Source organism: Zonotrichia leucophrys, chromosome Z (assembly GCF_028769735.1).
Source record: "Zonotrichia leucophrys gambelii isolate GWCS_2022_RI chromosome Z, RI_Zleu_2.0, whole genome shotgun sequence".
Taxonomy (NCBI): Eukaryota; Metazoa; Chordata; class Aves; order Passeriformes; family Passerellidae; genus Zonotrichia; species Zonotrichia leucophrys.
The window spans coordinates 64,316,933-64,377,880 of NC_088200.1; the positions used below are offsets into that span (position 1 = coordinate 64,316,933).

General features: G+C 39.1%; 3 protein-coding genes across 5 annotated transcripts; 1 reads left to right on the plus strand and 2 right to left on the minus strand.

Annotated features, from left to right (window-relative positions):
* Window positions 1-11,015: 11,015 nt before the first annotated feature.
* Window positions 11,016-21,401, minus strand: CDO1 (cysteine dioxygenase type 1). 2 transcript variants are annotated; one of them, XM_064736459.1, is made up of 5 exons: window positions 21,138-21,401; window positions 18,930-19,007; window positions 16,846-17,003; window positions 14,264-14,433; window positions 11,016-12,088 (listed from the first exon to the last, which is right to left on the minus strand). In XM_064736459.1, the coding sequence occupies exons 1-5, from the start codon at window positions 21,317-21,319 to the stop codon at window positions 12,059-12,061; spliced, it is 618 nt and encodes a 205-aa protein (XP_064592529.1). In that variant the 5' UTR covers window positions 21,320-21,401; the 3' UTR covers window positions 11,016-12,058. The 2 variants fall into 2 exon arrangements, with proteins under 2 accessions (XP_064592529.1, XP_064592531.1); XM_064736461.1 differs by having other exon boundaries at window positions 11,884-12,088; window positions 14,260-14,433; window positions 21,138-21,390.
* Window positions 21,402-28,145: 6,744 nt separating this feature from the next.
* ATG12 (autophagy related 12) lies at window positions 28,146-32,599 on the minus strand. Its single transcript, XM_064735506.1, has 4 exons — window positions 32,407-32,599; window positions 32,127-32,263; window positions 30,602-30,664; window positions 28,146-30,245 (listed from the first exon to the last, which is right to left on the minus strand). Exons 1-4 carry the CDS (start codon window positions 32,576-32,578, stop codon window positions 30,186-30,188), a joined length of 432 nt encoding a protein of 143 aa, XP_064591576.1. The 5' UTR covers window positions 32,579-32,599; the 3' UTR covers window positions 28,146-30,185.
* A 16-nt stretch (window positions 32,600-32,615) lies between these two features.
* AP3S1 (adaptor related protein complex 3 subunit sigma 1) lies at window positions 32,616-60,549 on the plus strand. Of its 2 annotated transcripts, XM_064735504.1 has the most exons (7): window positions 32,616-32,964; window positions 34,973-35,064; window positions 37,640-37,751; window positions 45,836-45,907; window positions 50,042-50,149; window positions 53,063-53,104; window positions 59,257-59,393. In XM_064735504.1, exons 1-6 carry the CDS (start codon window positions 32,896-32,898, stop codon window positions 53,096-53,098), a joined length of 489 nt encoding a protein of 162 aa, XP_064591574.1. In that variant the 5' UTR covers window positions 32,616-32,895; the 3' UTR covers window positions 53,099-53,104; window positions 59,257-59,393. The 2 variants fall into 2 exon arrangements, with proteins under 2 accessions (XP_064591574.1, XP_064591573.1); XM_064735503.1 differs by lacking the exon at window positions 53,063-53,104 and having other exon boundaries at window positions 59,257-60,549.
* The last annotated feature ends 399 nt before the right edge of the window (window positions 60,550-60,948 follow it).

Consider the following 60,948-nt stretch of genomic DNA (forward strand, 5'->3'; position numbering starts at 1 on the left):
AGAAGGAGAAGAAACTCGTAGATGGACTTAAGTCAAACATGTCACCTCAATTACAGTGTATGAGGTTAAAGAACAGCAAGCAATCTTATAAATGCCACTGAGAACTGGACATTTGTAGTTGAATCCAAGTAAAAAGTACAAAACCAGTTCTCCAGCCCTTTCTTTTCCATAGAAGGGAGGAGTGTTTTCCCTTTTGAGGTGCCTATTGGCTTGAATTAATTTGGCACCATCTACTTCCTCTGTGTCCACCATGACATGAGACTGCAATGAGTCTTCTCCTTCCAGAGCATCAGCTTTCATTCCTTGCTCTGTCTTGGCTGTCTCTTGGGAATGTGACTGTGTGAGCTGCAGAGTTTGACATACAGCATGAGTTAAATCCCCAGGCACTCCACTCTTAGCAAGATTATGAGGTCCAGGGTGCTTCTAAATCTGTTCCAGCAGAAGCATCACAGGACACCTGCTCAAGCTCTGGTCACAGTTGTATGCATCCTTTGAAGGGAGACAGGCATGAATTAAATTTATTTTTTTATATAGTAGTTCCCATCTCACACATACAATCTGTACACACGGGTTTGGATACAGTTCTTGGGAGTTGTTTGGTTTGCATACACATAGATACAGTTGGTTGCATATAACCACCTGTCCTTAAGTGGCACATCTCTCACTGTAGATATTTTTATAGTAAACCCCTTTTTATAGTAAACCCCTGTTTTGACAAAGATATCTTGATCATCCTTTTGGGATGCACTGTATGATTTATATGCTTAGAACAGGAAAACATACCCCTCATACCGCTCAGAGCCCTCACAATTTGTTTTTCTGTACATATCTAGTTTAGCTAAGTTTATATATTTAGAAAGCAGAAAACTAATAGAGTCATGGAAAATGTTAAATAAATCTAAAGTGTGTGCATGTTATGACACAGCTTTTAAATTTCTGCCTTCCCAAGTGGGAGTGGAGATTATATACTATAGTGTTACTATGTATATATTGTATTATGTATATACTGTATTATGTATATACTGTATTATGTATATATGTACTGACTATGTATATACTGTATTATGATTTAAAATATTTTACTACTAAAGTAGAGAAGCACTCAGATCTTAAATAAACCATTCTTAGAGTAGGAGCCAGTTCTAATTGCAATGTAATGCCATCCAGCTGCTACTGTGCAATATTCCAGCAGAGCTTTTCCTGTTGGCTGCTGGGATTTGTGTTGCACTTCACCTTGAGGTGTTCCGGCAGTGCAGGGCCTGGTTCCACTCCTCTGCTCCATGGTGCTCACCGTGGTGTGGTGATGCATTATGGACATGGCCCAGCGTGTCTGTCAGGGCTCCCCCAGGAGATGCTGGGTGTTTTGTTTGCGCAGACAGCACAGACGTCCCTTGGCAACGTAAGACCTTGGAGATTTCAGTAGTAAGGACTAAAAGGACCCCTTGTATGTTATGGTGACTTTTCACTCTGAAATGACAATTTGTTACCTCAATATCCTCCTCCTTCAGTGCCCTCTCTGTAACCTCAATATCCTATCTATTTGACTTAAAGGAAGGAATTTGACTTAGTGCTAGCAAGTACGAGGTCACTAAGGAAACAGAATCTTCTACTGTGCCTCTATGTTAGCCTTGCCATAAGCACCACTGACTGGAGAAAGAGGCAAGACTGAGAGCCCTGCCAACTTGATAGATTTATTTGGCAGGTTTAATCCCTGTAAAGAGATATATTTTGAAGGAAGTATTGAATTACTGAAGAAAGACTGTTTGGAAACTGTCATGTAGAACAGTGGATGAAAAACCTTTCTATCTTCCGTGCTGAATGTGCTGCTTTGCCAATCCATTTGAACATCCCACTCTTGCTTTCTTAGAGCTTCACCACAAAATCAAATTCCCTCTCTTGGCTACAACCCATGATGCTTAGAAAATATCATTAAGGTGGGGGGGGATGGACATGGGGGTGTTGAGGAAGGTGATGGGGGAAAGAAAATAGCATAGAAAGTCAGGAAAAAAAGGAGTAAAAACAAGATGACAAGGTGGGAGGGGAAGGGAGGAATGAATAAAAACAAATTTTAAGCTGACATCATATTCCCACAGACCCAAGATAATGAAAAATAAGTTTCAAACCTCATCAAGAGTGCACTTCAAAATGCCTGGCTTATTTTCCCTACTTTTACTCCACTGAGTTATTGCTGGTCAGCATCCAGCAAAGAAGACACCCTCTTAACTGTAGAGGACCTTCAAACATAACAAAAAATACAGCTTCAGGCCAACTGGTGTTCTTCAGCCAGGAGTAATGGTACTTACGGGAGAAAAGCAAAAAGTGGAAAAAATAATATCTAATCAGAAGTGTAGGGGGAAAAAATGTGTCTATGTGGAAAAAGATAATTTCCAAGTTGAAAACTAAGCAGGAAACAGGCTTGAAATAGTGGAAAACAGTAAACAAATTCCTGTGAGATGAACTAACATTGTGCCCTGCAATGAAAAGTAATTGGAAAGTAAAGAAAACAAGTGGTTTAGAGCCAGAACATAACAAAAACCATCACAGAGTCTCAGATCCTGGAGAGCCCACACACTTGTGGTGCTAGGCACCTCTTGGAAGAACAGTCTGTCTCCTGTTTGACTCAGGAGAGTTCACATGAATTTTTAAATCACAGCTGTCTCTCCTGAAGGGGATCTAAGAGATCCCTTTATCTAAGAGATAAAGAACATAAAAGACACAGCTGAATTGGTGCTCTCCTTTTCAAATGCACAACATCAAAAACTTGCTATTACGTCACTGGCATAGAGAGACATCAGCACCGTAGCATCCAGGTCTACTTCTGTGGGTACCAATATTTAAACTCAAAGTTCAAAACAAAAACACTTCTATGAAATGCTTTTCTGAACTTTGACATTGTCTTTGCAAATTTCCTGTCAATCCCATTTTATTTTATTTTCTTCAGGGTGATATTGCCTTTGTATTAAAGAATCCCACGTCCATCAAAGACTTTCCTGTAAACCAGTAGATTTACATTTTACGCATAAATTTCTCCTGAGATTTAATCATGTGCTCTTTATCTCTATGCAGGAAGATGTATCATCCTGAAACTTGTCCTTCTTTCTTAATTGTGCTAGCTGATCTAATGACTCTTGTGGTACAAATTAATATTTTATTTTCATGGGTCTCTGGAGCATGGTTCTTATTAATTTATGAATTATAAACATGAGTTACAAGATGCACCCTATCACAAGGACACTACCCCCCTATTAGGGTTGTCTGTAAGTCAGTCAGTTACCTTTCTTGTGGCTCATCTGGAAAAGTGATTCCAGAGGATGAATCCATGGAAACTACTGACGCATCTGGAAGAGCCAGTGGTAACACAAGAAGTTACCTGAGAAGTTGTTTGGCTTGTGAGATCCTGTGCCACCACACAGGTAGGTAGTACCAACTCTGATCTCTAGGAGAAATGCCAGCAAAGCTGCAGCAGCCCAAAAGGATTTAAGAGCCCCATGTGTAGTCCAGAACCATGCTCCAGTGGGTGTGATGCAGCAGATCTCTATCAATCAGCAAGAGAGAATTAGTTGAGATATACCCATGATTCATTCAAATGAGATGGCAATACTGACTCCTGTAAACCATCATGCCCCTACCCTAGCAGGCCAGGCCACGTACTTTGACCCCTAGCAGGAACTTAATATACTTGTTAAACAAAAATAATTCTCTTCTCAGCACTCCTAGTGTTTAGTATAAGGTATTTGCATCACAATAACATGAGTAGCTATAACACTGAGAAATCAGCAGGGCTTTTTTAATAACTGCTAAGTCATTGCCCTTTCACCAATCAATAATTCCAGATCTCTTCTAAGGGTTCTGTATCAGCAGAGTTCTCAAGGGAATCTTGCGTGTGGAGATCTTCTGTTTTCCTAGGAGGCAAAGACTGTGAGTTGATTGAAGACTTCTATAAAATATTCTTTTGAGATCTGATTTGTGTAGGCAAATCTGGTCTTAGGACCTCATAATTACTCCCAGAGAACTGCTTCATCCAAGGTCAGCATCTTTCCTTCTTTTCTGCATGGTCCATCCAGGGCCATTCAAATTCTCTCTATTTAAGCATGGGATAATTTCCATGAACCCAGAGTGTGGCACAGAAATACCTGTGTGCTAACTCGGTATGCTGTCACTTTTCATTATGGCATGAAGCTGCTTTCAAGCCCCTGTATTTATTTAACAACAAGGTCAAGACCTCTGTGTAGGGGGTTAAAGCAACCACTAGTCATTCCAAATTCTTATGTTGATGAGTATACCTGCACAACACCAAAATATTTCTTTCTTCCCATCCTAAATAGGAAGGAGGAGATTTACAGTTTAATGTGTTGCTGCTTCACTGTTTTTTTGAGCATGACCCTAATGGCACATTTTGTACCTTGCACCAAGCGCAGCTGGAAGTGTGCATAGCTGTTAATGACCCCCAGTGATTTTTTGCTCTATATGGATTAAATCTGGTGTTAATTTCAGTGGACATTAATATGCAAAGTTGCAGACTGTGGTGGCTCAGAAGAAACTTCCACCCATGAATAGGCTCCACCCTTTGAAACATATATGTTCAGAGAGCTAGATGAAGGTAGCAACTCTTTGACCTGTCAAACCACTGAATGGTGAATTCAAACCACTGAATGGTGAATTTTGGTCCTGATTGCTCCTCACTGAACTGTACAAACCTCTTCACACAGCTAATCCTAGTGAAACTGCAGTCCTTGGCAAAGCCTGAGCTTTGGAATCCCTCTGGCTTGTGGTATAGCTGGCTTTCAACAGGGGTTGTAAATACAAGCGAGTGGCAGTGTGAAAATGCAGTTACTTGCAGTTGCTTCTTTATTTTCAAGTGACAGTGAGCTATCCCTTACAGATAGAAAGCAACACTTGTTTCAGAGAAATTACTTATAATTAAGGTTAACATTTAATGTTACAGTGACTCCATGACTCATCTCCTTGGGATCCTCTTAACTAGCTGTTCTGCCATTGAAAATAAGGGAATTCCAAAGGCAAGTCAATATTTGGTCCTGTTTTGTTTAGAACTAGCTGGTTTCCAAAACCCCACCTTTATTTTTGTATGAGTCTATGAAAAGAATTTTCCATTTGGTTTGTATCATTTTCAGCTCTGTGGAGAAGACCTGCACAAGTGTTTGGGAACTTTTGATTATAAAAGTTGCTTTTATTGAATGTTAAGGTTGTGACTTCAGAGTCAAAAACTACTAAAAAATACCTAACATTATTTCTTTTTGAAGTGAGTTTTCTCTGCATGGGTACATTTGATATTTCTAGGTCTTATTTTCAAATTTAGTCCTTCAGTAGAATGGCAGGGTAACCGAACGATTTCTCATAGAATCAGAATGGCTTCTGTTGGAAGGGACCTTAAAGATCATTTCATCCCATCCCCCTGCCATGGGCAGGGACACCTCCACTAAATCCCCGTCCAAGCAGGCCTTGAACACTGACAGAGTTTGGGCATCCACTGACGGAGTGTGGGCAGCCTGTGCCAGGGCCTCACCACCCTCGCAGTAAAGAATTTCTTCCTAATCTAAAGTTTTTCCCTTTCAGTTTGGAGCCATTGTCCTGTCACAACAGTTCCTGATGAAGAGTGTCTCTTCAGTTTCCCTGTAGGCTCCCTTCAGATACTGGAAGGTTGCTTTGAGGTCTGCACACAACCTTCCCTTTCCCAGGCTGAAAAGATTTCACTTCCCTAGCCTGTCTTCATAGAGGGCATAGTTGCTCTATAAAGAGCAAGTCCTTATATTTTAGCTGTCCGTGGAAAGTTATATTTTTTAGGCAGCAACAGGAATAAAGATTAGCTAAATTAATTGAAAACTAGCAGAGGGTTTGCAACATTTTTGTAGAGCTACCTGCCCTGTCTGATAGAAGGCCACCAACTTCTCCATGCTCAATTCCCTTCTAATTAAAGAACTTCATATTACTCACCTGCTACAGACTTCATACTGTAGGAATAAAAACTTTCAGGAGCTCAGATGCTGAAGCAGTTGAGGCTATACAGGTTACAACACAAAACTTAACTCAGTTTGTGTACAACAGTCTAATTCTTTCTAATGCCTATTACATGCTTCTATGAGCCAGGAATGGGGCAAGGGATATCACATTGCATATAAAAAGGCAACAATAATTTACATGTTTGTACTTTATGCAGTTCAATGTCATTGAGAACCTTGAGACTGTTTTCCTACCTGGTTTAAGAAATTTTACAATTGGAATGTTGCAGTGCTTTGCAAAATGCCTTAAACACTGTGTTAGCAAAAATTCCAAATTTGGGAGTCTTAAAATTACTTAAGCTGTTTTTTCAAGTGTTTTGTGCCAACAGAGCAGGAGCCAGAATTCAGATTATAAACCTTAACATTCATTTTTGCAAGATATCAGAACCCCAAAATAGGTGGAAAAAATTAAAGGACCTTCTTAATCTCTACATTGCAATGCCTCAACAAAGTGAAGTCCAAAAGCAGAGATGTATGCTATTTATTTTCACTATGCTATGATGTAGGAAAAATCTTTTCCTCTCATACTTGCCTGTTGTCTGAAGTCTTTAGGTCTAAATACTCCTGGTAGATGTGAAACTGGCTATTAGGGCTTTTCTCAAGCAGCACCTCTTCACTCATAAGTAACCATGTTCAGGGAGGGATATAGTTTGAAATCTCAGGTAATACAAGTAACCAGAAGTAAATACTCAAATCCTAGTAATGTTTTTTTTCAATCAGTGTAAAACATTTTAATCTGGTTGACAGCAGCACAACTATTCCAACCTCGATTGGATAAAGATCTTGCCCAAGAAGGTGATAAGCTTTCCTCCAGTGTCTGAGTTTAAACAGGACTATTTTGCACATTTCCTATGAGGAAAACTTTTTTCAAGTGCTTGTTTTCTCCCTGTGTGTGTTCTTGGTAAATGTTCTTGTACAAGCAGTCTCAGGCTCATTCTGAGCCCTAGCTAATGCCAGAGGAATAAATATATGCCACAGGTCTGGGCGCCTCCAGTAGGTTTTTTCAATATTCCGGTGAAAAGTTCAAACCATGGGCTCTACAGGCGTGTGTAACCAGACCTCAAGTGAACTTGGTCTTTGCAGTAGCAACAGACTGTCAGCATTTACAGAGTAGTTCTTTAATATCCAGAACTATTTCTGCCCCTCAGAAATGTCTTTCTGCCCCTTCTTTTGCTTAGGACATGCACCTTCAGGGCCATCTACTGAGAGAGGGATCAACAGGAGGTCTCTGCTTCTGGTTCCAAGCACTCACACAGCAATTCAGTAATTTTCTTAATGGAAAAGCTGCATACCTGTCTGCAGATTGAAACAAGGGAAGAAGCATTTTTCAGCAACCTTATTTGATCAGAGTGCTCATAGTTAACAGAGCATGTTTTGCTGGGGGACCTTTTTCAACTAGGGAGAGGAGGTTTCTTTCTCTAACTGTGACTCTCAGAGCTTCCCAAGACAGTGATTTACAATGAAAATCAAATGCCTTGCATTGACAATGTGTTTTATAAAGCAAATTAAACAGAAACAAAAACGAACAAAAAAATAAAACCAAAAGATCCTGAGGATCTGATTTTGAATACTGAGTGGGAGCTGTCCTTTGCAGCAGAAATTTAGCTTTCTGGTTAGGCAATATATTTTTGTCATGGCAGCTTTGTGATTCATGTGATTCATGGGTCTCAGGGAAACTGGCCAAATCAGGGTAGCATGTGCCACACAATCCTCTTATGCTGTTCCTCTAATCATTATGAATTAAAGAAGTAGGTTAATGATGTTTCGTCTCCTAAGAAATATCATTAATTCACATGTACCCCTCATGTTTTAAAATGTCCATCACCATGTGTCGATCAAACAGCTGAACTAAGCTTGGGAGGAAGCATACAATAGACATGGGGCTGAAAGCATACAATAGACACGAAAAATAAACTAAAGCACATATACACTGTGTATATATATAAAGTGTATATACAGTGAACAGTATGTACACTTTATCTTTGTGGTTCGGGAAAGAATTTTTTCCTACTGGAAAAAGTGAAGTGAAAATATAGTTGATTTTAACTTTATGTGTTCCTTTCAACCTGCAATGAGAGAGGAAGGAGGTACACCTTAAATGTCAAGAAGTTAAATTTTAAGAGAAAACAATATACTTATCTGTCTGTACCAAAGGTTTCTAGTGAAATGGAGAGTAAAAGCAAAGGGGAGATGGATCTGGAAAAGATACAAGACGTTTTCATTACTTTTTGAAAAACCCCTCAAATGTTTTTTGTGTGGCATGCACAAAAGACCAAATTGGTCAGATGCTTATTTTGGAGGTCATTAATCCCTGAAGAAATATACTGTAGTCTTAAGCACCACAGGGTTCAGATATTTGAGATTAAATTATTGAGCAAAGCTTCATAAGAGCTACAAGTGTCAGAGCTAGTCTAGAAGACCTGCACAGTTGATCCATGGTTGTTTTGTTTCCTTTACTAGAGACAGTGAATGGAATTACTCTCCATTCACAGAACATATGACTGATGTTCAAGGACAGTGAAATCTTTCATGAGCAAAACTGGCAAGAGCAGAGTACATGGTATGGTTGAAAAGCCCTGAGCTTCTGCTTGATTTGTTCTGTTTGTCTCTGCAAACAGTTACTGTAGGCAGGTCACCTCTTTTACCCTTGGGAAGGCTATATTCTTGCAACACAGCTTTCTCTCAGTGATGAGAGGAGTGTAAAAAAATAACTACAGGGACTTGCTAGTGAATAGCACATCTTGTATCTTTGTGGTTTAAGGAAAAAAACTTTGATGAAAGAGGGGTTTTATATAGGGTGGATTTTGGTTCTGTGTTCCTCTATACATCAACAATGGACAATGGTGAACAATGTTAAAACATCAAGAGACTCAAGGCTTAAATAAAAAAATTGAACTGATTTGTGTATGCCAAGATTTTGTAGTGAGTTAGACACAAGGTAACTTCATGCTCAATTATCCGCAAGAACATTAAGAAACTCTTTAGGCAGCAAGAGACCCTCTTTGAGAAACAATTTCTGCTAGAGGTTTTAGAGGTCCCAGATCTCAGCATATGAAGCAAAAGAACTGCTCACTTGCTGTTTATAGGTAAGTGAAGCCCCCCTTCAAACATGTCTCTAGTTTCATTGTTTCTAGCCCTTGTTAGCCACAGCCAAATTAACTGAGAGGGCCTTTCCTTTCTGGGAGAGCCCCCATGGACAACTTTTCCCTTGCATATGGCACGTGCCATCCCAGTGACTCTTGGCTATAGAGCCTTCCCATCTCAAACATGTCTTTGATAAACAGTTTCTCTTCTTGTTAAATTTGTAATAATAACAACACTCCAAACAAAAAACACCACACCCCTGGAATCTGCTGAATTTATGTAAATATTGAGCTTCACTCCAATCCTGGCATTGCTTTGCCTTCCTATGTCTTTCTTTTGCAGCTCCTTCACTGAAGTCTTGGTTAATGCATCAAATCATATTTAGGCTGAGTTCCTCTTGCTGTTACCAGCCTGGATGATTTGAGGCAGTATCTCTCACCACATAAAGATCTTAGCAGTAACGCAGGTAGCTCTTCAATTTACAGTGACACTGGTCAATAACACCTTTCAGGTAAAAGCATATGAAATGCTAAGCATCTGTTCATTGCCCAATGAAATCTAATTGTTAGCCTGCAGCATATTGCTACCTCATCAGATGGCCACTTAACACTATTCCAAACCTAAGGTACATTCATATCCTAGAAGATTTAATATGCTGGCTGTTCAGCTATAATAGTGTGCAAATACTATTTTGCTACAACTGGTTCCTGTGTTTTAAACCAGCACAAATTATACAAGCATATTTGTGTGAGTGAAAAGGTGATTATGCTTCTCATTATATTACTTGATATTTGTTGACTGAATATTGCTTTTAGCAGGTAGTAGCTTTATGCTTGTGCTGTTCAGAGCACCTGATGCTTAAGCTGATGCTTAGGAAGTAGCAAATGTAGCGGCTGTGGTATGTGTTCTAAGGGCTCTGGACTCAATTAAACATTTCTCTTGAGGTTTCCTGTATTTGTACTCTTTATGTTGGGCAGGCTACCTCATGTATGTTGAGGTACAGAGGACACAACTCCCCAGTAGCTACCTTCTTCTGAAACACCTTAATTCCTGTATTATGCTATGCAATGCACGATATCATGCATACTGTGGCTAAACTGTACTGGGACAACTTGTGTAGATTGTTGTTATCACTTCTGCCTGTATTTCCACTGTTCCACTCGGTAGGCATATGAGTGACTAGCTGGAGTACTATCTGGGGCTCTGTGTGTGTGCATCCTAGAACAGCTAGCTGCTCTCATCTACTCTGCCTTCTTGGCTGTCTCCCTGATCTTCCATTCCCCCCGGCCTGACTGAACACGTGGCCTACAAGCTGTAAAGTTTGTTCTTTAATTCTACCTAGTAAGCAAAAGCCCAATTAATACGCCGTAATTGAAGTTAGTTAAGTGAAACTGCTTATTTTCTGCAGGAAGGATGAGAACAAAAAGCACTGGGTGCAAACTGAAATACAAGACATTTTGTGTAAACATAAGCCTTTTTTACTGAAAAGGTGATAAAACACCAAAAGCCCAGAGAGGCTGTAGTGCCTTGGTCCTTGTAGATACTCAAAATCCAACTAGGCATAGTGCTGAGTAATCTGCTGTAGATGACCCTGCATGAGCAGGACCGCCAGACTGCCAGCCTCAGCTCATCTCTCGTGCCGTCACACTTTCACAACAAGGCACGGATTCATTCAAAAACACTCACACTGCTCAAATATTTTCTAAAAATTTGACACAGCCTCTCTGGAAATGGGATCTCATAAAGTAAATGTTTCCTGGGCTTGTTAATATAGAGGGAACTATGTGACTCAACCCAATACTGATAAAATTTAAACTGCTGTCTGACTAACCAGCAGTCACCTACGAGACTAGGAGAACACATTCCCTACTTGAGAATATGTTATTAACTGCATTAAATGAATGAGATAGATAATCTCCGTCACTCATCTTTACTGATTTTTATGTGTTTAATTACAGTTAACTCTTTTCAAGAAGGTTCTTTCCCTGTGACTAAATCTGGAGGATAAAATTAAACATCAGCACACTCAGCGACAGAACTCCCCCCAACTTAATTTGAGTCAGGATTCTTTGCATGTTTGACACACTGCCAGCTTTTAAGTATTTTTTAACAGTGTATTACTTGGAAAAAAAATTCATGAGGAATGTGGATTTTGGTAAAGTGTGATGAGTATTTTAGTTACAGTGAAAAAAAAGTTTAAAACTCTGAAATCAGTGCAGAAATCCAGTTTTATTTCAGTTTTCTTCTTCATTAGCTACACAGAATACTTTGGAAACTGGACATTAGCTGAATTAAGTATTATTAGTCTTCTTAAACGTCAAATCTCTATGGAATCAGTTTTGAAAATCATCATGCATGAAGCATTTCTCTGTTCCTATTTAAAACTGACAAATTAAAGGATCTGACAAATTAAATTGTAAAAAAAAAAAAGGTAAAAAAATGCACAAAACTATCAAGATGGCCTAAAGCATTAAACCTAAAAGACTTAATTAAAAAAAAAAAAAAGGCACTGCTGTTAGTTGTATCTACTGTACTACCCATAGGTACAAGTGACTGGAAGCTTAGAAGTTTATATAGTTACTAATTACATTGAAAGCATACATCCCCATAGGTTTATTGAGAAGAATCAGATGATGTTTAAAAACCCTATTTCTGATATTCTCAGCGTGATAACCAAGGTGGAGCTTAAAAGGCGCTATAATTAGACAACCAGCTACTTAATTCTAACAGGAGCCTAAGAAAAGGCATCTAACCTCTGAAGCAGGTTATGGCACTAGTTAGCTTAGTGTCCCATAATTGGCATTTGCTCGAGGAAACTGTGTGTGGTCTGGAGGCTGCCCTAGAGTACTCCGATGTACAAGTAATGAAATGGATCTGGCTGTCAGCCTTAGCCATGCAAGTCTTCTGTCCCTGGTTAAACATTCAGCAGGTCTTACGCAAACGCGCGCTGATGCTTCTCAGTTGTTCTCCTGCGGCACTCCTGTAGCCTAAAAGGAAAGAGGAGAAGTTGTTGCTTTAAGGAAAGAAACTGTCACTGCCTATTTCATGGTCTCGTTGTGTACCTTTGTTCTCAGAGTAGCTCCTAAAAATACCTGGAGTGTATGTTTTCAGTGCTCCTTGACAGAGTTTTGTAGAAGGCAGTATGTGCCTGAAAAAGTCACCCTGTCTATTGGCTCTGGGTGACCACGAAAAAGCTCGTGGCAGAAGGGACTGCTGAGGACTGCTTCCTACTTCAGACTATCTTGTCTCCCCGATAGCCTGCTCTACTTCATTTTGACAGAAACTGCTGGAATGTCCAGCTTGGAAGACAGGCTGCAAACAGATACTGCCTCCCCCTGCAAAATTCCTGGTAGAAGAAACTGGTGTGCTGTGACACCCAACACAAAATCACATTTCTGTCAGTGGACTTTCCTATCAGTATTCTCATGTTTTGTACTTAAACTATGCAGTTACTCCAATGGGCAAGTCCTTTGACACACATACTATTTTTTTTTATTAAGCCCATATAACTTACTGTATGTTTCCTGGAGAGTTAGTTAATCAAGAATTCATCATGGCCAGAGGCCAGAAATCACAAGGTATTTACATATGTCTTTAATCCACAAAATTAAGACAGTAATTTTAGATAAAATTAAAATTTTATCTAAAATAATTTAGACAAAGAGGAAAAACTGAATGTGCTTTTGTTCAGCCAATCTTCTCACTCACAAAAGACAAACAAATTACATTACTCTCTTGATATTTATAATTTATAGATCTCTGCCTCCGTGGGTCCTTCTGTGATCTGGTAAGCAGAAGAAAGTTTGCTTTTCCAGTCTGTTCTCCAGAAACCAAGTCACTGAGACCAGAAGGTTTTTGTAGCATGAAGTCATTTTAGGCAGCTGAATGGTCCAGACTTTCTACCACCTTCTTGTTTAATGGAATTCCATTTAGAGGAATTCATGAAAGAGACCCGATGATTAAGATTTAGCTCTTTCCTGTAAGCCAGATTCACTGCCCCATAAATGGTGAAAACACAGCCAGATGGTTACAGATCAGGGCAGGGAAACACTCCAAGCCAAAATACCTAGTCTCACGTACTATCTTAGGTACTAAATATTCAATAAAGACTTAAAAGAAAAAGAAAGAAAACAAACACTGAACCCTTGCATTAATTTTGTTCAGAATTCTTCCACATTAATTACCCTTTAAAATCTGAACTATAAATTCAAATTTATTTCTCAAGAACTTTTCAAACTTGGGAAGGCTAAAATTTCTGTTTCAGCTGTTTGGTAATGTGGAAGGCTTCAGAGAAATAATTTACATCGTACTTGACAACTATAAAAAACTTTAAATCGATCTGACTAAGGACTCACTCTAGGGAACTCCTGAGCACTGAATTTCTGGCTTCAAGGAAAATGAAAGTGTTCAGTATCAAACAAAACTAAACAGTGTTTGAACATCTGTGGCTGAAAATCCAGAATCGGTCTTTTCTCCACAGGTAAGTAGTTATTTTTCCCAATGCGTGGAATAGTGCTGAAAGCCTGTTAACCTCTCCCACATGTTCCAGCTTGGTTGCTCCAAAAATGGTCTTAAGATTTCTTTCCTATCCAAATAAAATCACCCATTGCCCAAGAATGCAGACAACAGACAACTGGCCTACTCTTTCTCTCAGAGTATGTCTTACTCTGTGAATATTGTGATTATGAAGAATTGAATTGATTAAAGAAGCATTTACAGTAAGCTACAAGGTTTAAAACCTCTTGAAATGTGATCCCTTTTGGCAGGACAGCTCAGGCAGGAAACATCACACCTGACTAATGCTGGCCAAAACAATGTCACTACTTCACACTTTCCATGGGCTTGGTTGTATTTACCATAATTTGCGGCCTGAAGGTGCTTAACTAGTAGCAGATGTCTCACTAATGCTCTCTGCTCAGAAGGAGAGGAAGGCAACAAAACAGGGAACTCCACATAAGGGAACTGCAGCTTGACCAATCCAGGAGTACTTGAAAACAGGTTTTATCTGATCCAAGAGGGGATGGCCCAGGAAGAGCAGAGGTGCTGACCTGACCCTCCTGCATGTCACCGCAGCCTGTGCAGGCCGCAGGGCAGCCCCCTGTGCCCATCCCCACAGCGCCAGAGCCCATGGCTGGGTGAGGAGCCCCTCATCTTGTACTTACACAGACAGTCCTTTCTCCAAACTGGCTGTAGAAGGTCATTGTGACTTTGTGCTTGTGCCCAGTCCTCTGATCAAAGGTGTTGCAGGTGTTGAAGGGTGGGCTGTACAAATGCAGGCTGACAGCAGGCTCTGTGTGGCTTATGTTCTCCACACGGTGCAGGCCAATGGAGTCTACACCAGCAGAGGCACAAAATGGCAAAAAGAAGGTGTGTTAGCAGGAAGATCCAATGAGATCTCAATTGCCTAGAAAAAATACTTTTTAAACTGTAACTCATGAGCAAATCGGCATGGCCACACTTTTACGGGCAACAAGTAACTCAGTACAGGGAATTTGACTGGTGTTCTCTAGCACAGATTTCTAAATACACTGGTAATTCAAAATGTGTTATTGCCTTCCACAGTTCATGTAATTTCTAGATTATCTGCCACAGGATAAAGGCCAACAGAAATCCCAAAAAATTAAGGAAGACCATACTGTAAATATTTTTCTAGCTCTCATTCCCAAAGGATTTCAAGCTCATTTATTTTCCTAGGAGACCTGTTGCTCTACATGCTTCAGAAGCAGGAAGGGGGCAAAAGCTTTTGTACTTCTTTACAAGTAACAAGGATATCAGTCACATTGAAAGTCAGCTATGTGTATTTGGGGCGTGGACTTATGGGCAGACATATGGTATCTTCTACTGCAGGCATCTGTTTCCTAATGAATCCCTCTAGTTTATTGGTTTGGAGAACACATTTTTCATTTGTTTTCGCTTTCCTATAAAGCAACTAATCAATAGTGACTGACACACTTCCAATCATGACTGAATAGTAAGCATAATCAAGCTGTTACAGAAAAATGTCACATATGAAGAATCACATCCGTGAAACAAGCCATGTCCATTCTATACTAAAATGGAGGTTTTGAGTTACTTAAAACAGACCTTGAATTTAATTTATGACTCTGCTCTAAAAACATAAAATAATGAATTTATGATCCTGCTGTAAAAACAGCTCAGGCCTTTGAACTTGAATTTGTTATATAATACCTGGACGCGTATTGTGCAACATAGCCATGGTACCCTGAGAGTCGTGAGCACACTCTTAAGTCTGATTGGAAGCCCAAAGTGTTGTTAACATACTTTGTCTAAATAGAGGATGTAGCAGTTGGGGGAAAGTCCTAAATATTTGCTCATCTAACGGAGAACTCAAATAAACAGGGTTTAGTTGTTTCTGACCCTTATGTACAAGAGCAACCAAGAAGCACACAGTAGAATCATGAAGGCACTTGCTATCAATGTAATTATGGCAATCAGCACACTGTCAGTGTTTTCCTTCTGCTTGTTTAACATGTTCCTTTTAAACCAAAACATCTGTTATGAAACATGGCAGAGATCCAAACAGCCTCAGAGAACTGGATACCAAATTTGTTTTAAACAACTGAGGAAGCTTTGGGTAAGATGCACACAGTCTGCAGTTGCTTGCATTGGAAAGGACTGCATATGTAGGGAAACCTGACTGAGGTGGAGAACCCATGTCCCTGGCACAGGAGCATCAGCAGATGTGTCAAGCCATTTCCTGCCCTATCAATTCAGTGTTTTCATTTAGCACAGCAAAGCTTCAACAGAGGGCTGCAGAACACCAGTCTTTCTCCTCAGTGCCCTCACCCTGGCTAAGTTCCTAACCCAACCTGAGTCTCCTTCTAGCTGGGAAGCTCCCAAGGCCAGTCCCTCTAGGTGTTTTACCCATGACATGTAAAGCAGATGACCTGCTTTTCTGCTGCTTCACCTTTGTTCTGTTGAACTCAAAGTGGTCCAGCACAATGTGCAGGGTCTTTCACAGCACCACCACACATTACACCCAGATGGCAACTCCAGGATGGTCTCCAGCAAAGCAGGAGGTGGTAATAGTTACAGGTACATGTGATGATGGCATGCATTTAGGTACTTAAAAAGCCTTACTAATGGAATCTTAAGTCATTCGCAACATTGTGTTTTTTTTTTTTTTTTGTAGATTGAGAATTTCAGTTTTGCTCACACTGCACTTCAGCACTACTGCCTTTTGTTGATTTGAACAAGAAGTAGCACTGTCACAGGTTTCTGTTCCTGGCTGGTCAATTTATTTCATAGACAGTTTCTACATTTTCACCATAAATTTTCCATGACTGAGTAAAAGGATTACTTCTTTGAGAACCAAAAAAAAAAAAAAAAAAAAAAAAAAAGGCAAGGTGATCAAGCTATCTAAACTTTGCTTCTCTTATTTCTTAAAAAAATGCTATAAAAGTTTATATTTATAAGCAATTACACATAATCATCAGGGGCACAATACTAAAGGCTGTTTGGACTAGAGGAGAGACCCAGTATACTATTATTATTATTGCTACAAGCAATTGCTACAATGTTTTAAGAGTGAGTGAAAAGCACATTTTTGATGCGGTTGTTTATTTTACTGAATCTAAATACAGGCTTGTGCAGAGTCTAAAGAGTCACATTCTTAAACTGTGCATAGAGTCATAGGTATTATACTGTTAAATGTAGGAGACAAAATTCTGTTAGGAATAAGACTCATGGACAGATAATTGTCAAAACAAGCTTAATATCTTACCATTAATGTAGGCACACTGATTTTCCCTCAAAACTCGTTCTGACTTCTTAGTCATTTCACCATTTCCTTTTTTCTCAGGCCATTCAAACAGAGTCTCCTTTAGATTTCCCTGGAGGATCTTCATAAAGCAGTGTGAGTCAGTGTGATCATGGATACTGCTATATATGTAAAAAGAATAACCAAACTCAGTGTGATACGCATATTTAATTTCAGTGTAAGACAGACAACATAGCATACTGTATGAGGACAAAACCTTAGAATGAAATTCCATTCCACAAGGGACGTGCATTAAGGGATGTCTACTTACACTGCTGCTATGGAAATATATTGAACTAAGTTCATATACAGCAGGATTTGGAGAAAAGTCAGATATTGGTCAGCCTATGACTTCAATATGGAGAACCACAAAGAAAGTCTGGAGAAAGGAGTAGGGCTGAAAATTTCTCCAGAATGCAAAAACTCTTCTGGGCCAAGAAACAAAACAATGCTTCTACCATGATCCCAGGAAAAGGCTGATATAAACTTGCAAGTATACCTGATCTCTGCAAATCCACCATGCTCACTTCCAAAATATGAAGAAATGAGCTAATGCTGCTTAATTTCTATAGCTCCTTTACTGCTGGGATTCACATGCATCATTGAAAAAAAATGCCATACTTCTCACTCTGAGAGTGCTAAATACAACCAGCGATACTAAGCTGTTAATTTCACTGGCATTTTCATGTTAAAACTCAATAGAATCTGGTAAGATTTGTTTGCTTTCTTGATCTCTCTTCTTGCTCTGAAGCATATTTTATTTGCCACATTTAGAGATTACATATGGGTTAGATATTTAGTTTAGTATAGTTAATTTAGTTTATTTTTCTTTTAGTGCAGGAGTAACTGTTATACAAATAAACAGGATTAGGACAAAGGGAGAGCTCTCCACTCATTGGGGCAAAAGAGAAGAGGGAATTTGACCCTCTGAAGTACAGCGCTAATAAGTTTCAATCAAAAACCTGGTACTTGTACATTACTGTTTCTATTCAGCAAAAATTAGGATTTCTTGCAAAGTGAGATGCTGAGAGAGCAGGGCTTGCTTCAGGCACAGAACACTTCACAAATGCTACTTTGTCATGGTCCTTCCAAATAATGAGAAAATCTGACCTTCTTCTTGCAGGAAGCAAAACTAGCTTGTCTCAGTCTAGCTGTAACAAATGCCCATCCAACTTGAACACAGTTTAACATAAATTACAGGCTGTGTGGGAATAGCCTAGGAGGAGTAGAGGTGGTGAGCTCAGTTTCTGTATTGCTCTGAGTTTCATATTATGGCATCCTCTAAAGAATGCCGTACATGATCAATTGCAACAAACAACAAAAAAAACCACCCAAAATACTGTTCCAACATCTCCTTAGCTTTTCTATTTAGATTTGAGAATATTCAGTCCAAAACCTGCATATTTGCTATTGCATTTTTTGCTTCAGCCCACACTTAGTGAAAGACCTTCCAAGAGACAGATCCTGCCCTGACATAGTGTAGGACAACACAACCAAGTGTACAGTCTATGCACCTGACTTGGGAGGCCACATCAGCATTATGATCCATTTTGAGGGAAGAGATGAGATGCACAAACCTAGAGAAAGCCAAACAGTTCTGGAAAGGGGCTCCCTCCTCCCCATCGGTAGTCCTAATCAAAATCTACTTTTCTCATCTTGCCACAAGGCAGATTTAAACACCCTGAAAGAATGAAGACTATTTAAACTGCACCTAGTCCTGCTTCTGAAGTCGGGTGTTATATGGGTCTGTTGTATGGGACAGGTTGGGCAGGGTCATATCTCTGGGACTAAAACCAGTAGAGAAGCTTAGCTTTTGTAGAAAAACAAAGCATTTTTGAAAGAGTGCTTTACAAATGGCCATGGACTACAAACTTGCAAAAGTTACAGCAGATATTCAGGACTGCTATACTAATACACTGCTTACTTTCCAGACACCTTCTGATAGATCCCATAGGACTTATTTATTTTTCCTCTATTTTGAATGACAAAGATACAAAAGATGTGGGGAATTTATATGTTTGCTAAAATCATAGTTTTTAAATACAAACCTGCCATGACCTTCACCCCAGCACAAGATCATCAAGTTGAACTTTCCATTTCCACTGTCCACAAGATTTCTTGTGTACCTGAAATACAAAATGTTTGCTCTTAACTGTACTAATATGTCTATAAAATAGAAAATTATACAAACATGTTTATGGAAGAAGGTTGTGACATACAAAAACTATTTTTCTTCTGTTTTCTTGAAATGTAAGTTTTACTTAGAAAAAATGAAATTGCATTTATAAGTTTGGCATTTTTTGGTAAGAGATATTTTTCTGGGAGGGAAAAGGAATATCTAATATTTTGAATACTATTTCTTTTGAATTACATAGATGATTGGAGTTTGGGAACTGTGAGTCAGACTAGAGTGGTACACAGGATCAAATCAAAATGGTTATTGAATGAAGTCACTTCAGCAGCTGGCTTATAATTAGAAACAGAGGACTGCAATGAAACAAGAAAAATACATAGTTACATTCTTCTGCAGCTCCTTTTCTGATATTCTTGGCTTTCCTTCTCTTACACAGAACTCATTTGTACAAAGCCAAAATAACAAAGGATGAAGATGCCAGACTTCCTGCTCATGGTCCTCCCACTCTGTTCCTGAAAGTTCCATGTCTTGTATTGTAGCATTTTTGTGTGGATAAAGCACCTCTGAGGGACGTTTTGCCAGCATCTACTTCTAAACAAAGTTTATTAGAGCAAAATTTCTTTTCAAACAACATCTTGTGTTTGTTTCCTTTTACTCTCCTTTAAGTTTCCCCTGAATGGCTGACCACCTTGTTCAATTGAAAAGTTCATTAGAGAAGGGATTTGGATTTTGCTCCAGCTTCCCATAGAGTGACCCTTCTGATCTGGGTCTGATGCTATGGTACAAGTAGCTCAGTGGGAGACCTTCAGATTTAATTTTAGCAGCAGTCATGAGTATTTGCACTTCACCAAGTAAAGAAAATATTTATGCCTACCACGGTATGCCTCAGTCTCACCTGAAAAATGCAAGCAAGGGCACACAGAAAATGCATTGATGTCAATTGAATACTTTCAAATTAGTATCCCCATAAGTCCACTCTATTTTACTCAAGAAAGGATGCTCATAAAGAACTGCTTTCAAAGGAAACATCTATATCTATACACTGCCTCTCACTGTATCCACAATGTGTACATATATTACGCAGACTTATTTCTCCTATGATGTCAGAAAACAACTAATCAATGCTGGCATTTGAGAAGACTTCTCAAGCACTGTTATTTCTGTACAGGTCTGGCTGGACAAAAATAAATTTATAAATAACAAATAATAAATAAATATATAAATAAAAGGTTGCCACAACCAATGTTAACATACTTTGTTTTCCTGATTCTTAGTTTCCTATGTTCTGTTACAAATGTCATTATTTGTTCCAAATGGAAGATAGTCACAGAGAGGTGGAAGGAGGCTAAAAAAGTCAAGCTAGAATGATGCTGTCACAATGCCACAGGTTAAAAAGAAGTTTTGAAGTTTGAGGTGTTTGAGGGGTTTTGTTTCTATGTTCGTTTTTTAAAGAAAACACTCGAATAAAATGTATTTATCTTGAAATTTAAAACAGCGAAGCCAACAGCGGCAGAGATGAATCAGTCGCTGGCAGAGCAAGAGGAGTTAGAACCCCAACAGGTATTTTCCTTCCAGCCGGTGAGCAGCAGCAGAAAGCCTCGCTCTGCCCTGCGCCGGAGCCCGGGGCAGCTCCCGGCCCGCCGACACGGCAGGGCGCGCAGAAGGCACCGGCTCGGCCACAGACCCCGAGTGCGCCGTGAGTGCGGGTCCCTCTGCGCGCCCCCCGCGTTTCTCCCGGGCTCCTTCTCCCCACCTTGTGGTTTATCGCTTATTTCGGGGTCTGCGGCACGCGGCTGTGTCTCCCCGGGCCATCGCGGCCCCCTGCCCGGAGCGGGAGCGGTCGGGGGCCGGGTGCGGGGCCGCCGCCCGCCGGAGCCGCGGGGCCGCCATTGGCCGCGGCCGCTCCGCCCGCTCCCCGCCCCCGGTCTCGCCGCGACCCCCGCCCCGCGGCCTCTGCCCCGCGGCCCCTCGGCGCCGCCGGAGGAGCTGTCGGCCGGCTCCAGGCGGAGGCGGGAGGGGCTCGCCCGGCGTCGCTGCTGATCCCGGTCCCCGTCCGCCGCTCTGCCTCGCCGCCGCTGCCGCTTGCGTGGCCGGGGGCTCCCTGCTCCGGGGTGTTCTGTACCTGTACTGGTCGAACTTGGCGTACTGCTGCCACTCCTCAGGGTTGCTCTCGTACGACTCCATCAGCGCCTGGACCTCGTCCACGCTGACTTTATCCTCGGCGAATATCTGATGGAGGATACGGATCAGCTCCTCCAGGCTCCGCGCCTTCCAGGTCTCCGTCTGCACCGGCTGTTCCATCATTGCCGGTCGCTCCCGTGCCGCCTCCAGCCGCTGCCCCGGGCCGGCCCCCGCCGCCTGCCTTTATGCGCCGGGAGGCACGGCGGGAGCTCACCACCGCCCCGGCGGGCGGGCCCGCGGACAGCTGCCCGTCCCCGTCCCCGGGAGCGCGGCCACCGACCCTGGCGGGCGGGAGCAGCCGGAGGCGGCTGCAGAGGCTCCTCCACCGCCCGCTGCTGCTGCTCCGCCGGAGCCCGGGCAAAGCGGGGAAGGTCGGGCCGGCGGGCGTCTGGCGCTCCGGCATCCCAGCGGGGGAAATAGGAGAAGTGGCTATTGCTGCCGGGCGGAAAGCATCTCTCCCTCTGTCGGGGAGTGCGCTCTGCCCCTGCCTCCGTTACTCACACGTTGGTTTGAAAAAATACATGTAAAAGCTCTACTGAAAAGCAAAACAAGACACACAGCTATTTCAAGCACACAGAAGATTGTTGCTGGAGATTGCTTACAGGCAGCCTGCCCATTAACAGTGCTGTTTCTTGAAAGCCAGTGCACTCTGCAGGAACAATTAGGGCTGCTGTAACCATTAGCACTCAGAATGACACACAGAAACAGTGAATGGGACAAAACAGACCGTGCTAAAACAATAGACGGTGCTCACGCTCCTCAGTCTATCCAATCTATATACTGGCACCAGAACAAGTAGATACCACACCAGCCGTCTTCCTTCCACTTCAGCTGTTAATGAAATCTGTTATTAGTCTGTTATTAGTTGTAATTAATCTGTTATTAGTTATAAAAGCTGTTATTAGTCATGAATTCTGGCAACAGAATTCACTATACACCATAGAACAGTATTTGAAGAAAATCCATCTATTCTTTCTTAAAAAGGGTTCAGCTCTTCAGGTCTGCCTTATGATATGGATCTGGAAGTAAGCAGACTGGGGGTGTGGGCTGCTGTAGCTCTGAGGCTCAAAGGTGCTCACAACATTGGCAGCTTGCAGTTTCCCTTAGAGACAGTTATCTTAAGGGATTTTTAGCACACCTGCATTCTCTTCCCTCTCCCTGACCTGTACATGAAAGTACAGGCATGACAAAAAGAAGTGCCATTAATAAAGTAAATATAGCTTGAGAGGCTGAATGAATTTCTGACTTCTCTGCAGTAGGGAATACTTTCCCAGTTTTAAATGGAGCTGGAATCTAGCAAACTGGAAATAAACACAAATCAATGTACTGAATAGGTACATTTTCAGCCATCACTCCAGAACCTCTCCTGGCATACTGAAAGCAGACCCTGCTTTAACAGTATTTTGTAAATTATTGTTGGTGTGTGTATGAGAGAGAGAAAACTGCAATAATTTCAATTTTTTTTAAGGTCTGAGAGAACCTAAGACTATCCCAAATCTCTTAAACACAACTCTTGTGCTGATCTCAGCAGCCATGTCCACTCTTCTGGGCCAAATGCAGGTAATGTACAAGCATATCACTTCCCTAGGTAACTTTTTCAAATTCACAATTAAGAATGAGCCTTATTTCTTAACAAAATTTGCCTTTGTTCAATGTCAGCTCTTAGTTGGTACTCTCCAATGATTAGATGGACAAGTAGCACATTTTTCAGTACACCTCAGAAGTCTCACACAGCACCATTAAAACTGCTGTAGGTTAAAGAGAGTTTGAATTAGTATGAAATACCCTGTCATTTATTTCACTGGCAGAATTCACGATCTTTTGGCAGCTGCTGGAAGCACTGCCCAAAGGAATAGAACATCTCTCAAGAATAAAATGTAAGAATCACAATTATGGGTTCTGAAATGCAGCATGATGGTAAGTTTTCAAGTATTTTTTGTCTTATTCTGATATTCACAGGATCTGACAGAAACTAATTTCCAGCAGCTATATTTCTCTGTTTATTTGTACACCTGTGCTTGGAGGTATTTTCCCTGGTATTTAAATCCGGGGGAAAAATAGTTATGCCACTGCCGTTAATCCCTGACACTTCAGTACTTTGATTCCTTTGCCACAAAGTTGATGAGGTCATTAGTTAAACACTGCTAGTAAAAGGACATTTTATACCTCCCTCTGTTAAAGTAAGGGATCAGGCTGGATCTACCTACTGCAGTTTACAACTGCTGCTGTTTATTATAGTTTATATAGTTATACTTTTTATTTGCTCCTATTCAAAAGTGTTTACAGCTTTTAATTTGGAATTGTTCTTCAACCTACTTTTTGATGCCCGAAACGTCTACAGGAGTTGATTACTTGACTGACTGAACACCATTAGGAACAATATTTATGTCTCTCCAACTTGTGCTTTTGCTTATGCCCTATTAACAGAAATGGCACAAGGGTCTGAGCACATACAGCCGTTAACTGTCACTGAAAACTCAAAAAGAGAACACTGAAATCCACACAGCAAAGGAACTGTATTTACATTCTCAGTTGTGATTCTGCATAAGGAGACTGCAGGACTTTATGCACTATTTTTGCTGGAAATCATACACCTGAAGAAATGAACTCGTATATGTATTTCTCAAGTATCCTATTAAAAACTTGTCTTGGAGAAAAGGTGTTTGGACTTTAACCATAAAACCTTTGCTCTATGTACAAACGCCGAAGCACTCTGCTATTACCCAAAAGACAGGTATAAGAAAATCGAGCAATCATTTTATGTGACATCTAACTCCAGGAGACACTTACTAGCTGAAGAGCTCAGTCACTTACTGGCACATCATCTCCTACTGGGGTGCAGCTCACAAGGTTTCTCTCATGCTTTACTGAGGAAAATCTTCAAGTCAGATCAATGGAATTATCAAACTGCAGCATTAGACACTTTGCACCATGTACTAGGCCTGCAAATGTAGCTGTACTTTGTGACTGTACTTTATTTTATGTCTTGTAACTCCAAATAAAAATTGTGAGCTAGTTGAAGGTGGGATCCAAGATGTCTAAATGACCAGACTCTTGCGGCGAACAGCTATGTTGTGTCTCTTTGGTCTGTTAGCCTGGCCAGGCAATAGCACTTCAACACCCTCATGGGTATACTTACACCTCCTCTTCCAGATGAAATTACTTCCACCCCTTTTACTAAGTCACCTCTTTGTTAGGTCTCTGTTCACCTAAGTTTCTGATGTTTGTAGAGGGTTCTAAAGAGAAAACCTGGATCAGCAATTGTAGTGCAAGATTTGGGGCTACATGACTCAATGTAGTCATGAATCAATGTATCAGTGCAGCTGTCCCTCAGTTGTATAAAGTGAGATTGATCACTCAGTATGCAGGTGATCTTTGATGAAAAACTGCTGCATGCACAGCAACTCTCAAAAAAAGCTTGAGAACAATTGTATCAAACATCATGCAGTTAAACACCATCTTCAGGCTAAAAACATGAAGTAAAACACGAGTGAAATGAGGATGCCACAAACAAAATCATGTAGTTCATTGAAAAAAGCAGCAACTACTAAACGGCATGGGCTCTGCTGAAGGTAAAAGCAAACTCCAAACAATGCACTGAAGAGCTGTGTGGCATTAAACCTCACACCACAGAAGGGACTCTTGGAAGAATCAGTCTGATCCACTTTTGGTGGGGAATGTATATGCTATAAATAAAATACAAAATATTGACATTTTTCTCTGCAAGAAAGAGACTTAAATAAATATGTGGTCTTTTAAAATTTATGATATTTACGTGAGAAAGCCAAAGTACTGGCTAGCCTCCACATTAGGAACATTGCTGTGCACTTTTATGTGGAGATTTTTTTTCTTCCTTTAAGGGTTCCCATTAAGAGCTCTTTAGGGTTATTAGTTCTGTTACCAAACAGAATTCAAGGGAAACATCTTTATCTGCTTTAAATCATATACTGATATTTGCAATTGGAACATGTTAAGTCAAACCTTTTTTTAAGGTTAGGCCCTCAATGCAATTATATTCTAATGGCACGTTGTGTCAGTCGAATTTATATATACACATTATATAAACAATTTGCATGTGGAATCATTCCATAAGAAGATATAGAGCAAGGATTCCAAGACTCCTGTACTTTTAAAAAAAAAATAATTAAGTAATGTTCATCATCTACTTTTAATAAAGTAAGGTATGATGGTGCCAAGACATATAGCTAGTACCTTGCCACCATCTACATCCTGCATATTTAACAAAAAATGTTGCTGATTGTGGCTATTGGTAGGCATTTACGGCCTATCCATTTAGTCATTTAGAGACAATTGCATGGAGGGAATGCAGAGGAATAATTTTTTAAAAATTCCTATATTGTTCTTGAAGTTTGAAGAGAGACCATGTTTTTTGTCCCAGAGTTTAATTCTTCTTATTGCACATACAAGGGAAGAAATCTCACCTGAAATTTCACCTGTGTACTGAGCAACAAGTATCCCAAGGACTGATCCCTGGCACCACCATTGATTGATGAAATCTGTTCTGTGCACGGGCCAGCTTGCACAGAACAGATTTCATCAATGTTATTTACCTCCTGAACTCTGTAATAGGCCAATCACATCCCATGTGCCCACCAGAAATGGTACCTTGCCAGTTCCTGAATTGAGCACAGGCCAAAACCTGCGCCAGCAAGTGTTCTAACAACCAACTGTACAGATGACTGGGCTACAGTGTCCCAGAAAATTTCCTGGCACTACCAAGTCTAGTGACATAGATGTAGTGTGACAGGCTTAACATTAAGCCTTTAACATACTCATTTTGGTCTCAGTCAAAAATGTGATTGAATCTTTTTTAACCACCTATTTTAGGAAGAAACAATCTCTAAATGAGCTTTTGTCACTCTAATTCTGACTAAAAGAGGCATCTCACAACATTATTGCTATTAAAGCAAGAGCAAAGTGTGGGGTTTTGTGACATTTAGCTTTGGAAGCACATTAAACATGGTACTAACAAAGCTGAAGCGTGGTCTTTGCAAACAAGAAATGCATTTTACAGGTTTTCTTGTCAAATGTTTTTCTTCTTATGATGATCCAATACAAAACAAGGCTAAAAACCTTTTATTTTTTAATGCACATTGAATTTTATACAAGCTTGTAATAGTCACAGTCCTCATGAAAAACTCCAGAGTTAAAGGAATTTTTTCTGCCCCCCTTTTTTTTTCTAACCCTTAAGATCAAGATGTTGTAGTAAGATAATATCTTGAATAACCTTTGTATAATATCTCTCAAGAATAACCGAGACTTCAGGGTAGTCAAGAGCAACGTAAGCTAAAAAGCTGTGCAAACAAGCAGAATTTGATTTGCAAAATGAGAATGAACAGTGACAATCGGTAAATAGAAGCTGCTTTGGCATTGGAAGGAGTTGGAAAAATGGATGTGTGGATTTCCAGCCCCCTCACCATGACTTTACTGTGTATCAGTATATTCAGGTTTGAGTTGTGGGGATAGTTAACACAGACACATCTTCTGTTAAGATCTAAGCAGTAGTTTTCTGAGACTTTAAAGTCCTGGAAATGATGACATCTGCTCAGTATGCTCACAGGTGGCACAACTGTGTATTTTATAATTTCATTCTTGATGTAACTTAAGTTTCATTTAGCTTCTTCAGGTTTCCATGTGCATTTAAGACTAGTTCAAACTACAAATTAGAAATCTATAATTAAATCTAGTCTCTAAACCATTATAATAATTCATAAAAATACTGTCTCAGAGTGTGAAGGGTTTGCATCTGGTGACTATTAACATGAAACAGGGTAAATGAATTTTGCATAGAATTACTTTTTAATATCAGGATGTTGTGAAGTACTAGGTCTTTCATAAAAACAGTGTAGTAACTTCCCTTTCCAATACTTATCTTATTTCTCAGTCTTTAAAAATTATTCATTGAATTTTTTTCAATTTGTTTTTTCCTGTTAATTCAGCAGTTACATTAAATCAAGTGAATTAAATTACATTACAAATATTGGCAGTTCAGTATAGTAGCATATCGGTTGAGCACAAAACTCTGAGTAAATCTAGACTTTAATTTTTGTTTTGTACAACTCTCACTGATCTGTCCAAGAGACAGTCTTTACTTTCATGCCCTTTTTCTCCCACTATAGCAATTGAAGTCACTTAAATGACACCAAATGCGGAGAACACAGCTCAGGTTCTACCTGGGCTTCTTAGGTTTCCAATTTACTGGAAATATTCTTTTCAAAGAGAAAAGCATATCAGGACAATCTATGATTTTAGAAGCTATAACTGTCCCTTTTTAAAATAGGAGATTCAACATGTCTCTTGCACGTTCTAAAAGCAATGTACTGGGAAGCACTTATTTGTTTACTTGACGCATAATCTACTTATCATGTTTGCAGTATGGTTTGTTACTTAATAATACGAGCAAGGAAAGTTTTCTGCCACCTAAAATCACACCTCAGCTCCAGACAGAGTCCATGGTCCACAAAGAGCTACCAGAGGTAAGTACTGACCACCTCCCTGATGCAAGGTACAAACCCAAAGGGAAAATGTCAAAAAGGAGAACTCTCTCTGTAAAGAAGGTACGGAAGTCACATGGGGGAATTAGCAGAACTGGAGCTGGCAGTCAATAAAAGGAACAGAATAAAGGCAGCCGCTTAGGAGCACTGAGAAAACAGAAAGCAAGGGCTGGATCAGTAAGTACTCGCTGTATACTGGCAAACTAGACCCCAAGAAAAAATTACTTGGGGTTGGAAAGAAATTAAGAGTAGAAAAATGCTGAAGCAACCAGCAAAAAGCAAGTACTGTTCAGGGAACAAGCTGAATCTTAGATAAATTAATAATTCAAAGCTTCATGATTCATTTATCCAGGTCCAAAAATGCATGTGGTATAGGAGGAAATCCAGACCATTACTATGGGTTTTACATTATTGGATTATCACATTTTGAGGAATTGAGGCAAACGATTTTTTATTCAACTTCAGAGGATAAAAATTATTTATAAATTCAGCATAAATGACAACCTTCTATAATTAGTTGGCAGACACAATGCCCTATAGTTCTTCAAGATCTCAATGTCTTTTGACTTTTTAAAACCAAAACACAACGCCCCCAGTACACACACACATCAACCTTCTTGCATCACTTCTTAAGAGCACATTTGCAGTTTATCAGTAGTTTCATTTGTTAAGTTCAAGTGAGGTGAAAGGCACCAATAGAACATTCTTTAAAGAGAACCAGACTAGTAGCTTATCTTAGGTAAACATACTGTCACACGGGAGAACAAACTACTTATATTTGTAAGGCCAGCATGTGGACATACTATGAAAAAGATTGAAAAAGAGCCCTAGATAAAACTATGCAAATACCTTTGTCCTTGTGTACCCTCTAGTGGCTGTCGAGGTTATGCTGGCATCACAGTAACTAAGCAGGCAATGTCCTCAACCAGACAGAATCAGAGTGCTTCCCTCTGCAACAGCTCTTTTAAAGAGATGGAGATTCATGAGATCAGGGTTCTGAGCAGGCAAAAGTATTGATTATTTGAAGTTTAAAGTTTACAACAAATTCTGCCTTGTTAGTTTAATGAAGTGAATCCAAGTTTTCCACTTAAACAGTGCCAAGATACATCAAGCAAGGCATATAGCAAGCATTCAGAGCATGTGCCTGTGTAACAGTGGCGTATGTGCACGCTGCACGCAAACTGTGGCAACGTCAGTAAGTTAAGCGGGGTATTTATTACTCTTCCAGGTGGAAAAAAATCCAATACACAGGCTGCAGAGACTACATAAGAGCGACTTATGGATGAAATAGCAGTTCCAGACTACAGTAAAAACATTATTTAAACTAGAAATGGCTGTTTTGTCTGGTTTGTGCTGAAGAACTGGATTACATCAGGGACAAAAACTGTTATCCAGTATAAGAACATTCTCCAAGCAAACAACTAACATTTAATTTGGTTCAGCTTAAACAAACATAAAAGACTGTACAACAGACACTTCAAATAAACCCACTAAAAATCTCCACCCTCACACCCAAACTCCCCAATAAATAAAAGCAAAGGTCAACACCCTAGCCAAGGTACAAAGTCCTCTCAATAATGGAAAAAACCTCAAGTCAATTCTCACAGCTATGATTTAGCAAATATAAATTGCATACTACTATTTAGTGGACCACACAGCTGGTAAAACATGAAAATTAACAACAGTAAAAAAGAGAATATATAGAGGTTTTAGCAGCTCATATTTACTTTTTCAAGAACTCTAAATGCAACTTGCAGCTACATCATTCAGCTAAAGATGCAAGTCATTAAACGGTGTAAGAAGAAACATCTTGAGAGCTGCTGAAGTGTTGAGCCTTCAACAAATCATTACAAAATTTGTGCAGGAGGGAAGCATTGTGAGGCCTCTAATAATGCTGTGCCATCCTAAATTAGGTATTCAGCTTACCAACACGATGAAGGCAAAGGGTGGAGTAATTAGACTAGATAACAACGCCTATATATTACAAGAAAAAAAAATCAAAATAGTGTCTTGAAATAATATGAGATAATGCACATTCAAGATGAAGATTTCACAAAGAACAGGATGCCCACCACAGATGTACAACACATAAGCAGTAAACTGAATCCCAGGCTACATGTACAACAGACATTACTTTTAATCAAAAGATTCTCTTATCTTCAGTACAATATATGGACAGAGGTGTCCAGTCAGTCCTGCAGACAACTGAAAGTTTCCCTTCAGATACAGCAATTAAGTATTCAGCAACAAGAATGCTGGCTCTACTGTACATGGCAAGTGCAGGTGTTTTTTCTGTATCCCAGATGTACATCAGAAAAAAAGCCATGTGATCGTATAGCCTAACCAGGTCTTTGCTTATTCATCTTTACCATATGTTCATAGGCAGCAGTGCAAAAATTCCTCTTTCTGTGTGTTTACAGCTTAAGTTAGTCCTTTCTCCTATTTTGAAGATAAAACCTGAACAACTGTGTTATTCATCCCCATGCCTGAGTTTTGCAATAATGCAGTACAAGCTTGCCATCACTTCCAAAACACTGCAAGAAAAAGAAAAAAAACAATAGCAGTTACAATTACTCATGGGCTAGCATATACATGAAGCAAAACAAAAAGTCTTCCCATCAGACGAACATGTCATGGAATATTGTCATGAGAAAGCTCCCCATTACAGTGAGAGGCATGGAAACACACTGCACATGAAGGAATGCATTTCCAGAGACTGCACGAAGTCACATCTCTTTGGACTCTGTTCACACAGATCAGTAAACATCAATTACACTACAATTAAATGCAAGCTATTACTGCTAGGGGCAGTGGGAGATTTCAAGGGCCGGAGGCATGCAGGCAAATCCTGCTAAATGCATTTGGAAAGGATATTCAGGATGAAAGTTACCTCATAGAGGGTCCCCACTTCCTGGTCTGGAGACGGAGCAAAAGACTGGTTTACGTATATGAACTGCAAGAAAATGAGGGAGAAGAGATGGAGATAGCACAGGATCCCACTGGGAACAGGGAGGAATCATTCTGCAGTCAAAAGTTCTGCTATTAATCTTTAAGCATATAACAGAATACGACCAGTTACTATCATTTTCTCTTCAGTGTGGAGGTGCAACAAGACTATGAGGAGTCTCCTCTGTCTCACCAGTCGACCAAGCCAAAGTAAACGTACTGACTTCCTTTTCCTGCACGCTGACCCATTACTCTCCCAAACAGCCGCACAAAGGGTTTAGCTCTTGTTCTTATTTCTGCCCAAACCACTCACTCACTATTCCATATTTGCTCAATTAGAATGGCAACACAGAAATAAGAAACATCTTGTTCTATTTTCAAGTCATCCTTTTCACTTCCTGCTCCAAAAAATAGATTTACATGTATAGCAGCTAATCCTCAATGACAAAGAGGGCCTTGTGATCTGCTGTGTGGGGCAACAGTGGACACTGGGGTATCATGTGCTATTTCCTAATAAAATATATAAAATTCCTAGGGCTTTGTTTTTGAAGCATAGCCTTAGGCTTCAGCCACACAGGAAGGCTATGTGCTCCTGGGTTCTTTTGTGCTGAGGTAATAAGATGATAGTCACAGACTCCAACTGTTCAGAATGTCCTTGGTCAACATCATACTTATCACTCTTCTTTGAAATATTAAACTATGGAAAAGCAGATCCCTCATGATTTCCAGGTGAATCAGAAGGCCAATGCATTTATGCCTATATACTTAAATAAGATACACCAAACAAAGAATAGAATGAATTTGGCTACACTTTAGTTGACTACTTTAATGAGGCTAGCTTTAACTATGTGTATCTTCAATAAAAACTTTGGACTGTACTGAGAGTTCACTGCAGGAAAACAAAATCAGTGCCACTGTATTTCCAGCTCTTCCAGTATTACTGTGAGGCCACTTTGGCTAGTCACTTCCGCAGCAAGGAATCCATAAATAACACTGGCAATCTGCTGCCCAAGGACAAACACCTCCCAGCTCCCCATTTTAAAAGCAAAATCACTCCTATGACAGTAGCTAAACTATTTTAGATGTGAGTTCTGAAGGAAACAGACACTCAGATTTAGGAAGCTGATCACAAAAACCTCTGGACTGCTTCTCCAATACTCTGTCTCTATACCTAGTTCCACCAGGTACACAGTGCCTAGCAATGTTTCCCTGGGACACACGGCTGCCCAGCGTGCACACAGCTCTGGCTGACAGACACCGAGAAATACAGACACTGCACATAGCCACAGCGTGCTGCACACACCCACAGCTCGCTCTATATTACATCCTAACTCTACTTGGAACAGTTCTCTCGGTGCTGCTACTCCAGGTTTCCTGCAGGCAGCTGTAGCCTAGATTTCAACAGTGTCTTTGCAGGTTTGACAACGGGGGCCCTGCGCACGCAGCCCCCGCCCAGTGCCCGCCCGTACCAGCTGCTCGGAGGCCATCAGCTTCAGGAACTTCTTGATGAAATCCACGAGGCCCTGGATGGTCCGGGTCCGCTCCACCGCCCACTTCTTGGTCCTCATGATGGGGGTGTCGCCCACGGCCTTCAGCAGCACGTCAACTGCGGGGGGCGCCCGCCGGGTCACAGCGGGCCCGTCCCCCGCCGCTCATAGGCCCGCGCCGCCCGCCCGCGCCGCCCATTGGCCGCCACGCCTGCCCGTCACCGCGCCCGCCCGCCCCCGCGGAGGCCTCCCACCCCATTACTTTTCTTTTTCGCGTCGCCGGCGGGCTCTTCGGTGCCCGGCGACCCTGCCGGGGGTGGGCCCGGTTCTCCGGGCCCCGCCGCGGCCCCGCCCTCCGCGGCCTCCTCCCCGCCGTCGCTCCTGCCGCCGCTCTGCGCCGCGGCGGGCGACGGCTGCTCCTCGGGCTCCGCCATGATGCCGCTGCTGCGCGGGCGGCGGGAAGTGACGCCGCCCGAAGGGAGGCCTTTGCTCCGCGAGGCGGTTTGTCCCTCGTGGGACGCCGTCTTTCCCGTCACGTGACACGCCAGGAGCGTCGCGTGCGGCGCCAGCCGTCCCGCCGGCCGCGGCCGCGCCCCGCCGGTCACGTGGTGCGCGCGCCCCGCCGGCACCGGCCCGAGAGCGGGAGCGGGCTGGGCAGCGGGAGCGAGGGAGCGGAACGGGAACGGAACGGAACACAGCAGAACACAGCACAGCTCGTCCGGCCGCCGCCGGCCCCCGCCGCCGCCCCACCATGATCAAAGCCATCCTCATCTTCAACAATCACGGCAAGCCGCGGCTCTCCAAGTTCTACCAGCGCTATGTACGGGCGGGCCGGGGCTCGGTGGGGCGGGCGGGGGCCGTGCGGTGGCCGGGGAGCCGTGCCGTGGCCGGGCCGCGGGGTTGTACGCGAGGGTCCCCAGCTCGGCCCGGCCCTGCCGGCTGCGCCGGGCCCGAGCAGCGCCGGGGGAAGGGACGGTGCTGAGAGCGCGTACGTGAGGAGGGCTCGGGGAAAGGCGGTCGTGTGTTCGCTTGAGCTGCCTTTGGGAGCTCCGGGGTGAAGGCGGCAGGGAGAGAGTCTCGTCTAGCGGCACCTTGGCTCTCCGCGCTGCCGCTGTAAGCGCCGCTGCCCGGCCCGAGTCCGGCTGCTGTCTCTGTGCAGGCAGCGTGGCGGAGCGGGGCAGGGGAGCTCCGGAACAGAACCTCTCCTCTCGGAAATTCTCGGTGCACTGTGAAATTGCAGATGACGTGAACACGCAGGAACTAGAAAAGAGCATTCTTTTACATGGTAGAAGGCAGGCACAACGAAAATGCAGCGCAGACGCTCAGTCTGGATGGAAAGGTGCACTGGAAACTCGTGATTTAGTTGAAGGATAAGAGATTTTAAGATAATGTTTTGAGCGTACTGTACTGTATTTCCTAGCAAATATGCTGAGGTCTGGTTGGGCATTAAAGTGCAAGAAAACAGTTGGTATTTCTTAAAAGTTATGTAAACAAATAACTCGTTTCCCAGCAATGCAGTTACATGGATTTGTGACCTCTTTCTTGCAATTCTGGTTATTAGAGAACTCATAGATCATTGGAAGGGATGTATCTTAGTTACACACCTCAGAGCAGAAATGATGACTGTGTCCCTTCAGTTTGCATGGTCAGGTTTTGAATTAAAGGAGTGTAACTATTTCAGGTCCTTCTTTTGTGTGAGGTAGAAGGGAAAGGAGATGAACAGACGGCCAGAGGATACCAGATTTTTCTTGTAAAACCTTTCTGATCTACTAGTTTCATAACTCGGCTTTGAACAATTTCTCAATGCCTGAAGTAGGGTAATATGTTTGTGTAAACAGAATACTTTGAAGTTTTGAAAATGTGAATGGCAAATTAAAGTAAGAAACTTTCTGGTGCACAGAAACAGACGCAATCATATAGATTGTATTTTTATGTGTGATTTCAATAATGTGAATTTGTTTGTGGATCCTTTGAAGCTTATGCATTCTATAGTGTCAATTGCACTGGTACTGGAGGCAAATCTCGGCTTTTTTCAGTGAGGGGATGCATCTGCAGCTTTCTAGAGAGATTAATTCGGTCAGATCCGTGAAAGAGGTACTTACTTCTTTCATAATACTAAAACTTACGACTCTAACTTTTTCAGCTGATTCATATGAGAACAGAAACTGCATAAAGTGAAGTAAATAATATTTTGCAGTTAGGTAGAAGAAACTAATTTATGGCAATTAAAATGCATGTCATGATTTAGTCTTTCAGAATGTAGACCTGTGGCCATAATTTCAAAGGTAAAAATTAAGTTTCTAAAGAGCCAGAAGAATTCAGTCTCAGAAGTGATGTTTCTGGTCTTCTAAGATTAAAGGTCATGGCTTAGGAGCACCTGTTGCTCGTGGTGCCTTTGTATTTTAGGGTATTTCTGGAAATGTTACATATTGTGGGATTTGAAGCTTCCGTGCACTCTTCAAGCTTTGGGGACTTCGTTTTACTCTCAGTTTATGGATAAAAGTAGTTCAGGCTACCTTGGAGGTACAAAAAAATTCAAGGTACTTGAGAACACTTCTGGCTTACTTAAAAATCCTACTTTTAGATGTGTTTTTTTTACAGAAGTTTCTTTAAAACAATCATTTTTTTCACATTTGTCAGTAATACCTTTTTCTGCAACTTGTAAATAATGGCTTTTTGTGTCGAAATGACGCAAACATTACATGCCTTGTTAACTGGCAGATTTAAGGCTTCAGAAGTAGATAGTTTGAGAGTGCTGACATACTTTGTGTTTTAGAGTCTTGTGTGCATTGTCAATCCTGTTTAGCAAAGTGTATTTTCTTTCACAGAGTGAAGATACACAGCAACAAATTATCAGAGAAACTTTCCATTTAGTATCAAAACGTGATGAAAATGTCTGTAATTTCCTAGAAGGAGGACTGTAAGTATCAAGTTTGAAATAAATGCCAAATACTGGCTTTCAAGTATTTTTATTTCTGATGACAGTACAACATTTCACAGCTGTCGTGTAAATGCCCTGCCACTTGAGATTTGTTGATACACAAGGAATCATATCATTCTGCAGCAAGTGTACATATTCTTTACTAACTGAAGCATAGCTGTGTGTGCCAAAATGTCTTGGGCAATAAAAATTTTTTCCCTTGTGCTGTAATAGCCACAGTGCTATATCTAGTGCCATGAGTGTTTCAGATGCAAAGATGAGGAAGGAGCAGGCAGATGCTGTTTTGCTGTAATCAAGCTGAAGATTGCTGGTCGCATTTTAAGAGGCATTGGCATTTGCCATACCCACTGACTCACAGAGTCACAGAATATTCTGAAGGGATCCACAAGGTGTCTGAATTGAACAGCCTGTACAGGAATCCAGAGCTCAGCCTTGGTGTTTTTAGCACCATGTTCCGACCAACTGATCTAAATCTCTAGAAAATTTAATACTTTTTAACTGTTCTTTGGCTTGAACTCCTAATATTTGAGCAGACAGCCTTTATAGTAGGATTCCGCAGCCTTTTTATCAGGATTTGGGCTTGCTTCATGAACTGGGAAGAAAAAAAAAAGGTTTTAAATGCACTAACTAGTACAGTTTCAACCAAGATATTTTATTAATAGAGGAAAAGCAAAGTAGGAGGAAAGTGAGACTTAGGTGTTCTGTCTCTGTAAGACACACAAAAAAATCTCTTTTGAATCATCTTCATTGTTTTTGTCATCTTGCTTTAGCTGAAGAAATTCTGAAATGGAGATGTGTTCTATTTTGAAGTATTTATTAGCCCTCAAGAGTAAATAGATAAAAAGCCACCCTCTAGAAGAAGGGGTCAGAATTGGTGGAATAAGCTCTCTATCTCCAGTCTGTGACAGAGATTGTCATAGTCTGTTAAATATTATATTTATAGGAATTTCTGGTTATTGGAAGTCGGTCTTCTAACGCCTAGATTTACTGTGTGCAGAGTCAGTTAAATGCTTAGCTGTACCATATCAGCTAGGATGTCTTTTTTTCTTGCTCAAAATGATTCCTGATTGTTTACATACTGGTTTTTAAATTTAAATTATTCTTTTCTGACTACTCAACTGGTGATTCTATCATCAGGTTCTTGGAGATGATCTCAAGCTGGAAGCATTCTGATTTGAATTCTGTAAGTGAGAGGCAGAAGACATTTGGAGCTTTTTAAAAATGACAGCTGCTTAACAAGAATAAACTGAGATAGAGAACAGAATTCTGGCTTTCCCCCTACTGCTTAGTTACAGGATTACCATTTCAGTATTTTTTTCAGTATTTTTTTCTTTCAGGACAGGGTTCACTTTATAGTTTGCAGTTTACCCAAAGGCCTCAGCAGTTTATGTGTAGAACTATGTGTACTGCAAGTATGAAGTATTTGAAAGAATTGGGTAAATAGATGACAAAAGAAGAAACTTCAAATGCTATGTATTTCCAGTGTCCTGTTTGTTTGTAAAAGTGTTGTCTGATACACAAATGTAATTCCTGCTCTACAGAAACAAAGGGTTCCCCTTCCTTACCCCCATCCCTGCTCCCTACTAAGCATTAATGCAGAGCAGTTTGCTTAAACAAAAGTGACCTAAAAGATATTTTTTTTTTAAATCTGTGTATTCTCTCTGTGTGATAATGACAGAAGTTAAAGGGATGAGTTATGTTGCACAAAATGGGTGATTCAGTTCTGGTACAGAGTTAAGGAAAAGTCACAACAGTCATGGCCATATAGGTTCAGCCTAAAAATTAGTTTTGTTTATCTGGGATTGGACCTCTTACAGCTCAAAGCAAATGTCAGTGGTCTGAGGTAGATCTCCTGTGCTTTATGTGCCTTTGTTTGGAACGCCGTAACAGAAGAATGGAAGAACATACCTCTTTAGACCTCTTCTCATTCAGTGCCATGATGATTAGTGAGTCCATAAAAATATAATTGCTTCTGTGACTGTAACATTGCATCATGAATTACTGCTTGAAGTGTGGTCCTATTTCTCAAGATATCAGACATTTTGTAGTACAAGTGTTACATATTCTTTGTTATGAAATGGATCATAAACCTAATTTAAGGCTTTTTTGGTAATCCAAATGCCAGTCTTCATTGCAGATTTCTTTTTCTTTCCCCTCTTGATGCTCTTCTGAGAAGGTCAGGGAGGGATTCATAGGCATACACTGTTAATCTGTAAAGCAGATTAATCCCTGTTCAGTGCCTGCCTGCTAGTGTGGAATGAAAGTACATTTAATACCTGCTTTTTTGTGATCTGTTTGAATTGATTTTAATAAAAAGGTGCACAGGTTGATGTCATTTTTTATCCATATGGATAACAATAACTGCTTGTTTGGTAAATGTAAATTGAGCTGTCTTATTACTTAGTCCTCTGTTGGAATTATATCACAAAATAAAAGTTGCAGTGTAGCTCTAGCTGTTAATAATAGGCCTCCTGTTAATTGAAATTACTGTGAGGATTTGCTCAGCTTAGCCTGAGATGCTAACTAAGCTTTACTTGTTTTATTTCCTCTTTAGGTTAATAGGTGGATCTGATAACAAACTAATTTACCGACACTATGCCACCTTGTATTTTGTCTTCTGTGTGGATTCCTCAGAAAGTGAGCTTGGTATTTTAGACCTCATACAAGTAAGTTCTTTTTGCTGCTTTGTGGTTTTTTGGTGAGTTTTTTTTGCTTTTTATTAATTCTTAATTACTGTAATTCAACTCTAAAGTAGCTTAGAACTTAAACATAACTCTTGGGAGCCTCCTGAGCACAAACTAGTTTTTGTTTTAGGTTTTCAAGGCCTTTTTCTGCTGCAGGTAAAAGTGGCGCAGTTCAAACATTTGCTATGCATGTGTGGATCATGAGAACTTTGACAGGCAATGCTCTGTATGTATATGTATATATTTATGTATATTAATATTTATCCAGACTCACACACACATAGATGCATGCATATGTATACTCACAATAAATGCATAATGCATAAATATGTCCAAAATCTCTTTGGATTAAACTTTCCTTGTGGCTCATGAGCTTTTTGACAGGTATGCCTTAGAAAAGGAGGGCAAATGCTCCCCTAGGTGTGTGTTCTGCTCCAGGGGAATTGGGACGGGTAGGGTGGGAGTTGTTAGGGAGGAAGATGGTCCATAAGCCTACGTTCTTTTTCTCAGTGAGAAAGCCTTAACAGCACAAATGGTTTAATAAGAAAACTGCTTAGCAGAGCAGAGTGAGAAGATGAGTGTAGGTGGTAAATCTTACAGCCCTTCAGGTGCTGGACTGCCACCTTCATGTGGCACCCAGTGGAGCCCAGCTGGGTTTTCCCACAATGTGCAGGGCAGAGCAGATCCTGTCTGTGGAGAGAAGCTTTCCCTCTTTTGAATCTTTGAGCTATTATATAATTTCCTCAAAGGAAAACAGCTCTTGCTAAAGGATATTTTCAGGAGAACTTCTTGCTGTAGTTTGGGGTCATGGCGAGGCCATGCAGGTGGCATGCTTGCTGGTACCTTGTGGGAGCTGCCTGCAGGCTCCTGTTACAGTGAGCTGGCTGAGTTTATCCCTTGGCCAAGGAATTTTTGCAGCACAGCACAGGCCTCTGTGTCTATTCAGGTTGTGTTATGTGGATGACTAACCCCTAAACATGCAACAGTCTCTTAGTCAGAATCAGTACATTCGTTTCCTACAGTCCATTTTGCCAAGGACATCACAGGTTATAGATTGTATTAAGAAGATCTGTCCTGCTCAGCCCAGTAAAGCAGACATGACCTGTTCAAGATCACTGACACCTCAAACAGAATGTCTTCTGCAAGGCTTCCAGGTAGAGTTTCCTTCTAACTCAGGGATCCATTGGGATCATTGAGTCCAGCTTCTGACACTGCCCAGGACCCCCCAAGAATCATACCATGTGCCTTAAAGCCTTGTTCAAATGTTACTTAAACTCAGGCAGGCTTGGTGCTGTGGCAAATATTTAAACTGCCAAATATGTCTGTTATCAGCCTAGTAACGATTACCATGTCTGGTAATATGAATGCTCCTAGGTCAAGAGGCCTCCAACTAAATCAGTGATTTTTCCAACTTAAAACTTGCAAATAAACAATTTCACTGTTAGTGAACTCAGATGTGGCAAAAAACAGTTTCCCACCATTAAGGGATTTATGTCATTGCATAAAATGGATCTCTTTTACATACACACATACGTATATATATATCTAGAAAAGATTAAATATAACTTACTGTGAAGCCTTTCAAAAGTTTGCACATCAAGAGAATTGATTTATTGCATAAGTAAAATCTGTCCTGACACGGGGGACTGTATCAATTGGTTATTTCACTGTGGAAACACTGTGTGTCTCTAAGGCCTCCCAGTTCCCTGCAGACCTTTCTTGAAGCTGCATAGCTTCTCACAGACGCCTCCTGCTGTTCAGAACAGCTGCTCCAGTGTTGCTGTTCCGGACAGTAGATCCAGAAGAGTGCCTGTGGGAGTAGGAGGGAAGGAAAACTCCCATCTGGATTCTTATATGATCTTGGGTCATCGAACATTCTGCAGTATCCGAACAGTGCAGCGTTAACGAGTAAGGTACATGATGGTTCTACCTGTTCCTAGCAGTTTGTTGTACAGGGTTGCTTAGCTGCCTGTCACATATTGTGTCTTCTTACTTGGAAGAGCCAAAATACTTACGAACAGAGAAAAGAAGCATATTCATATGTAGACAGTGCAACCTGAATTGTACGTTCAAATGTTGAAGCAAATAGCTTGCCCTTACTACTACCCGTAATTATATAGCCCTCAAACTTTTTGAATTAGAGAATTTAAACGTTTCTCTATAATCTTTTGCTTCTGGTACCAAAAATACTTAAGTAGATTTTGATCTCCTAGTCTTTGTATTTCACATTGTTTCCAAAAATGCCCCAGTATTTAATTACATGTCAACATAATTATGTAAAGGAAACTGAAATAATAAAAATGCTATTTCCATTTGTAGAAATATTTTGGTTTTCTGACTTGTATGATTTTGTTTATAAATCATAGTCTCACCACAGTACCTGCAGCTGTTGAGGATTCAGAATTCTCTTACACGTTATCATTCAAATATTTGATTAAAGCATAGAGTATTAGAGATATGTTAAATATTAAGAGTATTGAGATTAATTAAATATTTTTAATTTCTAGACTGGCTCAGAAGAAGGATCTGTTAATCCTCTTAGCAGTAGCAATCATAATGTACCTTTTACTGAAAGAGGGCCCTCAGAAAGTTTCTTATTACTTGTCAATTACACATGCAGTGTAGGCTAACAGGATATACACACGGATGTTGGATTGAGCAAATAAGCTTTGTTTCTTCCTGAAAGTATTGAACATTTTTATACATCTTTGCTTACTGTAGTTTAGAGATAACACAGGTAGGAGTAAGACATCTGGGCTTTGTTTGACATACATATAGTGTATGACTAAGTAAGTAGATAAATATAGTAGTTTGTGATGGAAAGTAAACTAGTGAAAGAAACCTAGAACTCAGTTTAGCACTTTGGAGGTTTCTGTCATGTAAACTGGGTAAATGCATAGGAGATTGGGTTACATATGGTAGTCTGCAGTTCTTTTCAGCAGAAAGTTTTTGTTGTGATACTTAAGATACTTTTGTGAATGCCACTTATCCCTCCATTAGGTCAGAGCTGTTTCACAGGTAAATCTTCTTGACTCAGGCTTAATGAATATGCTTTATGCATTACAAATCATGGACTCTGCCTCAGATTTGATACTGTCTTCAACTTGGATTTCTTTGTTTGAAAGGCAAATTCACTTTGTTTATTTTTGACCATTTTCTTCCCTTTTTTTCCAAAATATAAACACAAGTTTCTTTTTATTATATTTGCTTTCTTGGATTGGTAGATAGGTCAGCATCTGTGCTATGCTTAGGTTTTGCAGTCTTTTGGATTCTGTAAATTCTGTCATGCTATTTTAGCATCTTTGTGTTAGCCTGTGAAGTGTAAGGTTTTTATTGCATGTAAGAAAAATACGTGTGAAAACAGAACTAGCTGTAAACTGGCATAAGGGAGAAATGAAGGGTCTTTACAGTGGTACCTTAACTATGTTATGGACCTAAGAGCCTATGTCACTCCAAGAATTTGTAAGTGTCTTGGCCCATAGCTGTACTTTGAGGACATAATGAGTCAGCAAGCAGCGGAATCTGTGAGAGATCAGTCTTCCATGGGAAATTCAGTGGAGCCTTTCAAGGTAAGGGTGTTCAGTGAGAGGCATGTGGGAAGTGCAGTGCACTTTGTGTAACACGTTTTTCTCAGTTCTTAAGGATAAAGGATCCTGACCAGAGATGCTTTTATGCTAATTAAATAAAAAACAGAGAACGATATGACTGAGATGAGAACTCTCCAAGGGCAGATTGAATTACTTCTGTCCTCAGGTTTACCATTGCTGTTTAGGTAAGGAAGAAGAAGGGGATATTCTTGGTATGAGTTACTCCTGTTGTTTTTAGCTTATCTTTTGTACCTGCTTTTGTTAGTATTTGACATTATCTATGCTCCAATACATTTAATTGATTAAGTGTTCTGAGTTTTCTGCTGCCCTTGTTGTCTTCCTACTAATGTATGATTTACTCCATTTTTGTCTTATTTGCTTATTTTAAAAATAAGCCCTTCATTGAAAAGGTGATGTTTTGTTTTGACATATGGCTGAGTAGAGAGAGCTCCAGACTTGCATATATTCAATGAAAATATTGTGTTTTGTTTTATATCATTTATGCTCCCAGTGTGTATCTGTCTTTATTAAAGCATATTTCTTACAAAAGAAAGGTGTAGGGGTTTTGGGGTTTTCATTTTTTTTAATGTTTTCTGTTTACTTACATGGAGATGTGTGTGGTTTTTTTCTTTTTACCATAAAAGATTATAATTTCAAAAATGAAGCACAAGGGGGAGCTAGTAATTAATTGTGCATGCATCCTTATTTTCCTGCTATTTCACTCCTTTATTTATGTTACACTTCCAGTAACATCACATGGTGCATCTGAACTGATATGTGTGTGTGTCAAAGCAATTGATGTGTTTTCTCTTCTGGTTATTGATCTACAAGTCTGCAGCATTTGAAGTGATTACTGAAGTACTTAAATTTTAGCACTGCTTGCCTCAGTGTGCAATTCATTTGACTCAACTAAAATTCAGATGAAAGTGACTCTGATTTTATTTACCTTTTCAATTGTTGCAGGCATCTTAAAACAGGCCAAGAAATGTTACTGTAAAAAATCTGGTTTTCCTTGCTGACTAGTGTTTTAAAAGATAATTTATAATAGATGTAGACCTTGTAATTTCTGGCATTATTCTGAGTGAGCTTGCCATCATTAATGGAAGATGGAGGAAATTTCCAAAGCTTCTGTGAGAAATCCCTGGTTAGTGAAAAATCTCTGTGAAGAAATAGTCAGTGCCAGCTGACTTCCCTTAGATTAAAAAATGTTTGTTGTGCATTGCTGGTCATGCATTTTAAGCAGAGATTTGTGAGTTTGTTTAGTGTGTGATGGGATTGCTGTGTAATAGGTAAAGGTTTAAAAGTAACTGCTCCAACAATTAATCAAGTGCTGCTATAGAAGCTTTATTTATTGGAAGACTGTCACAACAGTTAAACTTTTGTGTTGTTGATGTGTGAGCCAGTATGTTGCTACTAAACACATGTGGGGAGGGGGGTGTTTTTAGGATTGTTATGTTGCCCGTGTCTTTAATGGGTTCCTTTGTTTTCCAAGGAACTAGACAGATGTCAGTGTGTGAATCGTGCAGAGTTGGTGACTGTATGAGGAATAGTGTCAAACTCTTAGCTCTTGTGACTAAAACTATTGCACGGAGGTTGCATTTACACTGTTCCCAATCTTCTTCTTACAGCTAATGTCAAACAGCACTGTTCTTGTAACTGCGTTCTCCTAAGGTGCAAGGAAAGTAAGAGGACATCTTTGGTGATTTGTTTTGCACTACACGTTGTCAAATGTGTAGTTGTTGTACTTAACGTACAAGTTTTTTTTTTTGTTTGCTTGCATCCCTTCTTTACAGAAGACTGTTATTACTGCAATGAATTAACAACTGCTTGAAAAAAAATCCCTGCTTTGCTTAGCTTGAGCATAATTTAACAGAAGCATATTCATTTTCTTAGTTAACTTATCACCAAACCTAATTGTCCTGAGTCTGCCTCTGAATATGCTCTGTGTTCATAGTTTAAGTGACAGATTTGTATTTTTGGTATTAAAGGATAGTCTAAATGCATAATTAGTTAATTTATAGTTTGATTTCAACATTTTAAAGACTTTAATAGTAGTAGTCATAGCAGGGGCAGTGTGTGATTGTTCTTTCTTTTTCAGTTTGAGCAGGATCTGAATATCAGCAATTAAGATGTGAAAGTAATCACACAATAAGGCGAGGTAGACACTTGGGAATGGTGATGTCAAGCAGATCTATTTCCCTGGGTTGTAGATATAAAAACATGTCTGTAGAAGCAGGACTTCATCCACAAAGAGTGGGGTGGATGGAGTTAGTCCAGGTGGTGTCTGGTCAGCAGTGGTGTTCCCCAGAGCTCAGTGTTGGGGCCAGGCCTCTCTAATATCTCTATCAATGAACTGGATAAGGGGTTTGAGTGTTCCCTTAGCCAGTTTGCAGATGACTTTGTGCTGAGTGGGAATGTTGATCTGCTGGAGGGACTCAGACGGGCTGGAGGGATGGGCCAAGGTCAGTTGTAGGAGGTTTGACAGTGTCAATTGCTGGGTCCTGCCCTTGGATCACAGCAGTCCCTGCAGTGCTCCAAGCTGAGGCAGAGTGGCTGGAAAGCTGCCCAGTGGAAAGGGACCTGGGAATGCTGGGTGGCAGCAGCTGAACATGAGCCAGCTGTGCCCAGGCAGCCAGGCAGGCCAGTGGCAGCTTGGCTTTGATCTGCAGTAGTGAGGCCAGCAACTCTCCTTCTGTACTGGGCACGGGTGAGACCGTGCCTCAAATCCTGTGTCCAGTTTTGGGCTCCTCAGTACGAGAAAGACTCTGAGAGGGTGGAGCAAGACCAGAGAAAGGCAGTGGAGTGGTGAAGGGGCTGGAACACAAGGAGTGATGGCTGGGAGACCTGGGGGTGTTTAATCTGGAGAGAAGGACTGGGGGGATCTTATCTTTCTGTACAACTGTGTGAAAGGAGGTTATAGAGATGCTTCAATCTCTTCTCCCAAGAAAGAAAAAATAGGATAAGAGGAAACAATTTGTGCCAAGGGAGGTTTATACTGGATATTAAAAAAAAATTTCATTGAAAGGGTTGTCAGACATTGGAGTGGGCTGCCTGGGGAAGTGGTGGAGTCACCATGCCTAGTGCTTTAAAAACATCTGGATGTAGCACTCAGAGACTTGGGGTAGAGCTGGATTTGGCAGTGCTAGCTTACCTCTTTGACTCATTCATCTTTAGGTTTCCAGCCTAAACAATTCTATGATCTGTGTCAGATCTGTGCCTGGACCTAGGCAGTTTGAAATCTGGTGCCTCTCAAATACTAAGGTGGGGTTCATAAATCATGAACAGAGTGTCAAAATGAGGTGTTTGTCTTCCATACTGCTTCTTTAGGATGTTTGAGTTAAAAATTGAATAAAAAATTGCATACAGTGACAGCCTAATAAATAAAATACATGTTGTGAGAAAATGGCCTTGACACATACAAAACTAATTAAAATTTCCAACAAGTTGCCACTTATTTTCATGCCATTAATAGAAGATCTGTAAATTTTTTCAGAAATTTGCTTTGAAGACCCTAAGCTCAATCTTATATTTAACTTAGAGAGATCTTGACATAACCCGTGTCTGTAGAAGTTATCCCTTGGACAAAGGTAATTGTGTGTACAACTCTCTAAGGCTGGAGTGTCTAATAGCACTCACCACAAGGACATAGTGATTGGCATTTGGGAACTTCAGGACTGAAAGTGCAATCATCATTTCATTATCCAGACTAAGTGAGGATCAGGTGCTCTTGGTGTAGCAAGGTGCAAACATAAATGCCAAGGAATCTGTTCCAGAAACACCCAGAGGAAGGTGATGTACAGACCATATCTGGCAGGGAACATCAGTGGCTGGAGTGCAGTAGCTGCTTGGATTTTTATGCTTTTATGTTCTGGATTCAGGAAGGATTTATTTGCCTATGTGTGAACTATTACAGACTTTTCTAAATTTATATGGTAATATGCCTGACAGGATCAAGAGGTATGACATTAAGACAGATGCCTTTTTTATCCTGGATTCAGTGGGTCTGTACTGTCCTGCTGCTGGAAGGAGTGATGTTGACACTTAACAGCAAAGTTAACAGTCTGTTTAACTAGGAAATGCCTGCAATGCAGTAATTACTAAAAACAATGATGGGAAAAGCTGGTTTTCTTTGCTTTATACTTGAGTTGTAATGAAATGGGAAGGAGTACTTTAAATCACAGCTGAGAAAATTATAGTGTAGGTTATGTTACTGGTTTTTCAAGATGTGTCTGTTTTTTAAAACAGTGTGACTTTAAGCAGTTTTAACCTAAATTGGCTTGTGCATACAGTTTTGTCCTCTACATAGATAACATACTTTTGACGTAATGTTAACCACATAATTTCGGTAGATGCCTTTAATGCCTTAAGATCTGACTGGTGTTTAATTTCTGTATTTGCTTTTCTCAAACCTCACACCTAATGGAACTGCAGAGTTTTTGTTCAAGATTGACCTTTGGTGCTTTTTTCCCCTCTTTGCAGGTATTTGTGGAAACACTAGACAAATGTTTTGAAAATGTCTGTGAGCTGGATTTAATCTTCCATGTAGACAAGGTACTGTGATGACATCCTATAATATTTTTATTAAGTAATATGTTTGTTTCAGCTGATACTTGATATTAAACTCTGCTTTACTTTCCAAAGAAGGGTAACAAAGCTGATGAGGGGTCTAGATGGTATGTCTTGTGAGGTGGGGCTGAGGGAGCAGGGATGTTGAGGCTGGAGAGGAGGAAGCTCGAGGGAGCCACGCTGCCCTCTACAGCCACCCCAAGGGAAATTGTAACGGGATGGGGGGTTGGTCTCTTCTCCCAGGTAACCATGGGCAGACAAGAGGATGTGGCCTCAAGCTGGAAACCTCTTCCCTGAAAGAGTTGTCAGGCATTGAGGCAGATGGCCTGGGGAACTAATGGAGACACCATAACCAGAGGTGTTCAAGAAGCATGGCACTTGCTGCAGTGGCTTAATCAACTTGATGGTGTTTGGTCAAATGTTGGATTGGAAGGTGCATTTAATATGCTATGATTATGTAATTTAAATGCTGTGTGGCTCATTGTGTTTAAAATCTCAAAATGGACTGTCTTTTTTCAAACACTTAGAAACAATGTTGTTTGAATAGTCCCAGCTATAAGAAACAAGTGTTGTATTTACTAAGCTAGTTTAGAAAAATTCTTTTAGTATAGTCACCCTCATTTAAAAGGACTTTGGCATTTCTTGGTGTAATACCTAAAATGCTGAGAATTTAATATACAGAATTTATTCCTTCAGTTGCATTTTGTGCCTACCATTGCTTTCTGTGCAGTCGCCTGTCCCCATCTGAACATCTTTCTGTATCAACAGCAAAAGATGTCAAAGGAAAAGTAAGATATTAAAAGCAGACTGAAAGTAATACCAAGTTAGGTATCTGAAAGAACCCAAAATACTAGTAAAAATAATACATTTTCACAATAAAAGCCAGTGAAACCTTGAGTTAAAAAGCTCTGAATGTGACATTAACCAGTGCAGTGATTTTTACCTTGAGTGTAAATGAACAAAAGAATTCAATACAGAGACATGAACTTCTGTATTACGGCAAGGCTGCCACCCAGCTGAACAGAAGCATTAGTTGGGCAGCTGTGACTGACTTGATGTCATCTTGAGTCTTCCTTTTTTTTTTCCCTTCCAGTTTAAATTCATCAATATTCTTATAGGTCAGAGAACAAAACAGGAAGACATATCTGTGAGAATTAAATTAAAATGTTAAATTTTCTTTAAACTGCTGATACGGTCAACTTGTCAAGAAGCAGAATGCACTGAGCCTTCATAGTTAATGCATTAACTTTCTCTTTCTTGTTAATATATTTCAAGTGTGCAAAAGGGAAGAACAGCAGCTGCTCCTGCTTGATCTTGACAATCTTGGTTATAATGGGTGCTTATGTGTGGCTGCTGTTAGGGGTGAAATCTTTAAAATATTAGTATTTTGAGTGGTCTGATATTGAGAAAAGTGAGGATTGGCTGAGTTATTTGAATGAGAGTTGTTCTGTGTCTTCAGTTCTTGATGGAGCTGTGGGAGGTTGTTTCTTGCAATTCTCTTGTGAGAGCTGCCTAAACCAACATTTTTTCTTGTAAAAAGATGAGGTGGCATGTAGAAGAGTTAAACTATGTAATCTCAACAGCTGTTGCTGTGTGGTATTTTATGTGATATTTCTGTAAGGAAATATTTATGCTCCTCAGGTGTTTATAATTGTACAGGACTCAGCAGTGACTTAGTTACCCGGAGCCAAGACAGATGCTTATTCAAGAATATTGATAGAGTATGATGAATTCATTTGGAGAATGGAATATAGGTGGAATGAGTGTTTCTAATGTGCTGTAGCAGATGAGGACTTGGGGTATTGGGGAGTGTAGTTCATACAGAAGAGAATTTAACTTCTCTTCATCTGTATTGCAGGCAGCCAAAAAACTTGCTATAGCTGGAGCAAGATATTTTCACATGTCTTGTGAGGAGGAGGGGCAGGTTTATTTCAGTCCTTCTGAGTACAAGAGCCTAATGCTTTCTGATGGAAAAGGCATCATTGAAAGCTATTACACAACTAAAATAATAGAATATATTCAGCTAGGGATGTAAGGGAATACTTTGTTTTTTCACTGGTTTTTGGCATCTATTAAAATATCTCTGGGAGTATCATGATCTCTTGCAAGAGTTTATTATCTAACCAGATGAGTGAACCATTCAGAATCAAATTTCTTGAAGACAAGAAAATGTGTTTGCCAAATTTTCCTGAGAGAGTTTTTTTCTTGATAAATTCCTTTTTCTTTAGAATGTGCATTCATGTTTTTAGAGAGTGCATCTAATGTAAATAGGAAGCACTCTTGATTTTTGTAAAAACACTTCAAAATTGTTATTACAAAACAGCAATTTCAAATTTTAAAAAGTTGATATTCTCAACAGTCAGATCCCTTTTGGAATATAAGATGTGTATTTGTTGTGCCTTCAGTCTTTCCCTTAAATGCTATTTTTAATACACTGTTGAAGTCTCTTTTGCACTTCATTTCCACTTATTGCGTTTTTGTTAATGATTTTTTTGTTGTCGTTGTTTCTTGGCAAAAATAGTGATTTTTTTAAAATAAGAAAAGATAGAGACCATAAGGTGTATTTGTACAATTAATATGTATATGCAATGAATTTTAATTTGAAAAGAAAAAACAGTTACTGTTTGTTTTTATCTTGCTGCTGCTTACATATGAGCAAATGTGTTTAAGAGGAGGGAGTCAATGGATTATGATGCTTATGTAACTTTATTAGTTAAGCTGTGATTTCCTTTCATATGGAAATAAATATTAGCAAATAAAATTAATTAAAATAATTAAAATTTAATTAATTTTATTTGCTAATAATATTAGCAAATAAAATGAATTAAATGCTGTTATTTAGAAAGCTGTCCCTTTAGAATAAAAGTGGAGAAAGACAAAATAGTCCAGCTTCTTTAAAGCCACCTATGCTTTAAACATTTTTAAATGCTGTGTGTTAGACTTCACTGTTGTACTCTGAAAGTAGGAAAAAATGCAGAGAAGGATAAGCATGACCCAAGGTATGGAGTGGTTTGCACTGAGGAAGAAGTTAAGTATTCTAGAGACTGGAGGCAAAGGAGTAAGAATTATATAGGAGGAAAGGTTTTGGAAGAGCACAAAAGGGCCTGAAGAAGGGCTGTTTTAGAAATACACTAAAAAGAATCAGAGAAACAAATTCAAATTTTTTTTTTTTAGGTATGACACAAAAGCAAACTGTGTTGGTTTTTGATGTACTACCTCCTGATTATTTGATTTAAAGATTTACTTCTATCCTCAATCCATGGGGAAATAGGGAGAATGTCCAAAATAGTAGCTAAAATTATGCTTTTGAGATACCAGATTGTACATGTTTATTTCTGAAAAGTAGAAAAATACTCCTTGTCTTCAGATTTAAATACTAATATACTATTAAAATATTATACATTATATGATAACCCTGGATTTTTACTAGTAAGTGTGCAGAAGGATGCCTTCTTAAAAAGAAAAAAACCCAAACCAAGTCTTATTATGGTTTGAGTACAGACTCTGAGGCAGCAATTATGAACCAGAGTTTTCATCCTCAAGTCAGGGCTGCAGGGAGGAGAGATATTCAAACATACCCATTTCAGCAATGTCCTCAGCTGTTTTCTGTGCTCCTGCAGTTTGAGTCCTAGCTGTCAGTCTTAGCTGTAGATACTGAAGATTCCATATTTATCAGGTGTCTTGGGAATGTCAGTTCTACTTCTGAGCCAAATCTTGGGGTCTGTGATGGGTGAGCATCAGAGTCTCTTCCTTCTCAAGAGTAGCCCAGAGGAGTATTTACACATCTACTTGTGAGCAATTTGTTTAGTCTTGTAGGACCTGCTTCCTAGAGGTGTTACTGCTGTTGATGCTAACTCAAACTCTAATAATTGGATAGGAAATGGGAACAAAAAAAGAAGAATGTGAAAGTTTCTTAGCATGTTTGTAAGTGGTGTGAACAAAGATACTAGAGAAAGGAATTTGAAATTATAAGCTTTGTTTCCAACTGCCTTTAGATTAAGTGCTAACATTAATTAAATTATTTACAAAATGTTTCCCTGTATCAAGGTACCTAGACCATTTTTTCAGATTGTATGTAGGATATTTTGCATTTTTAAATTCTCTTTTGGTCTCTTTTAGGTCCATAATATATTGGCTGAAATGGTTATGGGTGGAATGGTTTTGGAGACCAATATGAATGAAATTGTCACTCAGATTGATGCTCAAAATAAACTGGAGAAATCTGAGGTAAGAGTGATGCACTGTGTAGTTTGTAAACTAAAAACAGGGGTTATAGTAAATGCATGCTTTATAATGCTCTCTGTCCTTCATAGCAAACTAAATAGTGTAAGCTGCCTGCTTATAGTACCAAAAATTTGCAGTGTATCTCAGGATGCTGTACCTTTCATCAGAAGTAATAAACTGCTTAGTCACTGCTGGTTAGATTTTACTTTTTGTATCTAATTGCATTGTGCACCATTGCTATTAAGATACTTCTGTAGTTCTCTAAGTTTCTGTTATAGAAAACCTTTTAGTTCCAACCTACTTGTTATGCTGGACTAGTGACTTCAGCCCTTAAATGAAATCAGATGAAGAAACAGTGTGTCTTCAAAGACTACATATTCCTGTCTGATAGTATGCTTCTAAGCACCTGAAATAAATAGCAGCAGAAATACTGCAACACAAGGAAATAAATTGGACTAAAGTGGACTAGATAGATTTTAAAGCCCAGTTTTAGACACTTCAAAGTAAATATGAATTCTGCAATTTTGATAATCTGAGCCTTTGGTCTTCAACAAGTGAGAAAATGATATTCTGTATTTGTCCATAATGGGCTAAGTGAGGGATCACATAAGAGTTTTGGTAATCCTTTTTCAATTTAACAACTCTTTAATTTGTGTTTAGGAAAGACATTTAGATTAAGAAAGGATCTTAGAATTACTTTATCTTTGATACAGTATATTACTGTCCCTTTAACGTCACCATATGTGCCTTGTAAGTCAAAATGCTGCTGCTAATATATCTTTGCTAAGTCTGTGCTGGATTCTAAGTGATGGGAGTAATTCCACAGAGGAATACATCAAAACAATAATATCTAAGTTTCTAAACAGGCCTTTGCTTGAATTGGAGATTTTCTGAAGTTGGAAGTCAGCAGACCAGACTTCCAGGTGGCATAAATATGAACTAAATGGTATTTTGGGAGAGGACCCAGAGAACTTCTTAGTTCTAACTGAAGTGCAGTAAAGAGAAAAATGAAATTTTCAGGTTTTTTTGTGGCACAAGGTATACTGTTCTAATCCTGCAGTCTCAAGCTGTGCCACCCCAAGTTTTTTTAATGCGTTTAATTCCTTGTTTTGCACAACTTCCAAAGTATATCCGGTCAACAACATGTGAAAAACAAGAAGAAGCTAGGTATGATGTAACACAATACATAGGTATATGCATCTGAAAGGATTCTATAGTAGATTTTGAACATGTCCAAAGTGTTCATTTTAATGTTTTTCTCACACTCAGAATGAAACACTTATCACAGAGATTAATATTTGGGAGTTATTCTCCTAAATTTTTATTATATTTGAATAACTTCTGTATACTTACACTTTTCCTTATTTGATAAAAATGCAGTTGTGTTCCCAAAAGCTGAACTTGCTCAGCAGTTGTGCTCTACCATGTATTATGTACATATTGGTTCTGTCTGAAAGCATTTAATTATGTGAATTCTGTTACCAAATCAACTGTAGACCAATCTCTGACAAGTCTTCTGAAACACGTCGATTCAGTGCAGCCAGTTGCAATACTTGCTGTGTTTTATTATTCATCAACAAGTTGTTCTTTCTTTTAAGAGCTTTTAGTATAAAAGTAGATGCTAGATGATCTGAAAAAACCCACGCAAAACTTGAAGTATATACAAAGTGAAAGGAACTTGTTCCTTTACGTTCAGCAATGAATTATAGAAGGTAAAGAAGTAGCAGTGATAAATTAAAACACTTGGTGGCTGGGATGAGGCAGAACTTTTCACAGTCTGCTCCCCACAAATACATTCTTTTTTCTTAGTTCAGTGACTGTTTCTTTTCAAATTTAACTGTTACTGTAATGCTGAGATACATCACAATACTTGATAAATGTTTCCTTAGATCATTAATCATTTGTTTAATGTATATCCGCAGAAAATTCCTGATTGCTATTTCTTTTCTTTTTGTCTTTTTGATCAAGATTGCAAATCTTTGAGTATGTCTTTCCTGAACACATATTTTCAAGACACAGGCAAATCCATGTAAATCAAAATAAGTAATAACTTAGTAAATTTTAAATGCTGGTCACTAGGAAACCAAAACTAGTGAATCTTCTTTGTTTTCTTTAATTAGAAAAAATAAAATATAGAAATCAGTCTTAATGTAGTCCGTAGTATATAGGAGTGCCATCTGTGCCCCACAGCACTGTTGCTTTAGTCCCTTTGGCTTTTAGACCACCATCATGCCTCTTGCATTTACAAAGCAGCTATTTAAGGTTAAGTGGCCTTTGCTTTTATAGCTGACATGATGAAATGAATAAAGCTGTAACTGAGTTACATTTTCAGAAATACTTCAGTTTTTCTTGTGCCCATCAGGCTTTCAGTAATATGCAAAATTTAGCTATTTAACATCAGGTATTTGTTTAGTTACGTGCTAGGTTTCTAAACAGGCTTTCAGTTAAAATTTAGTGAAAAAGTCTGAATATTTACATGTATTTGACCAAAATTATCAGCTTGAGGAATTTGTGAATATTTTCAACAGCGATTAATTAAACCACTATAAGAGAGTCCCTAGCTTTGATTTGTGATTGAGCTAATACTATTTGGATGGGCTACAAAAGAAACTATTTGTACCCTGAGAAATGTTGTATTATATGCATTTCCCTGGCTTTCAGTTTAGTGTTAATCTGTGAATGGGTTTCTGGTCAATCCTGAAGCCAAAGAATCATTGTGATAAAGGGAGGGAATTCTTTGGGAGAGGGGTCATTGGGATTTTATTCTGAGCTTCTGGAAGTATTGTAGGTAAACCTGGGCTACCTCTTCTCTATTTGGAGTGTTCAACTGCGTGTAATTTAGACTTTTAAGCTGGGCCTCATTTTTTTCTGAACCTCCTGATCTTTTCTGGCTCTTTCCATTCTTCTCTCTTACAGACCTTTATCTTTCAGTCTCCCAGACAGGACAGGTAGACAAAGGTATTGCTGACTTTTAGAAAAAAATGTACTTTTAACAAAAAGGGAAAGCAAAATGATGTCAAAGGCAATAAATTACGTAGGCCAGACTCAAAAATTATGTGTAAAATTACCCATACTAGTCCTTGTAGCCTACTTTTTGTGCTAGTTTCTTGTAGTTCCCTCATCTTTTTATTGGCTATAGTGTATTTTACTAGCTTTTCATTGACATCATATTTTTTATTTTATTTCTCTTCCTGCATTTTAGAATTTAACTTTTCTTTGTATCATTGTTAACAAACAAAAGAATATGAACTTGTGTTAATATTAGCCAAAAAATCCTGCTTAATAATGTCAATAAAAAAGGAACACACAGATAACAAAATAAGATATGATGACATAATACAAATAACTCCTTTGATGGGAGAATTTTGTCCCTGATAATCTAAAATAAATAATACAAACTCTCTTACTTCACCAGTTGCTATTTCCAGATAAAAACAAAGAACTTTACCTGCTTACAAAGAGAAGTTTCAGAAAAAGCTTCAGGTGAATGAAATGTTAAAAATCCCACCACCAAAACCAGCAAACTGAAATCGTTCTGTATAGAGAGAATAAAATTATCCGTGCAATTTGTAAAGATGATGTAGAATTTCCAAAGTTGATGATCCAGCCTTAAGGATGTTGAACATCAAATGAGAAGGGCTGTCAGCATGTACTCGAGATGTACATTTGCTGTCATTATAATCCGAATGTCCAGATTTTGATCTAAGATATCCCAGCAATGGCAGTCCCTGAACATGAATGTTAGCAAAGAACAGAAGGAGAAGGAGACTGTATGTGTGAAGTTCAGTTTATGGTCAATGTCACCTGCCATTTGTTGTTTGAAACATTTAGTTTAACTTAACAGTTTGAATGTCGGTCAGTGTTAATGGCAGTACTTGAAAATTAATTTCCACTTGTTTTAAGTCTCTGTGTATTCAAACTGCAGGTATTTTAACCAGGTGGAATCTTAAGCAATTGAAACTTATTTAATTTATTAATAGCTTTGCTCTTTAATTTTTATGTGATCTTCCTAGGATAGTGTACTACAATACCATTAAGATTTAACAAATACAACTCCACAATTGGATTTAGTAGCACTGAGTTGTAAAAGCATTAGCTAAAAATAGTTCTTGATAACATGCAATATTTTAACCTAAATTTGAAGTATGCTACAGCACATGAAGAAAATCAAGGACGTGACCTTCCTCTGCCTAATATATTAACTAACACTTGTAACATACAGTCTGTATTTTATTGGTAACACTAGGGAGCTTGATCTCAGATTTTTAGTTTGGTTTCTTTTTTGTTTTTGTTTTTCTTTTTGTGCAAAGCTACTTTTCTTTTTCTGTGTTCTGCTCACACATATTATGTTTTTATTTTTGGGTCTGGCAATGAAAAACAAACAAAGAAATAATTAATCATTCCCATCCATTACTCTTTTTGTGATTCAAGTGCTTAAAATTTCTAAGAGTATGTCTTAAGTCTTCTTATCTGTTTGGCCTCATTTTGATATACTTGCAGACTTCATTTTGGTTTTTCTCTAATTACGTTCATTTATTTAACCTCATGAGCAGGGGACATGATCATTCCTTTATATTATGTATTGCATCCTTTCATGATTTCATATCCCTGCTGCTTTGAAGTCATACTTGTTCTGAAAAGAAGCATTGCTATGAAACACCAGCAGCAGAGAGGTCCTAGTACCTCTGAAGTATCTGGAAAAGGGTGGCTTATTTTGCAGTGTTAGCCTTCATTATTTTGTTTTCCAGTAGGCTGTGGTTTTCTGTATATTTATTTTAGTGCTAGCTAGCTCTGTGTAGCGTTATTTGGGATGATAGTTGTAACATTTTTATTTGTATATGCATATTAACAATGTTTGTGATGTGCAATAGTTTACCCAGATTATCTGAATTTCTTTTTAAAGAGTAAAACAGGGTTGCTGGGATCACTTTGATGTGAAGTTACCAGTTGGGCATTCTAAGAAAGGATGATGATGAGAACAAAGAAAATTTATTCCTATAGTGGTTAATAATGACCTCAGTAAATTAATGACAGCTTATGTTTCTCACTTGATAGATTAGGACCAGTAGAGTAAAAATCCTGTTATTAAATGCGTCTATTTCAATCTATGAAATAGTGTCTTCTTTTGCATATACAGTATTGCTCTCTAAAAGTATATGAACATGTTTACAAGCATTTTTTGCAATAATGGAACCTAAAATTTTAATATGCAGCATTTCAACATTAGAACACATCCTTCAACAACAAATGAAATTGAGAGTAAAAAGGAGCTGCGGCAAAACTGTGTTGTATTGGCTTATTGTTATACCAGCTGTATGCAATTCATAGTGTCTTTCTGAAATTGCATTAATTGTCTTAAGAAGCTTCACTTTCACTTGCTTCAGTCATTTGCTTGCTGTGACAGACAATTCATCATTCTCGCTGCATGTTTAAGGCTTGCTACATGTTTTGTTTTTTCAAGTGGAACAATTTTTTCTTGGCGCATCACCATCTTACCTGCTGATTTACGTGATAAAAAAGGCAGGTGGAACTTGTTGAGTTCAGTGTTACAGTGGAAGCTGTATTAATCAGGTGTCTCTAGAAAATGCCTCAAAAGCACACAGGGCTCAAAGTACTACTTGTTGTACCTCTGTGTTTGTAAATACAGTTCACTTCCAGTTAAAGAAATGGAAGGACTGCTGCTAGTTCACTGCCTGACATGCTAAAAAGGAGTGCTAAGGAATTAAAATATAATAGTATTTGAATTGTATTTGTTATCCAGTTTGGGAGTTCAAGTGCTTTTCAGTCATTTGATCCATTAGACATTTTTTATGAGCTGTTTGCTCTCTCTTAGAAACGCTGTGTAAATGTATTGTGCTTGATAGGGTGGACATTAATTGTGCTAAATAGCATTCTGCCATGCATTTTATGTATACACTATCCTTCAAACTCACTTAATACAGAGAATTCCAGGAGAAGAGAATGTAATAGCTTGAAAATCTCTACTCCAGCATCTGATAGTGAAAGATAATCTCGCTGTCAAAAAAAGAGGCAGTTTTGTCAGGGATCTTCACTGATCTTGATCCAGAATGGTCCTCATGAAATTTGGAAGCTATGACTGTGTAGGGGGGTGGAAGGGCAGTGGTTGTGTCAGTTGTGGTATTTTTAATAATTCTCAATTGTGTCTCCATTGTATCCTATGCCATTGGGGCGGGAGGCAGGGACTGTAAGTCTGTATAAAGAGGATAGTAGCAGGTAGGTAAAAATAATAACCAGTTCTACTAAAAATGTTATTTGTCCATTAAGAATAAATAACTTCCATTAAATTAGGGTAAATTAGGTGACTCTCCATCCAAGTCACCCAGAAGGCACCTGTCCTTTGAATTGCCAGCCATGTGCTACCATGTCATTACTTAATGTACTTTTCTGGTTTCCCACTGTTTCAGTTGTAGATTGTATAATTCATTGCTTTTAATTAATATTTTCATCTTCTCAGTGGAAAACAGTTTACATTGCCCCATTTTGCTTTATGAATTTTTCTTCCATTACTGCAAATAGAATTTAAAGGATTAAAAGCCTTTACTGTTTTATCCCGTAAGACTTCACTGGAAGTTGCCTCTTGATTTAAAATTAGTATTTCCAAGTTCTCAGTTATAACAGGACGGTGTTGGGCATCTTCATGCCTTCTGCACTGTTTTTTAGTAAATAGAAAGAAATTGCAGTGTTAATAATGCTCCTTTAACTTATTGCAGATTCAGGGCTATTCAGATTTTAGATACTTCTATTTCTTAGTACTGTTAGTGTTAGGTCCAGGTTTTCCCCTTTAAGAAAATACTGCTATTGAAAGAGCCTCTGGGATGAATGACCTGATAGATTTGGTGATGTTAAGGAAAATGAAGGAAAAAGGGTTTCAAAGTATTTTTTGCGCCTTTTGAGTTTTACCTAAGTCTGTTCTTCTGAGAACAGATAATTCTGTTGATAATTCAAAGTAAGAGTAAATTTGATAGCATCAGAGATGCAGTTTTCTGAGCTGCCTTCTCTGCCACACATGCTTTTCCAAACTTTGGCATGTCTCACATAGGAGGGTTTGACAGGGAAGATATGGTTAATAGATGACTTAATGGCTTTCTGGTCTCTGTTTCTTCTTATGAGAATCATCCCATAACTACAGTGTAGGGATTTATGACGCTTTAGCCATTCCATGTAAAGGGTTAGTTCAAAATCAGAAACTTCAATCAGTTTTATTTTGACTTGGGTTATGTTTTCAAGGGGAGAAGAAAATACAGTAGGTAGGATGTTAAGTGAAAATCTTATGTGTGAGTAGTAGAAAGGAGAAATATTTTTTTTTCATAACCTTCAAAAAGTAGAGTTGTTATCTGACAAGTGTGTGGGGTGTCTGTCTCCTTTTGTGAAGCTGACCAGGTGAACACCATGGAAGTCAGGTGCACTCCTCAGTAGTTTTACCCTGCACTTGCAGTGAATTTCAGTGAAAACCAAGAATCTGAAAGGGTTATACTTTGAGTGGTAGTCATGTACCAATGCTTTTTAATAGTCAAATATGACACAACCTTTTTTCTGCTTTCATTTTGCTGTATTTCTTGTTCAGAAATACTTTGTATGCAAATGGACTGGTTTCTTCAGTCTTTGAAAAACCTAAAATTAAAGATCTTCCATTTCTACAGGTTTAGTCTTTTTTTAAACTAATTCCTGGCATCTTGCTTTGTTTCTTGTGAATTGCTCCTTTTTACTGGACCTGTAAGATGCCACACTGTAAAACTAGTAAATCTTACACTGTGATTTTTTTGTTTTTGAATATTTTTAAAATATAAAAAAGTAAAATATATTTTACTTTTAAAACGTTAAATTTAAAGTTAATTCTTTTTACATATTCAGAAAATTTGTGATATGATATCTTTTTCTGTTAATAAGAGTTCTTATAAAAATGTCCCATGCTTTTTTATTTCCTTGCCAAAATAAAAATTATTTTTACACTTCTGTGGCAAGCCTGAAGTAAAACCACACTGCAAATTCTAAATCTGCATAGAGAATCTGAACTTTCAGGAGAAATATTTCCATACCTAAAATTAATAGTCTGGTTTTTTCACAACATCAAAAATAGTAGTAACACTTAACAGTCTTGTTTTAATAGTCCTTAAAATAACAAGGTTTTGAATAGGTGTTTTCAGAAGCAATAGGGAAAGATGATTTTGGTATGTCTTCAGGCCTCTGAGCGGTAAATCGTTAGCATTTCATAATATACCCCAGTGTGCTAACTTGGCAGCTGCTTTAACTAAAAGCAGAACCAAATGGAAGTCAGCAATTCTCTATTGTAAAACTTGCATGTTCGTACAGAAAGGCTCTAGTTTTGTATGCAAAGACACTGCATGCAATAGAGAACTTTAATAAAAAATAGGTGCTGTGTAGTAGTTTAATTTGGCATAACCATGTTGTTGTGTAATGCTCAAGGGGATGCAGATATGTTAGTGTATAATTAGTTACTGTGGGAAACAGGTTATCCTAGTTTGGCTGTCTGCATGCTCTTCATCAACCACAAATGCAGAGTATTTATCCTTTTCATCTTAGTCTAAGCCACCTTGAAATACCTCTGTGTGTACATATATATGTATTTTTGTATGTATGTATATATACACACACAGGTGTGTGTGTGTGTGTCTGTGTCTGTGTTCATTGATTTGACTGACATTCAGCACCTTGTTACTTTGAGGTTACTTACTCTGAACCTGTAACCAATGCTAGTCAAGTGTGAACCACGTGAACTTTGAGAATAGGTAAGAGGCAAAGGCAGCACACTGGACACCCAACACCTTGAGACTGTTCTGTGACGTGCACATTACACGTGCTTGGATAAGCCTCCTGTTCCTTCCTCTCATACTTTTCCATCCAATTGACATTACATGTTTTACCATATAAAGAGGAATATGTGAACTGTTTTCTCTTTCTGGTTTAATATTTCCAAGTAACCCATTTCATTCCAAACACAATTACCATGTGGTTTTTCTAATTGTGTAACCATGGAAATACTTGAAAAGTTAGTTGTCTGTGTAGATTGCTGGTGAACCTTCTTGTGACTGACTTTGCCTGACTTGCATTTTTCCTCACTTTATATACAGGCTGGTTTAGCAGGAGCTCCAGCCCGGGCTGTTTCAGCTGTAAAGAATATGAATCTGCCAGAGATCCCAAGAAATATTAATATTGGTGACATCAGTATAAAAGTACCAAACCTGCCCACTTTTAAATAACATGGCTACTCCAGGTAATACCAAGGAAGAAATGTAATAAAGATTTACTGCATAATTGTTTACTAAATAAACATGTCTTACTTTTACTGGATAAAACTCAAGGTACTGCATAGACATAACCTGAAAAATCAGTGTGTGGAGTTGAATGTTGCTTTTGTCTTGTTTGTGAAATTAAAGGAAAGGGGTAGTTCCCATGTGATTTCTAAATTACATTCCTGTGCCCTTGCAAGGCATATCACTGTGTCTCAGCTGCTGCAGTATTTTGGGGAAGTATTTAATATGTTCTTTACTTTGTATAACCTATAATGCTGAGGTTTTTTGTATATTCACCAAAGTCTATAATTAGTGTGTTCTTTAACTACTTCTGTTTGTCATGATTATTTAAGACCTAAGTGCAAATGTTGCATGAAAACATTTAGCTCATGTTTTGTTAAATAAAATCATAACAAACTGGACTTCGAAATACCTGTTTTTTGAAGTCTACTGTTTGCAATAAACCACATTATTTCCTATTCATGGAGCCAATTGACTATATGTTGACAAATACTGTTGTAGCAGACATTGATATTGTAGTTTAATCTCTGAAGGGCTTACACAGGGGTATTATGCTGAACATATTGGCTCTTTACATTTCTCACAAAAGCTGTTTGTTATTATACTGAAGGAAAAACTGCCTTTACCGAAGATCTGATTTTTGTTTACGTATACATGTTGATACTTACACAATCTGATAGACTTTCACTGATGGTCTGACTTTGTCTAGGGGAAAAAATGGGCCCTGTGATTGCTCTGTCTTGTGAGAAGCACAGAATGGGCTGAGGACTTTATATTTGGGCAGCTCAAACCTGTACATGAGAGTCTATCAAATAATGTGATAAAGAAAGGCACTCTGGAAAGATAATTGGGGATACTTTAATAGGGCCTCTGTGCCTGGTGACATTGTGATTCTCTACTTTGAGAATCAGATTTATGAGACACATAGTATTGTCAAGATCTCAGAGAAATCGAAATGCTATCACCTCCGCGTAAGTTGCTCAGCTCTTAAACTCTTCTGTGATTTAAAAAACATAAAGGGGGATAGTGATTGTTTTTTATAATCATGCTTTTAAGCTCTGTGTGATGTATAAGTCTGTTTTAATGAATAATAAAAATATCATTGGGATATTTAAGAATTCCTGCAAAGCCTTTTTTTTTCCTCCAAAGTATTTAGTTGATACTGTATATGAAAATGCAATAGTTCTCTATCAAAAACAACAGATTTCAGTCTGAGATGTCCTGCCTTACTTCAGATGTAAAGTAAGTGTTATTTTCCTTTCAGTTGAATATTAAGATATACTCTATAGAATGAGCTTTGAAGCACGTCATATTTTCTGTTTGATCAACAGTAGCTAACATCTTTGGGAGTATTTGAGAAAGAAAAGAGAAAGAAATTATTTCTGAGGTAGAAAATCTTATACGATCCAGTGAATTTTAATGTATTTCATAAGGTGGGAGTGGGAAGAGAAAAACAACTTCATGTATATTCTTGGTATTACATTTAGCAAACACTAACATACACCATTT

Bases quoted from the DNA above. Each gene is read 5' to 3' on its own strand.
- CDO1 (XM_064736461.1), bottom strand. From the start codon at position 21,319: ATGATGGAACAGCCGGTGCAGACGGAGACCTGGAAGGCGCGGAGCCTG. The intron at 17,004-18,929 runs GTTTGTATTTAA...TTACATATATAG, and splicing joins TGGGGTGAAGGTCATGGCAG to CAGTATCCATGATCACACTG. The intron at 14,434-16,845 runs GTAAGATATTAA...CTGCTGGTGTAG, and splicing joins TCAGTGTGCCTACATTAATG to ACTCCATTGGCCTGCACCGT.
- ATG12 (XM_064735506.1), bottom strand. From the start codon at position 32,578: ATGGCGGAGCCCGAGGAGCAGCCGTCGCCCGCCGCGGCGCAGAGCGGC. The intron at 32,264-32,406 runs GTAATGGGGTGG...CGCCCCCCGCAG, and splicing joins CGGCGACGCGAAAAAGAAAA to TTGACGTGCTGCTGAAGGCC. The intron at 30,665-32,126 runs GTACGGGCGGGC...ATTTTCTTGCAG, and splicing joins TGATGGCCTCCGAGCAGCTG to TTCATATACGTAAACCAGTC.
- AP3S1 (XM_064735503.1), top strand. From the start codon at position 32,896: ATGATCAAAGCCATCCTCATCTTCAACAATCACGGCAAGCCGCGGCTC. The intron at 32,965-34,972 runs GTACGGGCGGGC...TTTCTTTCACAG, and splicing joins CCAAGTTCTACCAGCGCTAT to AGTGAAGATACACAGCAACA. The intron at 35,065-37,639 runs GTAAGTATCAAG...TTTCCTCTTTAG, and splicing joins AATTTCCTAGAAGGAGGACT to GTTAATAGGTGGATCTGATA.